We start from the raw sequence: 68,610 nt of genomic DNA on the forward strand, positions 1-68,610 counted from the left end.
GGGGCCTCAGGGACACAAGCGCTTGGACCAGCATCTGCTGCCTTCCCAGGAGCGTTAGCAGGAAGCTGTATTGGAAGCAGAGCAGCCAGGACTCAAACTGGCACGCCGGATCTGGTCAACGAGCATATTAATTTCCAGTCCAGAGCCTCATCTCCTACAGAGATAAAAACATTAAGCTAGGCGGGAGCCACCAGTGTGTGCAAACTGGACCAGGTTTTACTGGACAGTGAGGGAATAAACACACATTCACACGCGAGCGTGGGCCGCCCCGTGCAGAGAAACGCCCATCAGGAGTGGGCCAGAGGGTTGCCAGTGAAAGACAAAACGCGAGCGGTACCCCCGAGCATGCTCCATGGTGAGGAGACCACCCCTACTTTCTGCCTTTTTTTCAATGAGGTTGGGGGTGGTACCCGATCGGATATACAAACAGGGTCGGGTCTTAGCATCTGCCCTGGTCTCGAATGTGACAGGTGCATCTGGGGAAGGCAGGTGTATCAAGCCTTCAGCTAAAGAAACAAACACTGCTTTTTTGCAGGAGGACCGGGGCTGAGTGGCCCCGAGGGAGCTGCCAGCCCTGCACCACCCGGTCCGTAGCCGGGCATCTCGGCACCGGTGCTGAAAGAAACAGTACAGGGGCCATGTTTGCACTAAACTCCTGCACGGCCCCAGCAGGCCAGGCTAAACATCACAGTGGAGTCCGACTCAGGCTAGAGTGCCATCCTTGGAGAAGTCAGGACCGGAAAGAACCGACAGATTTCCCCAAGGCACCCGCCTCGGCGCATGTGAACGAGGGAGACCTGAAGAAGCCCCACGCTGACCACACGGTTGTTTTCCTGTTCCGAGTCCTCGCCCCGGCCTTACCAGACAAGCGGCTTTGCAGGGCCCGATCTTTGCTACTGCTTCCTTCAACCCCTTTCTGTCCATAAAACCAGCCTCTTGTGGATCCTCTTCCCAGTGTGCTGCCTGATTCTAGAATTGAAAAGAAAGCCAGTGAGGGGCTTCAAGCTCTCGGGCGTGATGTGGGGGCAGGCACTGGGCGCAGTGGTTAAGATGCCTCTCAGACACCCACATCCCATATCCAAAGTGCCTGGGTGCAGGTCCCAGCACTGCTGCCGATGCCAGCTTCCTCCACAGTACCTGGGTCCTTGACAATCCCGGGAGACCAGGATTGACTTCCGGGCTCCTGGCTTCGGCCTGACCCAACCCTGGCTGTTGTGGGCATTTGGGGGAAGGAACCAAAGGGCAGAAGATATAGCTCCCTGTCTGTCTCTTTGTTTCTCTGCCTTTCAAATAGATTTTTTAGAATTTTAAGAATGACCCACAAACCTTAACATTTCAGATCTTATCTGTGAGATTTAAAAAAAAAATTATTTACTTGAAAGGCAGAGAGAGAGAGAGAGAGAGAGAGAGATGTGTCTTCCATCCACTAGTTCATTCCCCAAATAGCTGTAATGGCCAGGTCAGGGCCAGGCTGAAGCCAGGAGCTCTATCCAGGTCTCTGACACAGGTGCAGGGACCCCAGCACTTGGGCCGCCTTCCGCTGCTTGCCCAGGCCAGGCAGGGCACTGGATCAGCGTCAGAGGAGCCAGGACTAGGACTGGTGCCCTGAGAAGGGATGTGGACACTGCCAGCCTTGACTTAACCTGCTGTGCCACAGCGCTGGCCCCCATCTCAGGAAGTCTTAATAAAGCATTTGTAAGACAATGATGGCGTTCAGGACACACCACTCCAAGCCCTGGCCCCTGAGCCTTCGTGAGAATCCACACTCTGTCTCCCCAGCAGCGATCACAGGCCCTCATGTGAGAGGAGCCCTCCCCACGCCTGGAGCAAAGGTGCACTCTTATCTCTGAAGCCACAGGGACCCAGAGAAGAATCTGGACCGGCAGGCCTTGCTGCTAACCCTCGGCCGTCCACCAGCGCACGTCTGCTCCAGCCTATTTCACCAAACCCAGGGAGCACCGGCTCCCCTGGGGCTGCATCTACAGGGCTCCTGCGAGTGCGAAATGCCTCCCGGGGGTCTGTCTGGTCCTCTGTCCTTTGTGATGGGGCCTCAGCCAGGACCCCAGACCCCACTGAGAGCACAGCCATGCGCACACCACCTGCCTCCGCACAAAGGCGGTCGAGCCAGGGTCCTGTGCTGCACTATCCAGATGTCAAAGGCGGGGCTGGCCTTGTGACACAGCAGGTTAAGCTGCCACCTGCAACGCTAGCCTCCCATCTTGCAGCACCAGACCAAGTCCCAGCTGCTCCACTTCCAGTCCAGTTCCTAACTCTGAGGCTCCAAGTACTTGGGCTCCTGCCACCCACTTGGGAGACCCGGATGGAGTTCCAGGGTCCTGGGTTCAGCAGGGGCTCAATCATTGCAGCCCTTTAGGGGTGAACCAACAGATGGAAGATCTTTCTCTCCTCTCTCTGCCTCTCAAATACATAACTAGTTTTTAATTTTTTTAAGGATTTGTTTATTTATTTGAAAGACAGAGTTACAGAGAGGCAGAGACAGAGGCAGAGAGAGAGAGAGAGAGAGATCTTCCACCTGCTGGTTCACTACCCAAATGGCCGCAACAGCCAAAGCTGGGCTGATTTGAAGCCAGGAGCCAGGAGCTTCCCCCGAGCCTCCCACGTGGGTTCAGAGCCCCAAGGACTTGGGCCATCTTCCACTGCTTTCCCAGGCCATAGCAGAGAGCTGGATCAGAAGAGGAGCAGCCAGGACTTGAAGCGGTGCCCATATGGGATGCCGCCACTGCAGGCGGTGGCTTTACCTGCTGCACCACAGTGCCAGCCCCCAAATATATAAATCTTAAAAAAAAAATATTTTAAAAAGATGTTGAAGTTGTAGTGCCTGTTGTTTTTCTATAACAGAGTTAGGATTTTAAAAATCCCTAAGAGCCGGTAAGTTTGCCTTTCCCCCACGCCCAAAGACTGAAAACAACCCCAGCTCGCTGATTCGTCTGTTAACGCACAAAGTGGTCCTCTAGCTGTAGTGCTCGCAGGGCTGAATTTGGAAACAAAGGCGAGGCATTGTTTGCAATGCACTAAAGACGTTTCCAAAGAACAATCCTTGGCTAACGCTTGGTAGGTACAGAAATAGACTCGGGCCACTGCACGGAAAAGCCCAGATTTTCCAAGAGGAAACAATAGGGGTGAGGAGTCTGGGACGACTGTGCGCGTTCCCGAGGCCCCGCAGGAGTAGGGGAAACTTGTCTCCACGCAGTCCAAATCCAGGCCACATTTGGGCTGTGGGAGGGGGCTCCTCGGTTACCCTCTGCTGCTGACATGGGGGCACGTTCGCAGGCGCAGAGTCTGCACGAGACAGCCCACCCACTTCCTGGGATCCTGCCTGTGCCCAACAGCACCAGGGTGTTGCCCGCGCTGGGTGTGCGCGCTCCGGTGTTGCTGCCTGTTGCCCGGCAACCCAGTGTGCGGGGCGTGTCCTCCCCACTCCTGGCATCCAGGCCTGCGCCTGTGGGGTTCTCCCACGCTGCTGCTGGGAGGTGGCAGCTGAGGCTGGGAGCTTCCACGTGGCCACGTGTGTGCGGCCCTCTGTGTCCCAGTGTGGGACTGTCCCAGGCTCCAGCAGAACCCTGAAGGGGTCGGCCCCTCTGAAAGCTTCCAGGGGTTCCCTCCCTGGGGGCTGACCTGGGCCTCAGCCAGACTTGGCTGAAGAGACAGTGTCTGCCCAACACTCACACCATCCTCACAAGAATCTTTTTATCTCTTCTTTCTTAAAAAAAAAAATAATAAATTTGGGCTGGTGTTGTGGCACATTGGCTTGAGCTGCCGCCCGCAATGCCAGCATCCCACGTGGATGCCAATTCAGGTCCCGGCTGCTCCACTTCCTATCCAGCTCCCTGCTAATGCACTTGGGAAGGCAGAGCAAGATGGCCCAAATCCTCGAGGCCTTGTCACCCACGCGGCATACCCTGATGAAGCTCCAGGCTCCTGCTTCTGCCTGACCCAGGCCCGGCCATTGTGGCCATCTGGGAGTGAACCAGTGGATGGAAGACCTCTCTCTGTCTGTCTGCCTTTTTCTGTAACGCTGCCTTTCAAATACATAAGCAAAGCTTTTAAATAATAAATGTTTAAAATTTAAGTTGAGAGGCGGAGAGAAATCTTCCATGTACTCACTCACTCCCCAGAGGCCCAGGACAGCCAGATGTGTCCAGGCAGAAGCTGAGAGCAAGGCACTCCGTCCAGGTCTCCCACGTGGGTGTCAGGGACCCAACTACTTGAGCCATGGGTCAGCTGCCGCCTCACAGTGTGCACATCAGCAGACACGGAGTCAGGAGCCCCAGTGTCTACGGAGTGAACCAGGCACTGTGGCCTGGATTGCAGGCATGCTAACCAACATATTTTTTAAAGATTTATTTATCTATGTGAAAGGCAGAGATACAGAGGAGAGGGACAGAGAGAGAGAGAGATGTTCCATCTGCTGATTCACTCCCCAGATGGCTGCCACAGCTGGGGCTTGGTCAAGCCAGTTCCACCCGGGTCTCCCACGTAGGTGCAGAGGCCCAAACCTGGCCGTTGAGACCATTTGGGGAGTGAACCAGATGAGAGTTCTCTTTGTGTGTGTCACTTTGCCTTTCAAATAAAATTTTTTTAAAAAAATATTTTATTTGAAAGGCAAAGCTACAGCAAGAGAGAGAGAGAATGAGAGGGGGAAGGAGCGAGGTCTTCCATCCACTGGTTCACTCCCCAGGTGGCTGCAAGGGCCGGGGCTGGGCCAGGCTATAGCCAGGAAGCTGAAACTCCATGCTGGTCTCCACGTGGGTGCAGGGCCCAAGGGCTTGGTCCATCTCCCCGCTGCTTTCCCAGGTGGATCAGCAGAGCTGGAGCGGAAGTGGAGCAGCCGGGACTGGAAGGGGCGCCCATGTGGGATGCTGGCGTGGCAGGCGGCAGCCTAACCCCCTGTGCCACAACTCCAGCCCCCAAATAAATAAATCCCCAACAAATATACTTTGATCGAAGAGAACCATCCTCGGGCGACTCACTCGGAACTCTGTTCCTTCACGGGGCAGAGGGGCAAAGAGGGCTCGCGGGGGAGGGGACCCGCTCGTGTTCTGTGGCGCAGGGAGCCGGGGCGGAGCCGGGAGGGTCCGGGCGCTGCGTGTTTATACCGGGCAGCCCAGCCGGGGCGCGCCGGCTCCCAGCGGCTCCCGGGCAGGGGGAATTCAGGGGCTGGCCCGCCGCGGCTGCGGTGAGCCGTTATTTCCTGGGGAGGAAACCGGCTCCCAGCCAGCAGCGACAGCGTTTCCACTGCGGGAGGGCGCGCGAGGCGTGGTCGCGGGAGGCCGAGCTGTCCACACCCAGGCCTCCAGACGCGGGTTAAATTTAGATCTCCTATTCCGGTCCTGGCTGCGCGCGAGCGCCTCACCTGCAGCCGCGCGGCCGGCCACGCCCCCTCCCAGACGTGGGCTACAGCAGGTGTGCGGCTGCGAGGTCCGAGGAGCCCAAGAAAGACCCAACCAGAAAAACCCACCGCCCTAGCGCACCCGGGCGACCCTGGGCCGGAGCCCACACAGCGCGCGGCGGTGGCCACCTGCTGCGCCCGCTGCCGAGCACGGGGATCTGACTAGTCCCGGCTGCCTGTCTACTGGAAACTCACCCAAGAGGAGGACTGGGAAGTGGGTGTTGGGCCGGGCGGCGGAGACGCCTGCGTCCCACAGGGGAATGCCTCGGTTCACTTCCCAGCTCGGCTCCTGCCTCCAGCTTCCTGCTAGCTCGCCCTGGGAGGCAGCAGGTGACGGCCAAGTACTTGGGTCTCTGCTACCCGCTTGGGCCACCTGATGGAGCTCCTGGCTCCTGGATGCTGTGGGCATTTGGGGAGTGAACCAGCAGATGGGAGCTCTCTGTGCCTCTCAAACAAGTAAAATAAGTTAATTTGTTTTTTTTTTAAATACTCTGCATAAAAACAAAAAGATGAAAAGGACTGATTAAGTGCCGTGGGGAGCGTGCGTGGAAAAAGCGTGCGTGGAAATAATGCAGCTGACTCTGCTCTGTGCCCTTCCCCCGCCCTGCAGACCGGCCGGCACCTCCCGGCCTCCACCGGGATTCATTTTCTTCCTGTTCCACAGAGTCTGATAAGGTGAAACTTCACTTGTCAGACAGGTCCGTCTCCAGAATGCAAACCCCAGGAGCAGGAGCGGAGGGGGAGGTCCTGCCCACTGCCTAGGTGCTGCCCGCTGCCATGTCCCCAGCGCCTAGGCAATTAAACTGCATTAACTGAACACTTACTACGCGCCCGGCACTCTATTAAACGTTCCAGATGATCTCACTATTCCTCATGACAGCAGCACGAGGGTTTTTATCAAGCAGGAAACAAAGCCCAAAGAAGTTGAATTTTTTTTTGTTTTTTTAAGATTTATTTGTTTGAAAGGAGGCAGGGGAGGGGAGAGAGAAATCCTTCATTCACTGGTCCATTCTTCAGATGGCTGCACCAGCCGGTGCTGGGCCAGGCCCAAACCTGGAGCCCCACGTAGGTGCGGGAACCCAAGTACTCGCGCCATCACCTGCTGCCTCCCGGGGACACAGCAAGAGCAGGACGCTGGATTGGAAGCAGACTCAAATCGGCAACTCCCATGTGGCGTCCACAACGCGGCTTAACCCACTGCCCAATGGTCGCCCCAGAAGCTGAACCCCGTGTGCGAGGACACACTGGTGGTCTCAGACAGTCTGTGCCCACGCCTGCGCCCGGGCCCTGCCCATGCATTGCCCAGGCAGCAGCCCCGCTGCTCAGTACCGGCTTGCTGAGCTCCCCCGGCCAGCAGCAGCCATGCTGGGCCAAACCCCTGACTCCCGCAGGCCACCCCGCCCAGCCTGGCCTTCTTGGGGCGGGAAAAGAGGTGCGTTCATTGGCTAATCCTCCGCCTGTGGCACTGGCACCCCGGGTTCTAGTCCCGGTTGGGGCGCCGGATTCTGTCCCGGTTGCTCCTCTTCCAGTCCAGCTCTCTGCTGTGGCCCGGGAGGGCAGTGGAGGATGGCCCAAGTGCTTGGGCCCTGCACCCGCATGGGAGACCAGGAGGAGGCACCTAGCTCCTGGCAGCACACTGGCCGTGGCGGCCATTTAGGGGGTGAACCAATGGAAGGAAAACCTTTCTCTCTGTCTCTCTCTCTCATTGTCTAACTCTGCCTGTCCAAAAAAAAAAAAAAAAAAAAAAAGTACTAAAGGGGGATGGCGCCATGGCCTGCAGAGGCATATGGGTGCTGGGTTCTAGTCCCGGTTGCTCCTCTTCAAGTCCAGCTGTGGCCCGGGAAGGGCCCTGAACCTGCATGGGAGACCAGGAGGAAGACCAGGAGGAAGCACCTGGCTCCTGGCTTCAGATCAGCCGTGGCGGCCATTTGTGGGGTGAACCGACAGAAGGAAGATCTCTCTCTGTCTAACTCTGTCAAAAAAAAATAAAAGAGGTGCGTTCATGCTGAAGGGGTAGATCACCCTGAAGACTTGTTCCACCCCGGTTCCCCTTATCTGAAAGCAGAGCCTCCAGAAAAAATCCACACACACACACACACACACACCACCGCCCGGGTGGGTTTCGTTTGCGCAACAGGGAAGTCAGATCTAGGATGAGAAATTGCCTAAACAGACCTTGCTGTAAAGCTGTCCTATCTTCCATCTGCTGTCCCACTGGGGCCACTTCTCTGTGCTAAATGTCATTGTCTTCCCAGACCCTCCCCCATGAAAACGGCAGTAAGCCCTGGGTTCCAGCCCCTCTGCAGGTCCCACCGGTCCACATACCTGTCTCTGCCCTTGCAATTGTCTCTCTCTCTTTTTAAAGATTTATTTATTGATTTGAAAGGCAGAGGCAGAGAGAGAGAGAGAGATCTGCTGGTTCACTCCCCAAATGACCACAATGGCTGGAGCTGAGCCGATCCGAAGCCAGGAGCCAGGAGCTTCCCCCGGGTCTCCCACGTGGGTGCAGGGGCCCAAGGACTTGGGCCATCTTCCAGTGCTTTCCCAGGCCATAGCAGAGAGCTGGATCGGAAATGGAGCAGCCAGGACTTGAACCGGCGCCCATGGGGATGCTGGTGCTATGGGCGGTGGCTTTCCCCGCTAAGCACAGGGCCGGTCTCCCCTTGCTATTCTGTCTTCCGTCATTTGACTTGCAGCCTCCCAAACCCTGAACCTGAGACGGTGGAGGAGCACTTTTCCTCCCTGACAATGCTGAGTTCACTGTGGAGGGAGCAGCACTGCCGGTGCCAGCCCAGGGACAGCAAGGGACCCGCTGACCCCCAACCAGTGGTGTGGCTACGGTGGGTTTGTGCTATTTATCTCCCCACTGGTCACTGTACACCCCGGACGCTGTGATCTGTGTAACCGAGTGGCCCTCACGTGAAGCTGTCATAACCTGGAGCCCTCTCCCTCCGCCGCTCAACAAGGAAGGTCCATCAGGGTCAGCACCATGCTGTAACAGGTCAAGCAGCCGCCTGCAGTGCCGGCATCCCATATGGACACTGGTTCTAGTCCCGGCAGCTCCACTTTTGATTCAGCTCCCTGCTAATGCACCTGGGAAAGCAGAGGAAGATGGCCCAAGTGAAGACCTGGGAGACCCAGATGAAGCTCCTGGCTCCTGGCTTCGGCCTGGCCCAGCTCTAGCCATTGTGGTCATCTAGGGAGTGAACCAACTGTTGGGAGATCTCTCCCCCTCTGACTCTCCATATCTCTCTGTAACTCTTTCACATAAATAATTTTTTTTTTAAAGAAAGGCCCACCAAGGGGGCCACTGGGCCAGCCAGAGAGGGCAAGGGGGCACTCAGCCTGTGGAATTCACCCTGGTCTGCAGTGCAGCCCCTAGCTCTGTGAGGACCAACTCACACTAAACAGACTCACCAAGCACCGATGAACAAACCAGACGGCCAACTTACTAATTTGCAAATGCTGATGGGATCATGACACGTCAACACCGAAGCACGGGGGACTGCCCTGGGTGGGCAGAGGGATGCCCACCCCATGGCAGGGGCTCTAGGGGAAGCTCTGAACTTTGATCTTTCTGGCCAGTGGCTGCCAGTTTGCCTGACTCATGGGGTGAGGGAAACTGAGGCACAGACCTGGTTGGTTGCCAGAGGGTTAGTATTAGAAAGGTGGCCCTGACACTGTTTTTTTGTTTGTTTGTTTGTTCTTGTCTTTTAAGAGTTTTTATTTATCTGAAAGTCAGAATTACAGAGAGAGAGAGGGAGAGACAGAGAGAGATCTTCCATCCACTGGTTCATTCCCCAAATGGCTGCAACAGCCAGGACTGGCCAGGCCGAAACCAGGAAGCAAGAAACTTCATCCAAGTCTCCCACGTGGGTGCAGGGGCCCAAGCGCTTGGGCCATCTTTCACTGCTGTCCCAGGCCATTAGCAGAGAGCTGGAGCGCAAGTGGAACAGCCAGGACTCGAACCGGTGTCCATACGGGATGCTGATGCTGCAGGCGGCGGCTTAGCCCACACTGGCCCAAGGGTCAGCTTGAGAAGGCAACGTTAGACTCAACAGACAGCAGTCACAGTACTCCAACACTTGCACACGGGGACCCCACAGGTAAAGTTCTCGCCCCCAAAACCGATCTGCCTCTGTCCTCCTGCCCAGAATCCCCCATCCCCATGCAGTCCTGTTTTGAGTTAAGGTACCAGTGTCCCAGGGAGTCCCTCGTGAAACGCGACTCGGCCTGAAGACACAGAACTGGGGGCACAGGTGTGGGCTGGCCTGCTGCCTGAGCCCCGCCTCTACCGCCCATCCAGCTCCCTGCTAGCGCGCCCGGGGTGGGGGCGGCAGGTGATGGCTCATGTCCTAGGGCCTCTGCCACCCGTGTGGGACAGCTGGATGGAGTTCCTGGCTCCCCGCAACAGCCTGGCCCCGCCTTGGCTGCTGTAGACATTAGGGGAGTGAAGCAGTGGCTGGAAAATGTCTCCCTCTCCTTCTGCCTTTCAGAAAAATAAAGTTGAATAAACATACAAAAGAATGTGGGATGATTTAACTCCGTATCCCGGGAGTCCTGGAGGTAAGAAAGGAATCCCCGAAGTTCCTGGCCGGGCTGGATGTTCCTATTTTGTGGAAGGACGCTGTTTTGCAGTGAGTTGCTTGGGAATGAGCTGAGGGGAAGATAAAAGAACACAGAAGAAGCTCCCGCGGGGGGGTGTGGGTGCAGCACCCCCCGTGTCAGGCACAAAGCACAAGCCCGAGTTTCCAGATTCTTCCACGTATTGGAACCCTTACATGAAGATCCAAGGATTCAAACTGTGGTCCAAGTAGCTCAAAATTAATTCTTTTTCAGTGTTTTAATTTTTAATTAGCTTTTAATAGATTCAATATGGTTCACAGATACATTTCTAGGAATATAATGATATTCCCTCCTTCCCCCTTCAAAACTGATTCTATGACACATTAATATTCTAAAATTATTCTTACTCGGAAAGTGTAAAGTTCGGGGGATTCTCTTTGCATGCTCGGTTTTTCAGAGACACAGACAGACAAAGCTCCCATCTGTTGGTTCCCTTTCCAAATGCCCACAATGGCCAGGCCTGGGCCAGGCTCCAGCAAGGGGCAGGGAATTCAGCCCAGGTCCCTGACATGAGCAGCAGGGACCATGAGCCATCACGGGGCCCACATGAGCAAGAAGCTGGAACCAGGCGCAGAAGCCGGCGTGGAAGCCAGGCATTCGAATCTGGGACACGGGCATTTTAATGCCAGGCCAACACCTGCCCTTAAAGTATTTTCATAGCTGGAATAATTGCCCCGTGTCAAAATGCACAAAGAGAAAAAGGCCGTACAACATCTGCACATCCCGCGATCCCTCCCACAGTGCCCGAGACGCTGCTGTTCAGCACAGCTCAGAGTCCAGACGCCTGGCGGTCTGTGAAAGCCCACCTTCTCCTCTTCCTCCTCGCCAGCGCAGTCTCCTGGAAGCCCTGCCGGACGTGTCCTTTGGTTTTCCTCCTGCAGCGCTGGTTGATCTGATAGAGGTCGTTTTCTACTTGCACCATAGCCTGCTCAATCGTATAATTCTTTTTTTTAATTAATTAATTTATTGTTTTAAAGATTTATTTACTTGGGGCCAGCGCTGGGGCACACTAGGTTAATCCTCTGTCTGCAGCACCAGCATCCCAGATGGGTGCCAGGTTCTACTCCTGGTTGCTCTTCTTCCAGTCCAGCTCTCTGCTGTGGCCCAGGAGTGCAGTGGAGGATGGCCCAAGTGCTTGGGCCCCTGCACCCGCATGGGAGACCAGGAAGAAGCACCTGGCTCCTGGCTTTGGATTGGCGCAGTTCCGGCCATTATGGCCATTTGGGGAGTGAACCAATGGAAGGAAAACCTTTCTCTCTGTCTCTTTCTTTCTCACCCTCTGTAACTCTACCTGTCAAATAAATAAATAAAATCTTTAAATAAAAAAAAAAAGATGTATTTACTTATTTGAAAGTCAGAGTTACACAGAGAGAAAAAGAGAGGCAGAGAGAGAGAGAGAGAGAGAGAGGTCTTCCATCCACTGGTTTACTCCCTAATTGGCCGCAACTGCCGGAGCTGGGCCAATTTGAAGCCAGGAGCCAGGAGCTTCTTCTGGGACTCCCACATGGGTGCAGGGGCCCAAGGACTTGGGTCATCTTCTGCTGCTTTCCCAGGCCATAGCAGAGAGCTGGATCAGAAGTGGAGCAGCTGGGACTTGAACCAGTGCTCATATGGGATGCCGGCACTGCAGGCAGCAGCTTTACCCACTATGCCACAGCTCCAGCCCCAAATTTATTTATTTATTTGACAGGCAGAGTTACAGAGAAAAAGAGGGAGAGACAGAGAGAGAGAGGTCATCCATCCACTGGTTCACTCTCCAAATAGCCACAATGGCTGGGGCTGGGCCAGGTTGAAGCCAGGAGCCAGGAGTTTCTTCTGCACCAGCCCCTTCATCTCTGGTCTTACTGGCCAGACACCCAGCTGATTCCATTTCTCTCAATTCCCATTCAGCCTCAGGCTATATATTTCTTTGGAGCCTTTCTAGAAAAGACGTATGGGGGCTGGCGCTGTGACGTAGCGGGTAAAGCCATCACCTGCAGTGCCAGCTTCCCTTATGGGCACCAGTTCGAGTTCTGGCGCTCTTCTTCCGATCCAGCTCTCTGCTATGACCTGGGAAGGCAGTGGAGGCTGGCCCAAGGCCTTGGGCCCTGCACCCGCATGGGAGACCTGGGATAAGCTCCTGGCTCCTGGCTTCAGATCAGCTCAGCTCTGGCCATTGTGGCGATTTGGGGAGTGAACCAGTGGATGGAAGACCTCTCTCTCTCTCTCTCTCTCTCTGTAACTCTGCCTTTCAAATAAATAAATAAATATTTAAAAATAAATAAAAATGTATTATTTATTTGAAAGGCAGAGTTAGAGGTGTGGGAGAGAGAGAGAGAGAATCTTCTATCTGCTGATTCACTCTCCAAATGGCCACAATTGTTCGGGCTGGGCCAGGCGAAAGTCAGGAGCCTGGAACTCCATCTGGGTCCCCCACGTGGGTGCAGGGGCCCAAGGAGTTGGACCATCCTCTGCTGCTTGCCCAGGCGCATCGGCAGGGAGCTGGATCACAAGTGGAGCAGCCGGGACTGGAAACGGAGCTCACATGGGATGCCGGCACTGCAAGCAGCAGCCTAACCCACGGCGCCACAACGCTGCCCTCAACCAGCTTAATACGCTCCCTTCCCCTGCAGTTCCTCCGAGCTGGACTGTCATTCCAGACCTTCGCGGGATTCCATCCACGCTGGGGCATTCATTCCCAAGTCTCCATGTGAACTGCTTGGCCCTCGAACTGGGCCACAGAACTGTCGACACATTCTTGCCATGCACCGATGTCACTTATCTGCCCTGTGGCAACAGCCGGAAGCTCATGTCCTCTCACGGTGAGCAACTGGTTGTCACGTAGCCAGTCCTTCAAAGTCCCCTCTCGTTATGTCCTGTCACAGGCAGATCAACCCAGGGCTGTCAGGCCCTGGGCCAAAGCCAGCAGGTGCGGCGTGGGCCAACCCCAGCAGAGGGCAGCGCAAGCCGCCCCTGGCAGCTGACCCACTGGGGACTGGAGCAGGCGGGACACCAGAAGGGGAGGGGGCAGGAGGCAGTGCGAGCAGGGCTGCTGCCTGCGATACCCATGGGGACTTCTCAAGTGATGTTTGTCAAGGAATAGAGCAGAAGCACCCAGGATTACCAAGGAAACCAATCATGTTAAAACACGCTTGCTGTGTGCTGCATAATTCAGTTGAAATAAAAAAAAACTTTTTAACATTTATTTTCATTTTATTTTGAAAGGCAAAGAGACGGAGAGATATTCGATCCATTGGTTCACTCCCCAAATGCCCACAACAGGCAGGGCTGGGCCAGACCAGGCTGCAACCAGGAATCTGGAACTCAATTTGGGCTTCCCATGTGGGTGGCAGGGGCCCAAGCACTTGAGCCACCACCTGCTGCCTCCCAGGATATGCATTAGTGGGGGCTGGATCAAGAGCAGAGCTGAGCCGGCGCCGCAGGCAGAGGATTAGCCTGTTGAGCTGCGGCGCCGGCACACCGGGTTCTAGTCCCGGTCAGGGCGCCAGATTCTGTCCCGGTTGCCCCTCTTCCAGGCCAGCTCTCTGCTGTGGTCAGGGAGTGCAGTGGAGGATGGCCCAAGTGCTTGGGCCCTGCACCCCATGGGAGACCAGGATATCCGCGGCGGCCATTGGAGGGTGAACCAACAGCAAAGGAAGACCTTTCTCTCTCTCACTGTCCACTCTGCCTGTCAAAAAAAAAAAAAAGAGCAGAGCTGTGACTGAGACCCCAGGCACTCTGGCACTCTGATGCGGGATGCTGGTGCCCCTGTGACGGCTTACCTGCCGTGCCCAATGCCCGCCCCTAGGTGATTCCTGATACGTGTGCTAAGAAGCCAGATCCAGTGGCAGAGCTGACGGCTACTAGGATTTGAAGTCGTGATGAGCAGAAATGAGGTTCAAACTGTCTTCCACAACTACGGTGTGGTAAGAAAATCCCTGGGCTCCTGTTGGTGACAAGGTCCCAGGAACCTCCTACGCTCCTGGGGAGTGACGCCCACATGCACAACAGTAGATGCTAATGTTCAAGGAAAGCTTCGTGAAAACAGCCACGTCCATCTTTCCCATCCTGAATTCATCCCAGGCTCCTTCATCTCAGTTGAAGTGGCACTGCAGGGAACAAAGAAGGGGTCTCTCTCTCTCTCTCTCTCTCTCTCTTTCCATTTATTTACTTACTTGAAAGGTAGAGATACTGAGAGAGAGAGAGCAAGAGAGATCTTCCACCCACTAGTTTGCTCTCCAAATGGCTGAGCCAGGAGCTTCTTCTGGGTCTCCCATGTAGGTGCAGGGGCCCAAGGGCTTGGTCCATCTTCCACTGCTTTCCCAGGAGCATTAGCCGGGGACTGGATGGGAAGTGGAGCAGCTGGGACTTGAACTGGCACCCCTATGGGATGCCTGCGCCGCAGGCAGTGGCTTTACCTGCTATGCCACAGCACTGGTGGCAAAAGAAAGGATCTCTTGGCAGAGTCCCCAGACCAGCATTTTCCTCTGCCATGGTCAGTGTGTGAGCCGTGGGCACGGTGGCGCTTGTGATGTTCGTATCAGAGTGCTGGTTCTTGAGCCCCAGCTCTATCACTCGGTCTTTTGAACAAATAAATCTTTAATAACCCAAGAGTCAGGGTGGGAGGCTCCCCTCCCCGAGGTGGAGGAGGGCAGGGGACAGAGGCTGCCTGGGAACTGGCAGGTCAGACTGCTGCCCACACTTTGCCCTGCTTGGAGGCCGTCCGCCATCTACACGGTCGGTTGGATACCCCGCCCGATGCCTCCAGGCTCTCAGATGACAAAAGAAAATCAGGCCTGGCAGCCCAGGCCCGGAGGACCGGGAGGACCAGCTGGGGCTCCCCGGTTCTCCCATCTCCAGCTGCCCCGGTTCATTTCATTCCGGGGAGACCCTGCCCGAGCCTCTGGAAGCTGGCAAGCATCCCAGGGCCCCAGCGAGAGCTCCCCCTCTGCCCTGCTTCTATCTGGAGTGTGAACCCCAAAATGGGGAGCCCCAGGTTGGCCCCTTCGCCCAGGCAGTGCCATTTTACCCCTGTGGACTCAGCATGGCTTATCTGGTTTGCTTTTCACTTTGTGTTACAAAGAAAGTGTGAAACACACACGAGTCGGAAAAGTAGTAACCTAGACTCTCATTTACCCGTCACCCAGATGTTTACAGTTTCCAACCTTTTGCCACATTGGCTTTCTTTCTTGCTTCAGCATAATTCTGAGCAGTTCCACTTCCAGCCTCGGTATCGGACCCAGCCAGGATCCTGCACTTCACAGCAAAACCACCGGCACCACGAGGTGATGTTCAGGACATCTCGGGGGGACGGACAGAACTGGGATGTAGGCTCCACAGGCTCAAGCTTTATTTCAAAGTCGAATTTTCTGAAGCTGATTCTTCTTTTAATCCTGTTAGAGTTATAGACAGAGAGAGAGGGAGAGACAGGGAGAGGTCTTCCATCTGCTGGTTCACTCCCCAAGCGACTGCAAGGCCAGAGCTGGGCTGATCCAAAGCCAGGAGCCAGGAGCTTCTTCCAGGTCTCCCATGTGGGTGCAGGGGCCCAGGGACTTGGGCCATCTTCTACTCCTAGGAAAGGCCATAGCAGAGAGCTGGATTGGAAGAGGAGCAGCTGGGACACGAACCGGCGCCCGTATGGGATGCTGGCATGGCAGGCAGCAGTTTTATCCAGTATGCCACAGCGCCGGCCCCAGACTTTTTTTTTTATTATTTATTTAATTATTTGAAAGTTAAGTTACAGAGAAAAGGGAGAGACAGAAAGAGAGAGATACATATATTTTTCCATCCACTGGTTCTCTCCCCAGATGGCCACAACAGCCAGGGCTGAGCTAGGCCGAAGCCGGGAGCCAGGAGCTTCATTCAGGTCTCCCATGTGAGTAGCAGGAGCCCAGACAGGGCTATTTTCTGCTGCTTTTTCCACGCCATTAGCGGGGAGCAGGCTCAGAAATGGATGAGCCAAGACACAAACCGGTGCTCCTATGGGATGCCAGCACTGCAGGCAGCGGCTTTACCCACTGTGCCACACCAGTCCCTAGAGGTATTCTTACACTATGCATATTCTTGTAACATTCCTGTAAGTTTGGGATTATTTCTAGAACAATTTACCCAAACAGTTCGCATTAGCAAACCAAGGAGAGACACTAGCACAGACAGTAATCCACGTGCCCCCCCCACCGCCCCCGCCTCAAGTTCACGCAGTCCAGGATGTCCCGGCAGGTTTGACCAGGAGGAGGGTGATTCTGGGTCCCGGCACCGCATCTGTGTGAAAGGCTGGGGAGGCCTGAGACACCAGAAGGCACAGGCAGCGCCCTGGGCAGGGGCAGTGGGGGCGGGGCCAGCTGCATGGGTTTCTGCCCTCAGGAAGCTGCTCCCAGGCAGGTGCACAGGGCTGGGGGCTCCCCCTGATGGGAGGGGCTCTGCAGGCCCCGGCCAGTGCACGGGGCTGGGTCTGCAGCAGTCTCCTGCCTTAGGCGACAGGACGAGGCTGCCCACTGGAATGAGCCAGAATAAGGGCTGGCTGTCCACGGCCCTCACCATGGCTTCAGCTCTCTTAAAGGTTTAGGCCCTGTGAGAAGTTGGAGGTTCAAGAGAAAGATTAACTTTTTTTCCTGATGCAGCTCTGGACTGGACTTTACCGTATCCACTCTAATCACCTGATGTCTGTACTTTAATCGCCCTCCTCCCTCTGCAATCTTCCCTCGGCCTGAAAGCCACAACCATAGTAACAATATCCATGGCAAACAATTTCTGACACCTTTGTCATGCCAGCACCTGATCCTCCCCGGAGCACAGGGTGGCTGAGACGTCCACACCCAGTATCAGTGCCTGAGCCGGAGTCCTGGCTTCAGATTCAGCGTCCTGTTAATGTGCACCTGGGAGGCAGCAGATGCTTGGACCGGGAGTGGGGGATGTGGGGGGCAGCATTGTGGCATAGTGGGTTAGGCCACGGCCTGCAATGCCTGCATCCCATGTGAGCCTCTGTTAGAGTTCTGGCTGCTCGACTTCTGATCCAGCTCCCTGCTAATGCACCTGGGAAAGCAGTGAAGGATGGCCATAGTGTTTGGGCCCCTGCCACCCGGGTGGCAGGCCAGAACAGAGTTTTAGGCTCCTGGCTTCAGCCATTTGGGGAGTGAACTAGCGAATGGCAGATTCTGTGTGTGTGTGTGTGTGTGTCCCCCTCTCACTGTAACTCTGCCTTTCAAATAAATAAGTAGACATTTGAAATACAAAACAACAACAAAACCACTTGGGTCCCTGCCATCCATATCGAAGGCCTAGGTTGGGCTCCTGGTTTCAGCCTAGCTAAACCCTGGCTGCTACAGGCATTTGGGGCGTGGATTTTTTTTTTAAGATTTATTTATTTATTTGAAAGTCAGAACGCTTCTAAGTCAGAATCCTGCCCAGGCAGAACAATATGGCAGCACTGAAGGCGCCTCAGCTGGCCTTGGATAGCCGGTCCCCTGCAGTCCCCAACGTTCCCCCTCCACACCGTGTGTTTGGACTTGGGTCCGGTGCAGAGAGCCCTTCGTCCTGGGAAATGGGGCGTGGCCGGAAAGGGGGCTGCCCTTTCGGACCCGTACTGCCTGTTCGTGGGGAACCTGGCGGTAAACCGTTCGTGGACGACCTGCTTCTGGGTCGGAGTCTCATAGGTAGCAAAGCAGCTCCCTCATGGCAATCTATTGAAAGTCAACCCTCAGGGCGGGCACCACGGCTCACTTGGTTAATCCACCTGCGGCGCCGGCATCCCATATGGGCGCCAGGTTCTGGTCCCGGTTGCTCTTCTTTCAGTCCAGCTCTCTGCTGTGGCCCGGGAAGGCAGTGGAGGATGGCCCAAGTGCTTGGGCCCCTGCACCCACATGGGAGACCAGGAAGAAGCACCTGGCTCCTGGCTTCGGATTGGCACAGCGCCAGCCGTAGCAGCCATTTGGGGGAAGCAAAAGGAAGACCTTTCTCTCTGTCTATAACTCTACCTGTCAAATTAAAAAAAAAAAAAAGGAAAGAAAGAAAAAAAAGAGTCATAGTTGCACAGAGAGAAGGAGAGGCAGAGAGAGAGAGAGAGAGAGAGAGAGAGAGAGAGGTCTTCCATCCACTGGTTCACTCCCCCAAACGGTCGCAATGGCCAGAGCTGTGCAGATCTGAAGCCAGGAGCCAGGAGCTTCTTCCAGATCTTCCACGTGGGTGCAGGAGCCCAATGACTTGGGCCATCATCCATTGCTTTCCCAGGCCATAGCAGAGAGCTGGATCTGTAGAGGAGCAGCCAGCACACGAACTACAGGCCATATGGATGCTGGCACCACAGGCAGAGAGGCTTAGCCCACTGCACCACAGCACCTGCCCCAGTAAAAGGTTTTTAAAATGTGGCTGCCAGGCAGTTTCTGGTGGGTTAGTAGGAGCTGGACCACCCAACCCCTTACTTCTGATGGACGCTGGTGCCATCACAGATAAGATGGGCAGGGTCTGGGGCCCACTCACCGTGCGGCACGTGCAGACCCTCCTGGGTGGGCACTGCTTCCCGGAACCTGGCCCCTGAAGTGGTTCCAAGGGGGGGGGGGATCATCAGCCCTCCTCCCTCCCCAGCCCTCCGCCACCTAGGCAGGCACACAGTTCTCAACCTGCCCTAAAACCAGTTCCCCCAGGTCCTTGCAAGACCTGCACTTGGGTGTGCCTCCCCCATCCAGTTGTGGAACAAAAAGCCTGTGTCAAGAATTGAAAAATGGGGGCTGATGCTGTGGCGTGGCACTTAAAGCCACCGCCTGCATTGCCAGCAGCCTACATGGGTGCTGATCCAGACCCAGCTGCTTCATTTCCAATCCAACTCTGTGCCGTGGCCTGGAAAAGCAGTAGAAGATGGCCCAAGTCCTTGGGCCGCTGCACCCATGTGGCAGACTTGAAAGAAGCTCCTGGCTCCTGGCTTCGAGTTGGCCCAGCTCTGGCCGTTGAGCCCACTTGGAGAGTGAACCAGTGGATGAAAGTCCTCCTCCCACCCCTCTGCCTCTCTGTAACTCTGCCTTTCAAATAAATAAATAAATCTTTAAAAAAATTGAAAAATGGAAATAAATGTTGGAGGTACATGAAGAAGCACATTCTTTTAAGTTGAAAAATTCATTAAATTTTTAAAACATTAAAGCTGTTTTTGAGGTAGATGATCCTAAAAGTACACATGCAGAGACAGCCCCTCGGTCCATTGTCACTCATGATAAAATTAAGAGCTTGCAAAAACATATAGCACTGGGGCCGACGCTGCAGCACCGGCATCCTCTATGGGAGCCGGTTCAGCTCCCAGCTCCTCCACTCCCAATGCAGCTCTCTGCTAATGTGCGTGGGAAAACAGCAGAAGATGGCCCAAGTGCTTGGGCCCCTGCACCCACATGGGAGATCTGGAAGAAGCTTCTGGTTCCTGGCCTTGGTCTGGCCTGGCTCCAGCAGTTGCAGCCATTGGGAGGGTAGACCAGCAGATGGAGGATCTGCCTAAGAAAGGCATAGGCTCCACTGCCTTCTTTCCTCTTACTGCGATGCACCCACAAGTGAAACCCATTGGTGCCCCTCATCAGGTCTCCTCCTGACACCCTGGGAACCAAAGTTGCTCCCCAGCCATGGAACCAAAAGCTGGAGAATAAGGCCGGCGCTGTGGCTCAACAGGCTAATCCTCCACCTGCGGCGCAGGCACACTGGGTTCTAGTCCCGGTCGGGGCACCGATCCTGTCCCGGTTGCCCCTCTTCCAGGCCAGCTCTCTGCTGTGGCCCGGGAGTGCAGTGGAGGATGGCCCAGGTGCTTGGGCCCTGCACCCCATGGGAGACCAGGAGAAGCACCTGGCTCCTGCCTTCGGATCAGCGCGGTGCGCCGGCCGCAGTGCGCAGGCCACGGCAGCCATTGGAGGGTGAACCAACGGCAAAAGGAAGACCTTTCTCTCTGTCTCTCTCTCACTGTCCACTCTGCCTGTCAAAAATGCAAAAAAAAAAAAAATTTTTTTTAAAAAAGCTGGAGAATGAGTGGAAACTCAAGAGCCGGACAGCTCTAGGAAGGGAGGAGTCTGGAGGTGTGATGCTGACTGGGCTGCTCCTCCCCGTTCACACCCGCCCTGCCCCAGGCTTAGCCACTCAGACACTGTCCTGCTGATGTGGCTACAGCCTGACCCCACAAAACTTCCCTCAGGGGAGGGCATCACGGCGCAGCAGTTGGACTGCCACTCATAATGCGGGCATCCCATATCGGAGCACCAGTTCACATCCCAGCTGCTCCACTTCCGCTCTAGTTCCCGGCTAATGCACCTGGGAAAGCAGTGGAAGACCACCCAGGTGCTTGGGCCCCTGCCAGCCATGTGGGAGACCCAGATGGAGCTCAGGGCTCCAGGCTTCAGCCTGTCTCAGCTCTGGCTCCTGCAGGCATTTGGGCAGTGAGCCAGCAGATGGAAGATCCTCTTCCTGTCACTCCACCTTTCAGGCAGATGAAAATAAACAAACATTTAAAAAACTTCCGTGCCCTAGGAGAACTTTTTTGTTTTTTTAGATTTGAAAGATACAGCAGCAGAGAGAAAGGGGGAGACAGAAAGAATCTTTCATCCACTGGTTTACTTTTCAAATGCACACAACAGCCAGGGTTGGGCCAGGCTGAAACCAGGAGCCAGGAACTGCGTCCGGGTCTCACGTGGGTGGTACTTAAGCCATCATCTACTGCCTCCCAAGCACATTAGTAGGAAGCTGGAGTGCAGTGGAAGTGAAACTCAGTATGGGAAACCGGTGTCCCAGGAGGGCTGGACCAGTCGTGCCACAACGCTCACCCCGGGACGGAGAGTCTTGAACACTCACTGCTCATGACCCCTTGCTTGGCTGCCCCGTGATATCCTTTCTCCCTGCAAAAGCCCTTGGCTTCAGGTTTGGCCTTCTGTCGTGCAAGGGGAAAGGGACTCATCTTGGTTAGGCAACGTAGGTTCCAGTTTCATAAAGCAGCACCCCTCATGGAGCCACCAGGAAGAATCTGGAACAAAGGGCACGGTGCTCACTAGGCAGCCAGTAGAGTCAGCATCCGCCAGCCTTTTTCCCATAGCAACAACTGGAAATTTTCACAGGCTCTTTTCTCGGCATTTTAATTGCAGTAACTCATTTAATTCCTGAATGTTTCAAGAGTTACAGATCTGAATCTGCCTCCCCACATGTAATAAGACTTTGGCACAAAGATCATCTTGAGCCGAAGGAAACTAAGAAGTAGACCCAAGAAAAGCTTTCGGCTCTCCCCCAGCTGCCTGAAAACAGGACATAAATTTCCCTTTGTGAAGGGGCCCACCCGCCACCTCTTACTGGGACAGGAACATAACGGATCACCAGAGACAACACCAGGACGAGTCTGCATAAACGGCACTCAAGGGGCCGACGCTGTGGCTTAGTAGGTTAAGCATCCGCCTGCAGCACCAGCATCCAGTAATGGGCGTTGGTTCGATTCCTGGCTGCTCCACTTCCGATCCCACTCCCTGCTGATGGCCTGGGAAAGCAGCAGCAGAAGGCCCAAGTGCTTGGGCCCCTGAACCTCTGTGGGAGACCCAGAATAAGCTTCTGGCTCCCGGGTTCAGATAAGCCCAGCTCCAGCCATTGAGGCCATTTGGGGAATGAACCAGCAGATGGAAGACCTGTCTTGTAACTGCCTCTCATGTAAATAAATAAATCCTTAAAGTTACTCAATAACTTCTTCTGTTTAGCTTCCTCCATATACCTTCCCACAACTTACGGTTCCTAGAAGCCCAAACCCTTATCACATCTCCACAAATTTACTGTCTTTTGTGAAAATGGTATGTCAGTCCCTGGGTCTAACCACTTCCAGTTTTCACTCCTATGAAGGCCTCCTATGTGCATATTATTATTCCCACTTATGGGGGGAAGTGAAGCACAGGTGATTCGCCCAGGTCACCAGCCAGCAAGGGCAGCGCCAGGCGGCCCAGCGCTCCAGCCCCAGCACAGCGCTTCTCAGACCAAAGCTGGGCACCTAATCACTCGTTACTCAGGACACAGACGTGAACACTTTTATTTCAAGGGTCTTTAAAAAAATTGATTAATTTGAAAGGCAGAGTTACAGAGAGGCAGAGACAGAGGCAGAGAGAGTGAGGTCTTCCATCCACTGGTTCACTCCCTGGATGGCCGTGATGGCTGGAGTGGGGCTGATCCAAAGCCAGGAGCTTCTTCCAGGTCTCCCACGTGGGTGCAGGGGCCCAAGGACTTGGGCCATCTTCTACTGCTTTCCCAGGCCATAGCAGAGAGCTGGATTGGAAGTGGAGCAGCTGGGATTCGAACCGGTGCCCATATGGGATGCCAGCACTGCAGGTGGCAGCTTTACCTGCTACACCACAGTGCCAGCCCTCCAAGTCATTTTTAAAATTTATTTGAAAGGCAGAGAGACAAAGACAGAGAGATAAATGCCCATCACAGCTAGAGCAGAGTCAAGCCAAAACCAGGAGCCGGAACGCTATCCAGGTCTCCAGTACGGAGGGCAGGGACCCAGGGACCTGACCTATCATCTACTGCCTCCCAGGTGCACAGTAGCAGGAAGCTGGATCAAAAGTGAGGGAGCTGGGACATGAACCAGGCACTCCAACGTGGGATGAAAGTGTCCCAAGCGGTGACTTATCTGCTGTACCACATCACCATTTCATGACTCTTTTCAGACATATGGTTATGGTGGGACATTACTGAGCCACAAAACTACCTCCCAACACAGCTGTAACACTGAACTCCAGAACACTGTGCTATGTGAAACGAGCCAAAGAACTACATTTTGTATGACTCTTTTTTTTTTTTTTTTTTGACAGGCAGAGTGGACAGTGAGAGAGAGAGACAGAGAGAAAGGTCATCTTTTTGCCGTTGGTTCACCCTCCAATGGCCGCCGCGGTAGCGCGCTGCGGCCGGCGCACCGCGCCGATCCGATGGCAGGAGCCAGGTGCTTCTCCTGGTCTCCCATGGGGTGCAGGGCCCAAGGACTTGGGCCATCCTCCACTGCACTCCCTGGCCACAGCAGAGAGCTGGCCTGAAAGAGGGGCAGCCGGGACAGAACCGGCGCCCCGACCGGGACTAGAACCCGGTGTGCCGGCACCGCAAGGCGGAGGATTAGCCTAGTGAGCCGCAGCGCCGGCCTGTATGACTCTTTTTACATGAAATGGCCAGAAAGGGCAACTCCGCAGGACAGAACGTGGAGGAGGGCCCAGGGCTGGAGGACTGGGCAGGTGAGCAGGGACTGCTCTAGAGTATGGGGTTTCTCTTTGGGTGAGGAAAACCTCTGGCATTAGCGGTAACAGTTGTTCTACTTATGAATATATTAAAACCATTGACTTGTATACTTTTTGAGTTAACCACTTTTCAAAAGTTTTTTTTTTTTTTTTTTTTTTTTTAAGATTTATTTATGGAGCCGGCGCTGTGGCGTAGCAGGTAAAGCCACTGCCTGCAGTGCCAGGATCCCATATGGGTGCCAGTTCAGGTCCCGGCTGCTCCACTTCCGATCCAGCTCTCTGCTATGGCCTGGGGAAGCAGTGAGAGATGACCCAAGGACTTGGGCCCCTATACCCGCGTGGGAGACCTGGAAGAAGCTCCTGGCTCTGGGTTGGCCCAGCTCTGGTAGTTGCAGCCATTTGGGGAGTGAACCGCGGATGGAAGATCTCTCTGCCCCTGCCTCTCTGTAACTTCCAAATAAATAATTAAATATTTTTAAAAATGTATTTATTCGAAAGGCAGAGTGAGTGTGGAGAGGGGGAAGGGGCGAGTTTGACCTCTATCCGCCCAGGCTCAGCCCTCCTGGACTTGCCCAGTTCCTCCAGGTTGATGTGCTCTTTCGTTCCCCTTCGAAACTGCTGGGCTCACTTGACGTACCACTGCCTCCAGGAAGCCTGCATGGCTTGCAAGTTAGGGCCAGTCTCCCTGTGTATCACCTGCTCCCAGCACCCTGGACTAACCACCGTGCCCCATGAGGGCAGAGCTCTGCTCCTGGCAGCAACACCAAGGTCGACGCATCCTTTCAGATCCCCTGGAGAGGGAACAGCACCGTGGCTGACAGACACCGCCACTTCAAGACGGGTTCTACCCTCTCAGGGTGGCAGCTGACACCAAGTCCCTTCCTTCGGGCCCCGGCCACTGGCAGAGTTAGAGAGAGGCAGGGACAGACAAGACACCTTCCATCCACTGGTGCACACCTGCTGGGCCAGGCAGAAGCCAGAGCCTGGAACTCCAGCAGGTCTCCCACGTGGGCCATCTTCCACTGCTTCCCCAGGCACATTAGCAGGGAGCTGGATCAGAAGCGGAGCAGCCGGGACTCAGAGGGGATCACAGGCGGAGGTAACCCGCTGCACCACGGTACCTGCCCCCATTAATGTTTTCTACACAGCAACTACCCTGTGGACCCTGTTGCTCTGTTCACCTAGAGTAACAAGCAGAAACAGCTGCTGCTACTGATTTATTAAGCATCTACTGGAGTCTAGGCACTTTTATAAATATTATCTCCTGTTATCTGCCCAAGCCCTGCCAGGACACGTTCTCGCCCAATCCACTCTTTCCAGATGGACAGTCAGATGTGAGTCACCAGGCAAAGCCAGAAGCTAGTAAGTGTGAAGTACTTGCTTTTACAAAATGTAAGAAAAAGTAATTGTCTAGGAAGCTTTTCCCAGTTGCTGGAACTTTCTAGATTTCGTGGGAACACTTCAGGATGTTTGTCAGGAACGTGTGATTCACTGAGGAGAGAAGACAGGGCACCTCTGTGTGCAAGACTGAAGTCATATTCCAGGGCCATGTCCTACGGTTTCCACTTCTAAAATTTAAAAAAAAAACAAAAAAAATTCAGGGTTTCTTCATACCAACGAAGCTATGATTAATCCGCGTAGGTGGTTTATTCTACTTGGAAGCAAGAGAATTCCCACCAGGATCAGCACTGCTGGCTGTTGGAGTCTTCATCTAAACAGTTGAAAGTAGACACAGACCGGGGGGAGAGACACACACAGAACAGGAGCGCCCAGCTTTCTGGTTTACTTCCTAAATGCTCCAACGGCTGAGGCTGGGCCAGCAGGAAGCCCGGAGAGAGGAACTCAGTCCACTCTCCCACATGCTGCCAGGGACCCAACTACTTGCGCCATCACTGGGGCCTCCCAGGGTTGCATTAGCAGGAAGCTAGAGTGAGTAGTCAAGGCTGGAGTCAGGGTGGGATTGGGTCCTGAACTCAGGCGCTCTGATTTGGGATGCAGGTATTCTAACTTCTAAACACTGGTTCCTTGATTTAAAAAAAAATTTTTAAAGGAAGCCCAATTTGTGGTGCAGTGGGTTATGCACCTGCTGGTGCCAGACTCCCATACTGGAGTGCGGGTTCCAGTCCTGGCTGCTCAGCTTCGACTCCAGCTTCCTGCCAAAGGACTTGAGAAATAAGAGATGATGACCCAAGTACTTGGGCCTCTGCAAACCACACAGGACAGCAAGACGGGGCTCCGGGCTCCCGGCTTCAGCCTGCACTGGCCCTGGCAGTTGTGGAATTTTGGGGACTGAACCAGTCGACGGAAGGTCTCCGCCTTTTCATTAGCAAATCTTTCAGGACGATTTTTAAAAAGAAAGCAGAGAGTTGGAGTCTGAGGTTTGAAGTCTAAAACCTCAACTTGGACGAAGATTTCTGCTCCCTATTCGCTGATCACTCTGGGCAAGGCTCAGTGACCTTAGATTTCAGCTGCTTCCAGAGTAAACTGTAAGACTGACCCGTGCCGGGGCTGCCCTACCTAACACTGACCCTATCCCGACCTGCGGAAATACCTTTCCCTAACAGTTTGGCAACGTAAAGCAAGCCAACTTCTACCTGAGAGAACCTGCAGACAGACACTGCCGAGGGACAGCAGCGGGGAGAAAGGACCAAGGCTCTTCCTCCCATCCCCCAGCACCGACAGAGGTCCCTCCGCCCCGGTCACTAGCTGCGAACATTCTAGAACGTTCTGGAACCAGGTTCTAGAACCAAGTGGTCTGGAACTCCCACCGCCCGGCCCCGGCCCCTGCAGCCCCGGCTTCTCGCCATCCGTGGGGCCGCCAGCCGGTGCTGGGCGCCCGGCACCCCTCCCTGGCCCTCCATTCCGGGCCCTCGGCGTCTGAGCCTCGGTTTCTCCAGCTGCACCCGTCTACGGAGACAAACACAGCACGGCCAGGCGAGCAGTGTCCGCTGTCGTTACTTCCGACCTCGCCACCAACAACGTTATTAGTATTTTTTTTTTTTTTAAACACGTTTGTGAGGCCGCTCTGCTGGTCTTCAGCGAAGGCCTCTGGCAGGGAAAACTCGCACTTCTCCCTCTGCCTCTCCCCAGCCCGCGGCCCGGTCGGAGGCAGCTGTAAACCGCGGGACGAGTCCGCTCCTTCCCCAGGAAAAGCTCCGAGTCGCGTCCCAACCAGTGGGGCCCCGTCCCAACGTGGCGGCCCGCCGCCCCCGCGCCGGGAAGGGCTCCCTCCTCAGGGGCCCGCGGGAGAACGGAGGCGCCCGGCCCGGCCCGCCAGGCCGCCAGGCCGCGGAGGGCGGGCGAGCGGAGGGCCCCGGCGAGCCCGGCTCCGGCCCGAGAGTCCGCTCCGGGCCGCGCGGGAGGACGACCCGGGCCGCGGCCGCGCTCCGTGCTTTCCCTCCAGCCCTTTGTGTCCCGGCGCGCGGCGGGGGGACGCGGGGACGCGCGCCTCGCCTGCGCCTGCGCCAGGGGGCGGGCGGCGCGCCCCGCCGGGAGCGCAGAGTGGGCGTGGCTCCCGCCCGCCCCGCCCCCCGCCCGCCATTTCGCGCTCGGGCCCTCGCCTGGCCCCGGCGTGCGCGGCCTCCGCGTGATGGACGCCCGGAAGCCGCGACAACAAAGGCCCGAGCTCGGGCGCTGCGCGTGCTGCGAGTCCTTCCGTCCTTCCGCTGCCCGCGGGCCGAAGATGGCGCCCAGAGGCCGCGGCGGTGCCCAAGTACGGGGGGCAGAAGGGCGTCCCACCGCCTCCCGCGGGGCGCACGGCCTCGCGTGTGCACAGCCTGGGGCGTGCGCCTTGCCGCGTCCGCGCCGCCCGGTTTCCTGGGTTTCCGCTCATGCTGCGTGGACGACCTCGAGGGCGTGTCGGGGCCCGAGCATGTCCGCACTGTGGCTGTGTGCACGGGTCCGGGCGCGCGTGAGCCCGCGTGCGCGCAGACCCGCGTGTGCAAGCCCCGCCGCGCCCCGCAGCCCGTCCTGGTGGAGCCGTGCGCTCGCCGAGTGTCCACGCACAGCCCCGCCCCGCCCGCCACGCTCTGCTCAGCTAGTTAGGGGCGCCCGGGGCCGTCGGGCCGGGGACAGGCCGCGCCGGGCCGGGACTTTAGGTGGCTTTGAGAGGGCGGTGAGGAGGGGGTGCCCTCCCCCGGAAGCTGGCGGCGCAGACAGCGGCCCCCCGGCCTCCCGCCTTGCCCAGCCCTGCCTGTGGCTCTCCGAGGGTCCCCACTCCGGCCCCTCCCTGGGCGAGGCTGGGGGCGTTGGCGCCAGTGACTCCGCAGGGACCCGAGTGTCCCCCCCACGGCCCCTGGCCGGTCCCCAGTGCCCACTCTTCCCGGTGACCGTAGGGCAGAGACACCCAGCGCTCCCCAGGGGGCGCAGGTCTGGGGGAGAACATTCTGGATTCCGGCCCCATCGGCGGGGGGAGCACCCCGAGCGTCTAGGGTTAAAGCGGTGTGGGGAGGGGACCGGAGGCAGCTTGACCCCTCCTGTGTGTGAAGGGAGTGACCGCCTTGGGCACAGCCCCCCATCTCCTAGGACTGGGGGGGTCATCCCGGAGGTGGGCCGGGGTCACCCGGGCTTGGGGCTGTAATCCGCCGGCAGGGCCCGGGTCGGCGCCCCGGGAAGCCAAGCCTGCCCCCTGGTGTCGGTAGGGACGGTGCCCCCTGCCAGGACCTGAGGGCCCCTTGGCAGCCTCCGCGCTGTCCCTGAAGCCGGGACCTGGGTGATGTCACCCTCCAGCGCCAGCTCTTCTTCCTGCCCCACCCCTGGGGCAGAGGCCAGGCGGGGGCCCCCCCGGGGACAGAGTGCAGCTCCTGCGGCCTCCCAGCGCCAGCATGGCCCGCCCGTGGGCACACGAGGGCTTCTGTGCCGGACTTGGTGGAAAGCTCCAGGGGAAGGCCGCCGTGGGAACCGGACTCCTCCGGCCAGCAGGCAGCAGGCCGGAGATGTTTCCCCTCTAAGGGTGCCTGGGCGGCAGTGCCTCATCCTCCGGGTGAGGTCCCCAGGGGCGGCACAGCCTCCTTGGGTGTGCAGACTCTCAGTTGTCAGCGCTACCAAGCCTGGCTGTCCCCACCAGTGTCCTGCCCTGACAGCCCGGCCCAGAGCAGTTTGCTTTGAAGGGGGGGGGGGCTTCCCTGGGGCTCTGGCACAGCCGGGCAGGGTGTCCCCTCGGGCAGCACAGTGGGAGGACCTTGCAGCGCCTTCCCTCCACCCGGCCTCAGGGCGGTGCCTGCTGGGTCCAACCGCCCCAGCCCCAGCCTGTGGGGAGGTGGCCTGGGCGGGGACAGCAGGACGGGAGGGAGGGAGCCACTGCCCAGAGGCTGTGCCGGGCAGCTGAAGACACAAACATTTCCTTATGTGGTGGCTCTGAGGGCCTGGGTGGGCGGGACCCAGGGGGCTGCTGGAGACGGCCAGACACACCCTGGGTGATCCGTGATCCGGTGACCCCAACAGGATCTCGGCCTCACCTTGTGGATAAAGCCAGCCGCAGCCCCCCACCCCCCTGCCAGCCTGCTCTTTGTCCCCTGGAGTGGATCCCAAGTTCCCCAAGAGGAAGTGGTCACTGCTCAACCAGACCCTGTCCCCAACTTCCTCTTTGAGGTCAGAGGTTAGGCAGAGACCTCGGGCCTTCCAGGGAGGGGCCAAGGGTAGGCTGCGAAGCCCCCCACCCCTCCTAGACCCACAGGCACAATACGGGACCCTGGCTTCTGCGGGCCTTGGGAGCTATATTTGGCCGCGGAGGGATAACAGGGTGACTCATGGAGGGGACGCCGGGGATGGGAAGTGGAGGAGCCTCCTCCCTGGACGTGCGGCCCATCTCTGGTCCCAGGCCTGCCGCGGGGCGGGGACCTCCGTGGGCACCTGATTTGCATGCTCCAGCTGGGATCCCCCTGGGGTATCCACTCTGCTTCCTGGGCCAGCCTCACGCCTCTCCAGACCGGAGTGGCTGAGATGGCGGTTCCCGCGGGCTGTGTTCTAAGTGGGGATTTTAGGAGGCCGGGTGCTCGCCCAGTGCCTCTCTAATTGGTCTCATTTCAGGGAGTATAATTGGAGGCTGCATCTGTAAGATAATCTTGGTCCAGGAGGCTTTGCGTGCCAGCGCCGCCCCCACTAGGCTGCGGGGGAGGAAACTGCCAGGCTCCGGGCGTCCCCTCCCCTCCCCTCCTTCCCTGTGACTCCCCTGTGTCCCTGGTCCCTGAGTCAGGGCCACTCACCCCGGACTGCCTCCCCCGAGCCACTACCCTTTACTGCCAGACTCTGGGGAAGTCACCTCCCGCCCAGCGCAGCGGGACCAGGCAAGATCCATGCCTCCGATGGGAGAGCCACTGTGGTGCGGCTTCTGAGGGCTGCAGCGAGGGATCCTGTCGCCAAGGGCCGATGGCCAGCCTTGCCCAGGGCACTGAGGGCAGCACTGGATCGGGGACTGTCCCGCGGTAAGACTGAGGCTCCACTGTGGCGTAGCGGAAAAAGCTACCACCTGTGGTGCCAGCATCCCGTGTGGGCACCGGTTCAGGTTTTGGCTGCTCCACTTTTCAATCCTGCTCCCTACCAGTGGCCTGGGAAAGCAGTGCAAGATGGCTCAAGTGCTTAGGCCCCTGCACCCACGTGGGAGACCCAGATAAAGCTCCTGGCTTTGGCCTGGCCCAGTGCTGAGCGTTGTGGTCATCTGAGGAGGGAACCAGCAGATGGAAGATCTTTCTCTCTCTCTGTAACTCTTTCAAATGAATAAGTAAATATTTATTTTTTAAAAATGAAAGACTTTCCATCCTGGGGAGAAGTCTCCAAGGAGTCTGAAGAAGGGAAGGGGGAAGTGGACAGTGACGGGCGTGACACTCACAGTCCAGGCACTGCTGAGATGGCCAAGCTGCAGCTTTAGGACAGAGCTTGGCAGCCATCTCAGTCAACCCAAGCGGAAATCTCTCCTGTTGCATTCTTGAGTTGGTTGCTTCCAGTGGCGGGGAGCTCACTTCCTCCATGTGTCCTGTCTGATGTAGGATTAAGTCTCCCTTCTTTTTTTTTTTTTTTTAAACAGGCAGAGTTAGACAGAGAGAAAGGTCTTCCTTCCGTTGGTTCACCCCACAAATGGCTGCTATGGCCAGCACGCTGCACTGATCCAAAGCCAGGAGCCAGGTGCCTCCTCCTGGTCTCCCATGCGGGTGCAGGGCCCAAGCACTTGGGTCACCCTCCACTGCCTTCCCGGGCCACAGCAGAGAGCTGGCCTGGAAGAGGAACAACCGGGACAGAACCGGCGCCCCAACCAGGACTAGAACCCGGGGTGCTGGCGCCGCAGGCGGAGGATTAGCCTGTTGAGCCGCGGTGCTGGCAAGTCTCCCTTCTTTGTTGTTGTTGTTTTTTTTTTTTTTTTTTTTTTTTTTTTGACAGGCAGAGTGGACAGTGAGAGAGAGAGACAGAGAGAAAGGTCTTCCTTTTTGCCGTTGGTTCACCCTCCAATGGCCGCCGCGGTAGCGCGCTGCGGCCGGCGCACCGCGCTGATCCGATGGCAGGAGCCAGGTGCTTCTCCTGGACCGCGCTGATCCGATGGCAGGAGCCAGGTGCTTCTCCTGGACCGCGCTGATCCGATGGCAGGAGCCAGGTGCTTCTCCTGGTCTCCCATGGGGTGCAGGGCCCAAGCACTTGGGCCATCCTCCACTGCACTCCCTGGCCACAGCAGAGAGCTGGCCTGGAAGAGGGGCAACCGGGACAGGATCGGTGCCCCGACCGGGACTAGAACCCGGTGTGCCGGCGCCGCAAGGCGGAGGATTAGCCTAGTGAGCCGCGGCGCCGGCCCGCAAGTCTCCCTTCTTTAATGTCTGTCCTGGTGGGCCTTGTTCTGCTGCCTGGGCGTTCTGTGGAGACAGGGGCTGGGGCAGGGGCTGCCCCCACAGAGCTGGGACGTGGTGGTGGTCAGTGATTGTCAGGAATGGTGACACAGCATTGCATGGCAGCCAGGTGCCACTTCAGAGCCATCCACCATGGGCTAAGTAACACCAGTTTTGCCTTGACCATGCCCAACTCTGTTCCAGAACACTCCTTGCCCTTTCTACCCCACTCCTGTGTCCAGGCAGCAGTGAACACTGGAAGTGGGCTCAGTGTGCCCTGGGCAGCATGGAGGCAGAGCAGGGCAAGCCCCCTCCCACAGGGACCCTGTGCAACCGCCGTGCGGCCCGCCCTGTGAGGCCTGAGCCCCCGGCTGCTCCTCCGTGGAGCCCAGCCATCACGTGAATCCCACAGTCTTGCCCAAGGGGAGGGCTGCTCACTGCATGTGGCCGCCCCGTGGCCCTGGATGGGCCCTTGGCACCAAGGGGCTGCGACCTGCTCATGGTGCCAAGATTCTGGTGGTGGTGAAGGTGCCGGGTGCGCCTTTTGCTTGATTTTCTCCGTGGCCTTGGGACTCGGCAGGTGCCTGAAGGTGGCTGGTTCTGGACGCTGTGGCTCAGCGTCGGCTCCCGCCAGCTGTGAACACACAGCTCTGCTTCCCCATGGCTGGAGCTGGGGAGCAGCTCCTGGCCGACCCCTCCCACCACCACGGCCAGCCACCCCCTGCTATTTGGGGCCAGGTCAATCTCAGGGCGCTCACCCCAGCCCATAGGTGGTGGTCTGATGAAGGGTGGTGATGGGAGGCTCTGCCCCTGCGGCTGCCTGCAGTAGCCTTGAGCCTGGCTGGGACCAGACCTGAACTTGGAGATGGAAGTCAGATGGAGGGTGCAGCCCACAGCGGCAGCCCAGGGAGGACCGCAGGCCTCTGCCCAGAGGGTGTTCCAGGCTGCAGGAGCCCGAGGCCACAGAGAGCCTGCAGCTAGCCTGGCAGGGGTGGGCATCCTGCCAGGGTCCTGGAAGCTGTTGGGGGTGGGGGATGGGAGAGATCACTGTGACGGGGAGGAGATGCCAGGAACCAGCAAGGTGTGCCCAGGGCAAGCTTCACCTGGGCCTGAAAAGGGAGAGAAAGGCTTGGAAAAGGCCCTTGGCGTGGTGCTTTCCTGGCCCTCAGCTGCCCACGGGCCTGTGGGGTCAGCAGCTCTGCCAGCTGAGGCTTCCTGGCTCGGCCCAGCTCCGAAGGACCCCAGCTCGGCCTGCACACCCCGGGGCCTGCTGGGGCCCCTCACCTGCCTCCTCCCCCAGCCTCCCAGGCCAGCCCTCAGGCTGGAGACCCCCAGTCCTGCCCCACCAGGGGCTGCACATGTCTGCAAGGTGCCCGGCACAGGGTGATCCGGCCAGGTGGCCCTGCCCCAGCCGGTAGGTGTGTCATTTTTCTAACTCTGAGAAGCCAGCTGAGCCGGCCAGAGCTGGGAGGGAAGGAGCGGGACCACAAGACCACAGCCCGGTGTGAAATGCAAAGGAGGCCCCATATGCAAAGCAGCGTCTGTGCCTTCTCTTCTGACAAGGCCCAGCCACACCCAGAGGCCCCCAGGGGTGCGCACTCCCTGGCATCTGGGTGGGGCATAGGGACACTGGCCTGCTGGGGACAGGGACCAGCAGGAAGCCTCCCCCTCCCCTGAGACACAGCATTCTGCCCCTTCTGAGGCTGTGTGGGTCCCTGGTCCACCCACTGTCAGGCTGCCTGCCCAGGCTCAGGGGAGAGCACCTTTGAACCTGGGGCTGGGGGCTGGGGTGCCACAGGTCTGGGAAGGGATTGTAGGCCAGACCCCAGGCTGTTGCTTGCATGAAATACCCTGAAGGTGGGTGGGAGCCGGCTTGGGACCCTGCCTCAGCGTGGGGGAGGGGAGGCTGGTCCCTGAGCTGCCCCGGCAGGCAGCTGGGCCGCCGGGGCCCTGGGGAGACCCAGATGTTGTCTCTTTCAGTTCACTGCTTCCCAAAGTGTGAGGGGCGAGCCGGGGGAGGCCATGGGGAGGAGCCAAGGGGCCCCTGGGGCTTAGGGAGCCGCCAGGGAGGGAGAGGGCTGCCATCTGTTCCCCAGGCTGCAGGGGCTGAGCGGCCACCCCGGGGCCTAGTGCTTCCAGGAGTGGGTGGGGCGGGAGCAATCCGGATCCCTGCCACAGAGTGAGCCCCAGTTAAACCCTGGGAATTGGGGCGGGGAGGAGGAGGGACACAGGTCTGCAAAGTGGGGTCCAACCCCAAGGCACAGGGGCCTGCGGGGGAGGGGCTACAGAGCCGGGAGGCCTGGCCTAGGCTGCTCCTGGGGCACTCACATCTGATGCCCCAACCCCAGGACAGCTGGAAACTCCCTCCCTTCTCCCAGGCCCCATCCAGGTCCCCCTCAGGGCATCCCACTTCCTCCGCTGTCCTGGGGACATCTAAGGACACTGCCACGGTCCTCACAGCCCCCTCTTGAGAGACGTCCGTCCACGCCTCCATGGCCACTGTGCCACTGTGCTTCCTCCCTCGGGCCTCAGCCAGTGCGTCCATGGGCTCAGCTCCACTCTGCTCACTCCATCCTCACTGCAGGCCCCTCTGCCCCCTGGAACTCCGCCGCCAGGAGTGGCTGGGGTGGGCAGGCTGGGGAGGAGGGCACCAACCTTGGATCCCCAGGCCCCAGAGAGGCCCTACTCGCAGCCAGCTGGGTGGCCTTGGGCAAGTCCCTGCCCCTCCGTGCCTCGGTTTCCCAGCTATGAGAGAAATGAGGCTAACATGGACACAAGCACGGGGGTCCAGACACGGGGCAACTGCTGGGAGGGGCAGAGCGGGCACCAGTACTCAGCACTGGCCAGCCAAGGGCCCCAGAACCAAGCTGGGGCCTGCCCAGGACTTGCACATCCAGCAGTCTGGGAGCTCATACATGCCTGCACCTCGCTTCCTGAGCACATGGCACATGGTGGGCACCCTGAGGGGGCCCGGCCGTGCCTACAAAACTGCGTTCTCCCTGCTGCCGCAGCTCCCCGCCCCACGAATCTACCCAGAAGCCTGGGCCAGAAGGGGCGGGAGCTGGCAACAGAAGAGTTAACTCACGCCCGGCTCCTGGAGGAGTGGAGGCCCTGCGCCCCTCCTCTCGCCGGAGTCCCCTCCTCTCCTCCCACCGAAGGGGACAGAGGGCTCCCCCACGTGGCCAAATGTGCCAAGGCCGGAAGCTGGGGCGTCCAGCGATGCCTGGCTGCAAACATCTGGCCCCTTGGGCCCCAGAAATACATCTGCCTGGTCGCACCAGCTGTTGGGAGTTGGAAAACCAGGTCACCTGTCTTGTGTTTGTGCCTGCACGGATCGAGCGCCGTGTGCGTCCCAGGAGCTGTACTCTTAGGGATCCGTGGGAACTGCTTGTGGCCGTTCTAGTCTGCTGTGGGTCGTGGGACAAGGGCACAGAGCATGGGGACAGGAAGTGCGGTGCCCAAGTGCAGCTAGAAGCTAAAAACATACCAGGAGCCCTTGTGGATTTCAGGCCTGTGTGCCTGTCACCATGCTCAAGCCTTCTCATACTTTGTTTCATTTACTGTGCGTGTGTGTGTGTGTGTGTGTTTTAAGGTTTATTTTATTGATTTGAAAGGCATAGTTAGGAGAGACAGAGACAGGAGAGAGATCTTCCATCCTCTGCTTCACTCCCCAAATGGCCACAATGGCTGGGCTGAAACCAGGAGCCCGGAGTTTCATCTGCATCTCCCGCATGGATGCAGGGGCCCAGGCGCTGGAGCCGTCTTCCGTCTTCCACTGCTTTCCCAGGCGCATTAGGGAGCCGATGGGAGGTGGAGCAGTCGGGACTCGAACTGGCTCACATAGGGGATGCCCACACTGCAGGCCAGGGCTTTAACCCACTGTGCCACAGCGCTGGCGCCCTGTTTAAGTTACTTGTCACAACCACCTGGGAGGGAGACCGTCTTCTTATCCCTGTTTGGCAGATGGAGAACCTGCGGCTGGGTGAAGCTACAGCCCTTGTCCGGAGCAGGCTGAGCTGCGCCTGACTCCTTCGCAAGCCTGCCTCGGCTCAGCTCGCGGAATCCGGGGAGACGCTCACGGACGAGCCCAGCCTCTCCTCACCCCCGCAGCAGACTCAGCGCGTGCTTCCCAAGAGCAAGTGGACCGAGGCTGGGCTGGGGGCGTCCACGTGGAAGGAGGAGGAGCCCGGCTCGCCTCCCAGGCTCACACACACCTGCCAGCCACAAGGTGTGTGTGAGACCGCCTAGGGCTTGGGTATTGGTTCCCTCAGACTTCAGACACCCAGACAAGCCCGATGCCACTCGGATCCAGACGTCCAGCGGCAGGACGTCTCGGGCCCCCTGGCAGCCCAGGCTTCCGGTGGCAGCCACACATGGCAGGGGACACACACATGGGCTCCACCACGCGCGGCCCCGCCCACGAACATGGTTTCCTGCTGCTGCTGTCTGTTCTGTGCAGATACAAGTGGGCGCTTGGCCCCTTGGGTGCTCTGCCCAGCCACCCGGCAGGTACGCGCACACACACACACACACAGGGGTCTCAGAAGGGATGGCAGTGGGGTTGGTGGAGGAGCTGGTGCCCCTGAGGTCCCACAGACATGGGGGGCGTAAGCCCTGGGCTCAGCCCCAAGCAGGGCTCCCACCTGCCCTCACCCTCCGGCTGTCTTCTGTCCTCTGCTTGCCAAGGTTGGGCCAGGGCCTGGAATGCCTTTATTGACCACCAGGGGGCGCGTGAGCACTGAGTAATCAGCCCAGCCTCCTTCCAAAATTCTCACTCATTCATTCCTAAATATGCATTAAGAACTCATTTTGTGTCAGGTGCTAGGACTCAGGGAAGAAAATGGGGGAAGGGGAGGTGGAGGGCAAGGGAAGAGACTTGTGCCTACAGTTTAGTGGGAGTGGGAGTTAGGCAGGTGTTAGCAAGAGGGACTGAATCAGAAATACAGCTAGAACGCACGGAATAGCAGCCGAGTCTCAAGCTGTTCTAGACTTCTGACAGGCACTAAGGCATTTCCTCCAGGCCAGCTTGGGCTGGGGGATCTTTCTACTTTTATTATGCAGGCAGTGAGGCAGACCTGGTGGTGGTTAGCACCTCACGGGGCTGTCGTAGGGTCAGCATGCAATCCTGTGCAGCACTGGGAACACTGCCCAGTCGTGACAGAGGGGAACTGAGGCACAGGAGGCCTACGGAGTAAGAGTCCACCTTGGTTCCTGAGCGTGGGCTCACCCAGCTCCCAGGCCTCCTCGTAGACCCAGTCGGGGGTTCTGGGGACACTGGGACCAGGAGGCACTAGAGAACTTTAGCAGGAGAGACAAGATCTAGTGCGCATGTCACGCTGGCTGCAGAGTGGGCCAGCCAGCCGGCCGGGCAGCAGTGGAGGGCGGGAGCCCCGCACCATCTGAGAGAGGCCCAGGAGGCAACCTGGAGGGGCAGGGCCGGGGGACGAAGAGGCAGAAGCCAGGATGTGGAGGGAGAGAGCCTGCGGCACCCGGGACACCCAAGTGGAGAAGCCTGGGAGGCCCAGGCCTGTGGGGCTGCAAACGAGGGAGAGCGGCACCCAGGACCTGCCGCCTGTCTTTCCTGCAGTTGCTGTGAGGGCCAGGAACCCCCAATTCCGGCTGCCTTCTGTCCCGGGCCTGTGGGGCTCAGGGCTCCAGGCGGATGGGCACTGAACCCGTCCCTCATCCCAGCAGGATGAGACGTACCCGCTGTTGGCAGCTGCCAGTCCTCAGCACAGGGCAGAGTGCTAATGTCACACGAGCATGTACACACACACGTGCACACGCATGGGCGCCCACACACGTGTGCACACACACACACACAGCTGAGGCTTTATCCCACAAAGCCCTCTCTGCAGGATCGCCTTAATCCTCAGGCCACCTGGGAGACAGGCCTCGGCTCACAGCACCGGGAGCGGGCCGAGCTCACGAGGTCGCCGTCCGGACCAGGCCTCTCCCAGGATTTTCGCCGCACACCGCGGGCTCCTGTCTCCCACCCACTGCCTGCACCACACCGTCCGGGGGTGGCGGCAGCTGTCCCTCCCCGGTTCTGATCCCCGCGCAAGGCTCGGGCTGGGGCTGCGCCCAGGGCGTGGGGGCCGTTGCCGGCTCGGGAAGGGCCAGGCCCCTCTGGGGGCTCCAGGGGAGCAGAGGAACCAGCCGGGCGAGGCCTGGAGCCTGCGGGAGGGTGGGGGTGGAGAGGGACGGGCCCGGGCAGGCGAGCGGGGACAAAGAGGGAGCCGCACACCTGACGGCCCGCGCCCGCCAGCGCCGATTCAAAGTGCAGCTGAGGCTGTGATTGGCGGCCCGGCCGGCCCCACCCCCTCGCTCACCTCCCGGGCGGCGACCACGGGGCTGCAGTCGGCAGGGCGGCTGGCGCAGCTCCGTGGCCACCGACAGCCGCCCGGCGAGCCTGGGCTCGTGCCCCGTGCCCTGCGCGGCCCCGTCCGGCAGCCCCCGGGCGCCCCGGGCTGCCGGGCTCCGGCCATCAGCCTCCCCTCCCCTCCCCGTCCTGTCGCCCGCGAACTCGGGGGCCCCCAGCCCGTCCTCCCCGAGTGCCCCCTGACCCCAGGCGGCCACCAGCCCAGGCCTCTTTCCACTCCGTGCCCGTCGGGCCTCACCATGCGGCGGCACGAGGGACGAGCAGGGTCGGGGGGGGGGGGAGCTGGGCGAGGCCCCGGAAGGGTCAGCGACTGGGGGGCTCGGGTTTCGGGGCGGGCGCTGGAGGCCCGGCGCAGGCCGCGACCAATCCCCGCCTGGCCGACGCCCCCGTGCCCCGTGGCCGCGGACCGGCGTCCTTTGTTCGCCCCCCACCCTGCCCCGGCCTGCCCCAGCCCCCTGGCTTCCGGGCTGGACTGAGCGGGGACCTGGTGGGTGCAGGGCCGGGCCCCACCCGCGAGGACTTGCTCTCGGCCTGCTCGTGGGCGCCCCAGGGGCTCTGGAGGACTGGTCAAAGAAAGCCCCGGAAAATCCCCCTGGGGAGGCCGAACTGGACCGCGGGCGGGGCCCCCTGGCACCTGGATCTGAGCAGTGGTCCCGCGCCGGCCCCACCTTGGCACCCCGGCCTCCTCGCCCACTCACTGCCTCTGGGTACATCTGCCTAATGAGCCCCAGCCTCTTCCAGGTCTGTTTTGTGGGTGCCTCCTCTGACAACCCCTGGGAGTGGCAGGTGCCTTCCTCCACCTCCTCCCGCCCGCCCTGCAGTGCCTAGCGGCTCTCCCCGGCCCCGTGTCTCCTGGGGACCCACAGTGCGGTCCAGGCAGGCGGCCGAGGCTCCTCCAGGCCTGACACGGAGTGAGCTCTGGCACTCAATGGGAGGCACAAATGGGACCAAGTCATGTATCAGTGTCAGCTTTTTATCCCAGGTCAGGCTTGTTTGTTGTTAAAGATTAAGAGGAGCCAGTTCGAGTCCCGCCTGCTCCACTTCCGATCCAGCTCTCTGCTATGGCCTGGGAAAGCAGTAGAAGATGGCCCAAGTGCTTGGTTCCCTGCACCCACATGGGAGACCTGGATCGGCCCAGCTCCGGCCGTTGCAGCCATTTGGGAAGTGAACCAGGGGATGGAAGACCTTTCTCTCTCTCTCTCCCTCCCTCCCCTCCCTCCCTCTCTATAACTCTGCCTTTTAAATAAATAAATAAATTTTGAAAAAAAGAAAAAAGTGTATCATTCTTGGGTGCTTCTTCAAAGTTAATTAAGTTTCTAAACAAAGTGAAATTAACTTCAAATGCAATGACTTTGAGTAACCCTTGTCTTGACTGTTGAGGACCAGTTTTTGTTTTGTTTTGTTTTGCATTTTCGTACAAATTGTTGAACTCTTTAGTATAGAGTTGGTCTTCTGTGTATAAAGTTAATCGAAAATGGATCTTAGTGGAGAATGGGACTGGGAATGGGAGAGGGAGGAAGAGGAGGGGTGGGAGGGTGGGTACGATGGGAAGAGTCACTATATTCCTAAAGTTGTACTATGAAATGCATGAAGTTTGTATTCCTTAAATAAAAGGTTTCTTTGGGGGGGATAAATAAATAAATAAATATTGAAAAAAAAGAAAAGAGGGGCCAGCGTGGTGACACAGTGGGTGTGGTGACACAGTGGGTGATCAAGTCCCGCCTGCTCTACTTTTTTTTTTTTTTTTTTTTTTTTTGACAGGTAGAGTGGACAGTGAGAGAGAGAGACAGAGAGAAAGGTCTTCCTTCCGTGCGGCCATTGGAGGGTGAACCAACAGCACCGCGCTAATCCGAAGGCAGGAGCCAGGTGCTTCTCCTGGTCTCCCATGGGGTGCAGGGCCCAAGCACTTGGGCCATCCTCCACTGCACTCCCGGGCCACAGCAGAGAGCTGGCCTGGAAGAGGGACAACCGGGATAGAATCCGGAGCCCCGACCTACCGACTGGGACTAGAACCCAGGGTGCCGGCACCGCAAGGTGGAGGATTAGCCTGTTGAGCCACAGCGCCAGCCCCGCCTGCTCTACTTCTGATCCAGCGCTGATGGCCTGGCAAAGCAGCAGAAGATGGTCCAAGTGCTTGGGCCCCTGCCACCCACATGGGAGACCTGGTTGGAGTTCTGGGCTCCTGGCTTCAGCCTGGCCCATCCTTGCCTGTCCCAGCCTTTGGGGGAGTGAACCAGTGGATGGAAGATTGTGTGTGTGACTCTGCCTTTCAACTAAGTTAACTAAATAGATCTTTTTAAAAAGCGATTGAAAGAACTAAAACCTGCAAAGAGGGAATGGAGTTGTGGTGCGGCAGGTTAACCCCCCGATGTTTCGAACATTTTGGGAGAATATCAGTGGATAAAACATCTTTCTCTGTTTCTCTGCCTTTTAAATACATAAATAAGTAATTTTTTAATTAATTTATTTTTTAAATGCAAAGAACAGAGACCTTGGAGGAACCACAGCCCCAGGCAAGCCCAGCCCCCCCCACCCCATTCCGAGTCTGGTGGCTGCTCCTGCTCCCTCCTCCCCTCCACTCAGAAATCCACTCTCAGCTCCCTTCTCCCCTTCTCCCCTCCTCCTGTGGGTGCCCCTCCCTCTCAAACCCCATCTGCCCGGTGGCCACCTCTCTCCTGGGCCCCTGGAAGCACCCAGAAGCCAATTTGCTCCCAACTCAAGTTCTTCCCCACCGCCCCACTGGCCACACCTGCGCTACTTCTGTGCTGGGCTGTTGGTGCTCACCACGGCCCAGGCCAGGGCCCTCCGGTGGTCCTACCTCCAGCACTGCAGGGACCGCGGCTCCCAGGAGCGGCTGCCCTGCCCTCCCAGGGCCAGCATCCGGGCTCACGCTCTCCTGCCCGTCCCTGGGCTCCAGTCAGCCTCCTTGCCCTCAGAGCCCTCAAGATGCAGGGCCCACCTCCTCCCATTGCCCTGGTCATCAAGACCCAGCTCCTGGTGTCGTGGGCAGGGCCCCACATCTGCCACCAGCTGCCTTCCTGTGGCACCACAGGCACAGGGAGCCTCTTCAATGAGAGCCCCTGCTTTGGACCAGCAGGCTAGGGAGTGGGTCCTCCCTCCCAGGGTCCAGAGGCCATGCCAGGCCCCGGGGGAACAGCCGAGGCCGGGGAGCAGGCTGCTCCTCAAGAGGCACTCGGGGTCCGAGTCCTGGCTGTGCACGGGTCCCCTTTGTGGCTCTGGCTTAGGTGGCCACCCTCTCTGGTGCAGGGAAGCACAGGGTGGGGGCTAAAAACAGGCAGGGACTGCCTCTCCTGGAGGGTCCCTGGGCCCCAGATTCTAAGTCACCTGGGGCGGGGGAGAAGGGGAGGGGTGGGGAGATGCTGAGAGAGACCAGCTGCTGCCTGCTTGCGAATCCCAGGCTGATGATAAGCGGCGGAGCCCGGCCGGGAGTGGAGGCTTGGCCTTGGCCCCCAGTCATGCAGGACCTGTGTGGCCCACTGGGCAGGAGGTACTGACGAGGCCAAGGAAGGCCAGCCAGGACCCCAGGAGAGCAGGAGCAACAGCCCCAGCCCCGCTCCTGGAGAGCCATGGGAAGAATTTCCCTCCTGCTCCCGGGGCCCTGCTCTGTGGTCTGTGCCAGGCTCCCCCGGCCCCCTAGGCACGGAGCTGCCCTGTGCCCACAGCCAGCTCCTGCCATGTGGGCCGTGGGCGCAGCTGACAGGCTGTGTGTGCGTGTACGCAAGTGCGTGTTCCGGCTGCTGCGTGTGCCAGCCTAGCAACGCTCCCAGGGCGCCAGCGGCAGCGCCAGGAGGGGCTGGCAGCTCTCGTGCACTCCCCGCCGCCTCCTCGTTTCCCTGGCTGCCTCCGCTCCCTGCCAACACCTGCTCCAGGAGAGGCAGCCGGCACGGGCCCCCAGGCCTGAGGCTCGGCCACCTGCACCTCCCAGCCTGGCCCTGCGGAAGCCCACCCCTCAGGTGCCAGGAGCAGAGCTTTGTGGGGAGCAGCAGGGGACAAAGCCCACGGCATACACCAGGAGCCCCAGGCCACCTTCCCCCTCAAGCCTGAGTGAAATTGGGGGCCGTGGGAGGGTAGAGAGGGCGGATGGGGAACAGTTCAGGGAGGCGGGAGAGCCAGGCAAAGGATCGGAGGGGCAGTGAGAGGGGCCACGTCCAGGGGCTGTGTGGGGCCAGGCCACTAGGGCGGGTGAGCTGTTTACCCCAGTCAGCAGGCACCGCAGAACATGTTGAGCAGGAGCTCCTGGTCCACGGGGCATGGGGAGCAGGGAGAGGAAGCCGGGCCAGCTGGGTACAGGAGTGATGCCACGGGCCTGGGCTCCAGCCCTGACCTACAGCGCCTACAGCGCCACGGGCCTCAGCTCTGGTCCAGGAGTTGCATGGTGACCGGTGCAGGTTTGCTGGGGGTGACGTGATGCAGGGTCGATGTGGGCACCTTTGCTCACCTCTTCCGGGGGCTGGTGTGCACAGACCGCTGTGGCCCGGGCAGAGCAGCTCTGTCTCCCTTTGTCCCTTCCTTTCTTTCCCGCAGCTTTCCTGCCTGCCTGCCTTCCCTCTTCCCTTTTCTTTTTTATATGATTTGAAACGCAGAGAGAGAGAGAGAAAGGAAGAGAGTTTCATATCTCCCATCTGCTGGTTCACTCCCTAAACACTTGCAACAGCTGGGGCTGGGCCAGGCTGAAGCCGACAGCCTGGCATGCAATCTGGATTCCCCCTTTGTGGGTGATGGGGACCCAACTACTTGAACCATCACCTACTGCCTCCCAGCATGCAAATCAACAGGAAGCTGGAATTGGGGGCCCCAGGATGGGACTCGAACCCAGGGACTCAAATATGGGGTGTCTCAAACAGCGTCTTATCTTCCTCCAAACGCCCGCCCCCAGGATCTGTCCTTGAGCCCATGCCTGGCACGAGGTGCTGGTGGTGGAGGCCTCGGCCGGAGCAGGCAAGTGAAGGCAGGAAGGACAGGTGTTGCAGCAGTGGCTGGCAGAGGCAAACCCCCTGAGCACCCCCGAGAGGCCTGGACGCCACCAGGGGAGAGGCGATGGGGCCAGGAGGCAGGACCCCACCACGCTTTGGATGGCAACTGGGGCTTGATATTAAAGGACATCAGAGTTCAGAAAAATAATGCTGCCCCCCCACCCCGCTGAGCCCACCTGGGTGCTTAGGGTTTCCCCTAGGCTCAGGGTCACAAGTGGGCAGGGGGTCCAGCCTCAGTGAGGGGCTTTGTGGACACTGGGCCCCGAGGGTGGAGAATGCCCACTTGAGACCCCGAGGCCAGCGCCGAGGAGGCCAGCTTGGTGCCACCCGGCGAGGGGACCAGGCTGGCCGGGGCCCAAGGCCCTACCCGGCCCACCCTCCCGGGCCACAGTGGAGCCATTGATGCACAAGAGGCGCCCAGAGCTGCTGCAGCTGGCGCGGCGTGGGCACTGCCGGCCTTGGGAGAGAGTCATGGTGACCCCGCTGTCCCCAGGCGCCAGGACCCAGGGGTGGGCATCTCAGGCGTGCAGCAGGCTGGGGTACCCGAGTGGCGGCCACGCGCCCTGGAAGGAAAGGCCTAGTGTTGGCGGAAGACGGGCCCTGTCTGCCCTGGGCCCTCAGCGCACAGCTCCGCTCTGCCCAGGCTTCCTGAGAGACCCCGTGGCCCATCGCTGGGCCTTCCGACCCCCCACTGCTCTCCCAGCAAGCCCCTTGCTCACCCCCACTCCCTACCCCGCTTCCGAATCTCTGCTCTCCATGCACTGAGCCCACTGGGCACTTCCCCACCCAGCTTGCCCACCTGTCCAGGGCCCAGCCCACCCCCAAGCCTCAGCTGAACGTGTCCCCTTTGTAGGGGCCCTGCAGGGCGGCTCCAGGCTGACTTAGGCCCCACTAGGCTACCCAGCATTTAAAAACATTTTATTTCTTTTTTAAGATTTATGTATTTTAAAGACAGAATGATGGGGGGAGGGGAGACATACACAGAAACGCACACACATAGAGGGAGAGAGAGAAAGAGAGAGAGAGAGAGAGAGAGAGAGAGAGAGATCTTCCATCCTCTGGTTCACTCTTCTAACTGCCCACAACAGCCAGGGCTGGGCCGGGGCAAAACCAGGCGGCCGGAACTCAAGCCCCCAGGCCATTCCCTGCTGCCTTCCAAAGGGAAGCCGGGTGGGAAGTGGAGGAGCCCGGGATGGGGAAGCCTGGGCTGCAGGGGATGGGGAAGCCTGGGCTGCAGGCCTCCCAGGTGGAGGCTGAGCTCGCGGGGCCTCGCTGCTCCTCCTCCTCCAGCAGTTTGCAGGCCCTGCAGCGAGGTTATCATCTTAATTACCCTGCTAGATTATAAAGGTTCCTGGCAGAGCTCCTTAGGGGAGGAAACTCCCCACTCACCGGCCACCTCCCTACCTACCTTCCTTCTTCCTGCTGGGCCCTGGGGAAGCACCGGAGTGGCCCGCGGACGTCCTGCAAGGGCCACTCACTGTCCACATGCAGCCTCAGGTCAGTGCCCACTGTCCAAGCCTGGCTCCGTCCACCCACAGAGCTGAGCCCAGGCAGATGCTCGTGGGCATGCACACCCACACTCATAGACGTGCACACACACACATACACTTAGAAATGCAGGCACACGGGGTTCTTTGGCCTGGCCCAGCCCTGGCGTTTGCAGGTATTTGGGAACTGAACCAGCAGATGGAAGACTTGTTTCTCTCCGCCTTTCAAACGAAATAAGTAAATAACTTTTAAAGAGAAACACGAGCACACAGACACGTGCCCACTCTGGCAAGCACAGAGACCTGCACACGTGCACGCGCGCGCACACACACAGCGTGCACACCGTACCCGCACACGGGCGTGCCTGGAGACGTCTGCAGGCAGGTGCACTCACACGCAGGTGCACACTCAGGGACATCCTGTCGCTTGCACACAGCCCAGCCCGCCGCGCTCCCTGCCAGGCCTGTGCGGAGGGAGGGGCACGGAGCCCCGGGCCATCTCCGTGCACGAGGAGCCCCCGAGCCGGCAGAGGGCGCCCGAGGCCCCTTCCCGCCAGGCCCGGCACGGCGCGCAGGGAGAGCGCGTGGTCGCCACCTGCCCTTCCAAGCCAGGTCCCCTTTGTTCCCCCTGCGGACAGCCGGTCAGCGAGCCCTGCAGGCCTCGTGCGATGGCGCTCGGCTCAGCCCCGGCGACGGGGCGGGGGCCGCGAGAGGAGCCGGGCTTGAAGCAGGTGCCCAGCCCTGGCACGGAAGCCGCCCCCAGGTCGGCCAGCAGCTCCCAGGGCCCTGCGAGCTGCCCCTCCCGGCGTGACGCCCAAGCTCAGGCTCGCACCCCCCACACCGAGAGCTGTAAATGTTTTCCCTGGGTAGGGGCCCTCAGAACCCCAGGCCAAGCCCTTCGGCCCTGGCTGTCTTCCCAGTGGCAGGGCTGTTGGTGAGGTCCTGGATCTCTTAAGGAAAGATGTTCTCGCCCGCTCCCCACCACCCTAACCCGGAGTCCAGAGACCTTCACGACCCACCTCTCCTGTTGGCAATGTAAGAGCCTGGGGTGAGTGATTTAACCTTCCGAGCCTCGGTTTTCTCATCTGTAAAATGGGCCTCCTTAACAGCATTCTCCCGAGCCCCACCTTGCGCGTAGATTTCAGGGCTGAGGCCTTTCCTGCCTGAGGCTTTGGGCAGAGTTTAGACGCCAGCAGAGAGCTGTGTAGGACGTGCTCACTAAACCCTGCTCCATGAGAGAATGAGGGGACCGGGGAGGCCCCGGAACACCCACCTGTGCCATCAGCAAGCAGCCGGCGTCAGGAAGGGCCTGGCCAGATGTGAGGCCTTGTTTTGCAAGTGGTTTGTTTCTCGGGGACTCGAGTTTCTATTCCTGGTAGGGCGAGCCCTCGGCCTGGCCCCACGCCATGGCTGAGCAAGACGGCTCCTCCTCCGCCATCAGGGAGGACTGGGCTGGCTCGCACCCCCCAGGGGCACCGGTGCCACTCAGCAGGGGTGGCGCACCTGCTCTCCTCCCCCTGCTCCGCTGGCCCCAGGGCGGGGGTCTCTGCCCCTGCGGAGGGCAAGCCTGCGGCGGGGGTGGGTCCTCCTGTCCCCCACCAGGGCCCCCTTGCTCAGTGGGCAGCCGCGCACGGGGCTCGGCAGGGCCAAGCCGCCTGCTGTCCTCATTAGCGGCGCGGCCTCACTCCAAGTGAATTAGTTAGTCCTCGGGGAGTGAGCGCAGAGGCCTGCAGGCTCCCGGCGCTGCCAGTGATTCATTCCCCACAACCTCACCCCGGCCGGAGGCCAGTGGAGTCCCTGCCCCCAGCCCACCGGCCTGGGCCACCTGCCCCGGCGTCCTGTGGGTCGGACTGCTGTCTGCTCTGGAGTGGCCACCTGCACCTGCAGGCCTGGGACCTGGGGCTGTGCCCGGCCTGCCCCGCCCCATCAGATCTGCCCCTGCTCCCTTAGCGCCCTGGCACCTGGATCGGGCCCGGCCCCCCCCCCCCCCCCGTGGTCGTCCCCCCTCCTGCTGTGTCTTCTTGCTGCCCCTCAGCTGCAGCTCTGGGATCCACTAACTGGCCTTGATGCAAAGCAGAGGGCTGGCCTGCAGAGCAGGCTCTGGCCGCCTGCCCAGGGCCTGGCCGCTGTCCGCCTGCGACGCAGAGGGGGCAGCACCTTGATCACTGCCACAGAAACCTCGAGCAGCCCCTCACCCCGCCCCGTGACCCCGCCTCATTCATTCACCCAACGGGAGGCAGGTGCTTGGCGCATGTGTGGATGAATGAATGAATGAGCAGTGGGTGAATGAATGAATGAGTGGGTGAGGAACGGGTGAGTGAGCCGGGCCTTTGCCCCGCGCGGTCCCCGGTCCTCTGGGGCGTCCTGTCCCCGCTGACAGCCCACCTGCCACAGCCACAGAGAGCAAGGTGGCCGGAAGATCGGAATTCCCACCCCGGCCCCTTGCCTGGATGGGGTCTCTGAGCCACACGTCCTCAGGTTCCTCCGCCAGGACTCGTGCCCCTCCCCCAGGGCGGCGGCAGATCCCACCCCCAAGGCGGGTGTGCCCGGAGCGCTCCATCCCCACGTGTGTGCCACTCCGGTCCCTGACGTCCATTCTGCCACTGCGCTCGCGTGGCCTCGCCACAGGAAGCAGCATCTACCGGCCACTTGGTTCCTCCTCCTCCCGTGCCCACCTTTGCCCAAAGAGGCCGAGCCATGGCTCTGAGGCCACCCGGAGCAGAGGAGACGCAGCTCACCACCCCCCCAGCCTGTGGGGCCTGCTGTGCCCCTGTCCCAGGCAGGGGAGCCGGGGCAGGCAGTGGCTCAGCAGGCGGGAACTGCGGGGACCTCCACAGCAGGAGACTTCCCGGGGACGTCCAGGTGTGGGTGCAGGTGGGTGCTCCCTCGGGTGCTCACCTGGGTGCAGGGTCTTGGGCTGTGGTGGGGTGACCTCAGCAGGGGGCTGTGGAGGGACCGCACCTGCCACAGTGGGAGTGGGACCAGGTTAGCGCCATAAACCCTTCCTGTTCTTGGGCTTGGATGACTCAGAAACTTCTAGAAAGAGACTTGGGCCCAATGAAATGCCCACGCTGGAACAAAGGGCAGGGCTCTGCAGAGGAAAGTAGGTGGTCAGGGAGGTGGGGACGCCTCGGGGGGCCTGGGCTTCTGGACCCTTGGAGAAGGGGGCGTGGAAGAACCAAAGAGGAGAGGCCCGGCATCCACCTGGACCCTCAGAGCCCACGGCTCTGCCTGGAGCAGCACTTCTCATCAAGTCCCTGCCTCAAGGATGCCTCCCCTGGGAAGCCCTCCAGAACTGCTCAGGCAGGCCCACGCTGCTTAGACCCTCTGCACACTTAGATGGCCCCTGTGCCAGTGCCTGCCTCCTGCACTGGCAGTGCTCTGGGCAGGGAGTCATGTGTGTGCACACACACACGGGCGCACACTTACAATTTTGAAAAGTTAAAAATATAGAAAAGTACTCATACAAAGAGAAAATAAAGCTGACATCCTGGACCCAGCCTCGAGGTGGGATCCCGCTGGGAGGGCCTCAGGTGTGTGCTCACGGGTGCACCGGCACACACTCACATCTGGCCACACGAGGAAACGCCCCTGGCAGGAGCTGGCCGCTGTGCTGTGGCCACTGTGCACCTGCTGTGCGCCTCTCTGCTGGCTGTCTCCGCTGTGCCAGGCCTGCTTCCCATCCAGGCCTCTGTCGGGCCAGGCAAGACAGGCTCTTTTTTATTGATTTTTAAAAAAGATTTAATTTAGGGGCTGGTGTTGTGTTGAGGTAGGTTGGGTCACTGCCTGCATTCCATGTGGGCGCTGGTTCCCGTCACAGCTGCTCTGCTTCTGATCCGGCTCCCTGCTAATGTACCTGGGAAAGCAGCAGAGGATGGCCCAAGTGCTTGGGCTCTGCACCCATGTGGGAGACCTGGAAGAAACTCTGGGCTCTTGGCTTTGGCCTGGCCCAGCCCCGGCCATTGTAGCCATTTGGGGGGATGGAAGATATTCTCTCTCCTCTCTCTCTCTCCTCCCTCCCCCCCCACCGTGTGTGTGTAATTGTGCCTTTCAAATAAATAAAAATGAATCTTTAAAAAAACTATAAATTAAGAAAAAAAGGATCAATCCATCAATTCCCCTTCAATGTTTCTCAATAGGCTGCACTGTTGTTTGAGATTTAGAAAAAGAGAGACAGATTTTATTCCTCTGAAGAGCAGAGTAACATAGGGGAGTGGGGGCAGAGAATCTTCCATCCGCTTGTTCACTCCTCAAATGGCCACACAGCCAGGTGAGGCTAGGCTGAAGCCAGCAGCCTGTAACTCCATTTGGGACTCCCACGTGGGTACAGGGGCCCAAGCTCTTGGGCCATCCTCTGCTACCTTCCCAGGCACATTAGCAGGGAGCTGGATAGGAGGTGGAGCAGCCCGGATTCAAAGAGGCGCTCCAGTGTGGGATGCCGGTATCACAGGCAGCAGCTTAACCAAGACTGTGCCTGCCTAGGCACAGCCCTTTAACCATGGGATTTGCACAAGTGAGCATGCATGGCCAGGGCCCTCAAAACTTGTTCCTGGGGTCTCAGGCTTGGTCCTCACCCAGCCTTTCCTGCTGGCCTCTCTGCCAGACTAGCTAGGGACCCTAGCAGCCAGACGCAGCAGGCAGCCCAGCTCCCGGGTGCATGACTGTGGGCGTGGTGGCCGTGCACACACACACACACACCAAGTCACATGGCCTCGAGAGGGTGGCCCTGGGAGTCTGCTTCCGGGGGAGTCTGGGGTGACTGCTCAGGGCCCCAGAGGCCAACATGTCCAGTGGCAGGGGGCCACCGAGTCCCAAGACCTCCTGAGACCTCCAGATGCCTGAATGGCCCCCGAGTGCAGACCCGCCAGCGCTGCCGTGGGTGTTTGGAAAGCAGCAGTCAGGGACTCTGCATGCCAAGGGCATCACCACCAAGTTAGAAATTGTGGGCAGCTTTGTCGTGGAGATGGACAAGGTTTCTGGAAAAGCCCAAATGTGCCCCGTTCTTTCTTACAGAGTGGTGCCGTGGGCTCTCACTGGCCCCAGCAGAGCTCCGGGTCTCTGTTCAACACAAATGCCCCCAGCCTCAGCATGGGGCCGCAGCGGGTGTGGGGGGTGGGGGGTGAGGGGGCCGCTGCATTCCACTGGGATATGCAAGCCCCTCAGGGCCCCAGGCCCGCCCTGGGGAGCTTGTTCTGTGGATAAGGGCTTGCCAGGCAGCCTGCCTTTGGGTCTCCAGGGTGCTGGCCTGCACCTAGCCCAGAATGCTCAAGTTGAGGGGCCCAGGGAAGGAGCAGTGGGGTCTGGGCTCCTCTCCTGCTTGCTCTGGGAACATGGCACCAGCTTCCTCAAGGCTGGGCTGATCCCCGGGCCAGGTGAGTCTGTGTGGAGGCGGAGGCCAAACCTGGACTGTTTGGGGTAGACGCCATGGCGGGGTGGGGGTGGGGGCGCAGCAGGCAGAGGGATGGTGGATTTGCCACCCATTCCTGACTAAATAATGCAGTGAACTTAAAAAAAAATTGTTTATTTGTTTATTTATTTGAAAGGCAGAGTGACTAAGAGAAAGAGAGAGCTATCTTCTATTGGTTGGTTCACTCCCCAAATGGCCACAATGGCCAGGGCTGGGCCAGGCCGAAGCCAGGAGCCTGGAACTCCATCTAGGCCTCTCGCAGGGGTGCAGGGGTCCAAGCACTGGGACCATCTCTGCTGCTTTCCCAGGCCATCAGCAGGGAGCTGGATTGGAAGTGGAGCAGCCGGGACTAGAACCGGTGCTCTGACAGGGTATGTATCAGTATTGCAAGCGGCAGCCTGACCCGCCGTGCCACATGGAGTGGACTTGACAGTCTCTTGGAAAGTACCCACCCCCGCGCCCCTCCCACCCTAGGATGGAGGGGAAGTGCAGGAAGGGAGAGAACCACCAAGCTCTATAGGGGTGGGGGGTGCTGGGAAGGGCTGGGGGAGCACTGGCCCCCTGGAGCTCCTCTTCCCCACAGTGGGGCCGCCTCCCTGGGTTAGCGTGGGTTAAATGACAGAACCTGGGAGAAAGTGCTTCTGGAATAAAGGGCTCTGGTTTGGTTAATTAATCACCACTTTAATTAATTTAGGCCTCGGTTCTAAAATTTATAGAAATACTTAACAGGAAAAAAAATGACGACAAAGTTGGGCTAAGAAAGAAGGGGAGGAACCCCAGGGGAGCCGGGGTAGGGCCGGTTGCTGCTGTCAGCCTTGGGGTGCAGTGGAGCTGGGAGCTAATACCCAAGGGGGCTCTGAGCTCCCTGCTGCCCAGACAAATGCCTTCAGCTCCAAGACCTGGAGAGACCACAAAGCAAAAATGAGACAAGTTATTCAGGAGAAGCCCAGCTCTTCCCGGCACCTGAAGATCAAGAGATTTTTTAAAAAAACGTTTTTATTATTTATTTAAATTGATATTGCTTTATTGGGTACAACATGATGTTTGGAATTCTGCATACATTCCCAGCTGGTTAACCAGTGCATTATACCAAAAGACTTCTGGCCTCCATCACACTTTATCTATTTTTACTTGTCTTAAAGGCAAAGAGAGAGAGAGAGAGAGAGAGAGAGAGAGAGAGAGAATCAATCTGCTGTCCACTGTTTTACTCCCAAAAAACTGCAACAGCCAGGGGTGGACCAGGCCAAAGCCAGGAGCCAGGAACTCCATCCTGGTCCTCCCCATGGCTGGCAGAGGTCCAAGGACTTGGGCCATGGTCTGCATGGGTCCCGGGGTGCAGAGCAGGAAGCTGGAAGGGAAGGAGGCGGGACTTGACCCACTGATATGGATGCCGGCATCCCACCTGCCGCGCCACAGCGCCTGCCGGAGGTGAGAGGGCTTGCAGCGCCAAGCCCTGGAGGAGGCGGGTGAGGGGCGGTCCTCAGAGGAGGGGGCTGCCCTTGGTGTGCCATGGCTTCCTTTAAAAGGAGCATCGTGCAGGGCTGTACTTCCAGGTCCATAGCCCTAGAGCAAGGCCATCGGAAACACCAGCCTGGAAAAGGGTTCAGGGCAGAGGCTCCCATCTGTCTCCTGATGCCACGGGAGCACCTGGTGCTTAGCAGGCTTTCTGGTCGCCTTGGGTAACGCACAACTGCTCCACACCCTGCCCAGAGCCTGCACTTGGGGAGGGGGCTTCAGCGTGTGAAGGGCAAGTCTTCACCAGCGACAGAGGAGCCCCAGTGGTGTGAGGGACCAGGACCTGCCAGGGGTGGGGTAGCTTCTTTTTTTTTTTTTAAGATTTATTTATTTGAAAGGCAGCGTTAAAGAGAATCTTCCATCTGCTGGTTCAGTCCCCAAATGGCCGCGTCAACCCGGGCTGGGCCAGGCTGAAGCCAAGAGCCAGGAGCTTCTTCCAGGCCTCCCACCTGGGTGCAGGGGCCAAAGTACCTGGGCCTCTTTCCACTGCCTTCCTAGGTGCATTAGCAGGGAGCTGGATCTGAAGTGGGGCAGTGGGGACTCGAACCACCACCCATCCGGGATGCCACACCCCACGTGGCACTACCGGCTGTGCCACAGTGCCGGCCCCAGCCGTGGCTTACTTTTGACCCAGGCAGTCAAGGAAGCAGCAGCCGCAGTGCCAGGCTGCCTGGGTTCAAACCCAGCGCTGCTGCTTACCAGGAGAGTGCCATGAGGCGGGAGGGGAGATGGACAACGTCTCTGCTTAGAGTTGGCCTCGCTCACCCCTGGGCTCTCTCCCCAACTCTCACCTAAGACCCCTTGCACCAGGAAGGACTCTTGCTGCCCTGGTCTCTGAGTTTTCAGGGCTGATGTCAGTGGCGGTGGGGGTGGGATGGGAGGCGGGGTGGAGTGTGGAGCAGCCAGGACCACGGGGCTCTATTCCTGAGCAGGGCCAGGACCACGGGCTCTATTCCTGAGCAGGGCCAGGCTTTGGGCCCAGCGTCTTCACCTGGACACTTCTCACCGTTCCCCCTGCAGGCAGGTTCAGTCAGTGAAATAGGCTGGGGTCACCTCCATTCTCCTGTGGTACTGGGAACGCCCTGGGAAGGGGACTTAGTGCAATACTGGGAGCAACTGAGCAATCATTTCCTTTTTTAAGATAAAATTTAAATTCTTTATAAAAGATTTGCACCTGGCTCCTGCCATCGGATCAGTGCGGTGCGCCAGCCACAGTGCGCCAGCCGCAGCGGCCATTGGAGGGTGAACCAACGGCAAAGGAAGACCTTTCTCTGTCTCTCTCTCACTGTCCACTCTGCCTGTCAAAAAAAAAAAAAAAAAAAAAAGAAAGAAAGAAAGAGATTTATGTTATGTATTTGAAAGGCAGAGAGAGAGAGAGAATCTTCCATTTGCTGGGCCAGGCTAAAGCCAGGACCAGGAGCTTCTTCCAGGTCTCCTATGTGGGTGCAGGGGCCCAGCACTTGGGCCATCTTCTGCTGCTTTCCAAGGCACATTAGCAGGGAGTGGGATCAGAACTGGAGCAGCCAGGTCTTGAACTGGTGTCCATATGGGATGCCGGCTTTGCAGGTGGCAGCTTTACCCACTGTGCCACAACTCTGGCCCTTAAATGTTTACAATTTATTTGAAAGGCAGAGAGAGACCTCCGATCCGTTGGTTCGCTGCCCAAATGCCTGCAACAGCGGGGACTACTTGGGCCATCACCTGCTGCATCCTGTAACATCAGGAAGCTGGAATTGGGAGCGGAGCCGGCACTCGAACCCAGCACTCGGACATGGGATACAAGTGAACTGAGCCACATCTTAACCACTGCACCACACTGCCTCCAGCCCTCTTAATGGGGGCAACCTCCAGCATATGCCACAGGCCCCCAGAGGACACGGATTAATGTGGAGGTGTTTCACACTTTGCGGGCTCGCCGCCCTGCCTGGCCAAGGACTTGGTACCCCAGAGCTCCGCGGCCCTGAGCAGTCCAGGCCAGGGTGGACACAGCAGCTCTGCTGGGATCTGAGCCATACGCCTTCCGTTCAGCAAGCTGGGGATTCGGACACCCTGCCCACAGCTGAGGCAACACTGAGAGCATCCTAACAACAAGGCGGCACAGCCAAGAAGAGATCTGCTCGGGGCCGGCCGGTCAGGGGTCACAGCGCCAGGCCTGGCCCCGATGGCGCGCTGGCTCTGGAGAGCTGGCGGCAGCTGGGGAAAGCCCGGGGCGGCCCCTTCAGGTACAGGAGTGCCGGCTTTCCTCTCTGTGAGCCCCCTGGGCCCCCCGGGGATCCCTGATGAGCCTGAGACATCTCCTCCGGGTACTAGAAGTGCTCGCCCGCCCGGATCCCTGCCCGGATCTGGAGACCAGTGGGTCTCTGGGAGCAGCCCTCCAGGCTGGGAGGCGACTGAGCACGTGGGAGGTCCCGTTGCCGCCGGCTCTCTGTGATCTGCCTAAGCCCCTCAATCCTTCCGCTGTGCCATGTGCTGGCCAAATGCTCTGGGGTCCTTCCAGCTCCAGCCCCCTGGGCTCTGAGGGCAGAGCACGCAGCATCCGTTGCTGTATCCAGGCCGTGGGTTACAGATTCCTTCAGGGATGTCATTCTTGCCAGCACGAATAACGACCGGACCGCAGTGACCGCCAAACACGCCCTGGGTTGCCGCGGAGTCTGCTGGCTGCAGCCCGAGGCCCCTTCGTCCCGGGCAAGCTGGGATGGGGTCACCCTGTGTGTGTGTGCCCCTTTGCTAAGAGGGGACCAAGTCCTGGCGGGTTCTGTGACCCCAAACGGGAGTGGAAGGGGCCTGCCTGCCCGCGGTGGAGGGAGGTGGAAAAGATTGTCTCAGGTGAGCAGAGATTCCCTGGGCTGGGCCTGCCGGCCTGGTACTTCGCGGCGCGGGGGTGGGGGCAGGCGGCAGCGAGGGGCGGGTGTGGAGGTTTGCAGCCCAGTCGGCTCCTGGTCCCGCAGACACATCCAGCCCTTCCTCAGGTGTGCCGCTCTCCCAGGTAGCGCGCCCAGGTGCGTGCCAGCTCTCACGCTCCTCCCAGCAGCACCTTCCGCCCCTGAGAGGCTGGGCCCGCCCACTTGCAAATGGTAACCAGAGCTTAAGCCAAACTCCACGGAGCCTGAGCCGTGCCACGGGCGTGGACCTGTGGAGGGGTGGAGGGGACAGGGGTTCCCAGAGCCGCCAAAGCGGACGCAGGCACACTCACCTCCCCCGGCTCCTCCCTGGGCTCCACAGGCCTTGGCAGCGGCTTGCAGGCCAGCTCTGAGTGTCCAGAGATGGTCCCCACCCACCCACTCCCTGCCAGACAGGAGCCTCCCGGGGTGGCCAGACCTGTGCGGGGACCAGGAGCCGGGCCTCTGGCCCAGCTCTCCAGGAGAACGGGCAGGCCCAGACGTGTGCAGAGAGGGCGGCCGTGGGGGGGGGGGGGGGGCGGGGGATGGTGGCTCTTACGCAATCCAGGCCGCCAGGCGCGCCAGGCGGGAGGGTTGAAAGGCCCCTGGCAGCTCGCAGGCCCTAACGCCTGGGCAAGGAAGCCGCAGCCTGAAACTCCTGGGCTCTGAAAGGGCGGGAAGGCGGGATCGGAGGCCGGGCCCACTCCAGCGGCCTCCTAGGCTCTCTCATTCCTGAGGCCCGTGGGGCTGCCAAGCGTGTTGGGCACCACGTCGTAGGATTCTGAAACCCAACGGCCGGCACCCTCCATTGCCACCGAGCGTGGGGAGAAGCTGAGGAAGACGTTGTTCCTTTGTCCAGAGCCCTGCAGACACGGAAGACCAGCCCACTCAGGTACAGATGGCCGCTGGACGAGCGAGTCCCCAGAGCACGCACGGACGCCTCCCCCCCCCAAAGTGCCAGACACTTTGCACATTTTCCGCACATTAACTCATTCGTGCCCACAGGAACCCCGCGAGGTGGGTACTGTCATGCCATGCCCAGTGTTACACAGCTCACCTGTGGCCCGGCTGGACGTCGAACCCAGGTGGTTGTAACCAGCATGGACAGTTTGGCCTGGTTTTCCAAGAATCAAGTAGATTTGTGAGCTAAGCAATTAGGAACACACCGGAGCAGGGGAGGAACAGGCCTAGGTTGGACATTCAGTGCCCACGGGGCAGGCAGATGAGACAAACGTGACCCGGGCTGGGCAGGGACAGGTCTGTGGGCCTGGTGGACGGTATGCAGGTAACCCAGAGGCGTCCCCGTGACGATTCCCTGAAAGCAAAACTGGCCTGCAGGCCACCGGGGCCTCTCACCCAAGCCCAGCGCACAGACCTGGGCCAGGAAACGCAGCCCAGCAGGGCACCGCGGTTCAGAGGGGCAAGGCCACCGAAGCACCTGACCTGTGACACATGCACCCTGGGGAGCCGCGGCTGGACCTTTCCCAGCGTGGGGCTGGACGAAGAGCCCCTGCAGCAACAGAAGGGGGGGCCTAAGGACCCCACCAGGCAGGGGTGGGCCAGAGCCACTCCCCGGAGAGGAGGCCCAGGGAGCCCACTTCTGCCAGCCCCAGCTCTAGATCCTTGCTGTACCCCCTGCGTCTACTTTTTCAATTTGTGACAAGAAAGTGGACACCGTGTTAAGAGGTCGGAACGGGCAGAAGTGGGTTTCAGCTGGTTTTGACTCAGAAACATCAGTGGGGTCCACTCAAGCCCGTCGTGCCCCCCCCCCCCCACGGTGTAAGCACCGAAGGCTCCCTGCGGTGCCCGCGGAACTGGGTGGCCTTGGGCCTTGTGCACCGGGTGCTCGGGCGAGGTCAGGCAAAGCAGCTCTCCGAGGGAAATTCACATTCACCCAGCCCCCACGACGGCCAGAACCCACAGGGCCGCGGGCGACGCCCCCCGTCCCGTCGGGGAGGAAGCCTCAGGGCCGACCTGTGCCTCCGGTCCTGCGGCCGGAACAATGCCCCGGCGAGGGACCGGAGCTTCGAGTTGGCGGCGCGGGCACAGACAGCCGCCGCGAGGGCGCCGAACAAAGAACGAGCTGGGCGCAGCCCTGGGCACCCCGGCCGCAGCGTCCCCGAGGAGAACCCCACCTCCCGCCCGGGGGCGCCGCGGGCCAGGGCGGGGGCTCGCCGGGGCCGGACGGGCGGGGTGGGGGGCACCTGCCCCTCCAGATCTCCGGGAGAGCCCCAGGGGCAGCAGCCAGATTGGCACAAGCGAGAGGCGCTGCGGCCCCGACGCGTGCGGGACAGGGGAGGAGGGGACCCAGCCCGGGGGCGCCCCGGCTGCGCGCCTGCTTCTGGCGCAGCCCAGGGGTGGGGGCTCGCGCTGGGGGTGGGACCAGCTCCCCGGGACCTAGAGGCGCACACACGGGCGCCTCCGTCTCTCCTGTCGCCCTCGACTTCAAGCCCCGCTGAAATTTGGCACCCGTCCTCTCTCCACGATCCCAGGCTCCGGGTTTTCCTCACTCCCAGGTCAGCCGCCCCAGGAGACGGACGGCAGCGTCGGCCAATGGCAGGACGCAAAGCGTCAACTTTGTGTTCGCCCGCCACTCTCAGCCAGTGCGCGCCCGTTTCTCCGGAGTCCCGCCTACCGTGTCGGGCGCCCCCTTCTGGCAGCACAGGGACGATCGCCATCTGTCGCCATCTTGTGTGTGGCACAGGTATTTTTCTGGACTACCTTCCCACCTATCCCAGTGTTCGCCTCCACACAGCAGACTTCTTAGCTCGACAGTCAGCTGCGGTGGCGACAAGCAGCGGGTGTCCTACGGCTTTCGGATCGTGTGCGTGGGTTGGATCGCCACGTCACGCCACGCTTGCCGAGCTCGACGCCATCTTGAGTGTGGCTACATGATGGTTCCCTTCTCGGGGCTCCGCGTGGTCCCCTCAATGGCTCCCCCAATTTCAAGGAGCCCCCAAGGACTAGCCCAGCTGGTCTGACGGACGGCCGCCCTCCGCCCGCCTCCCGCCACGTCCCCGCACTCGTCGCAGCCCCGAAGTGGGACGGCAGAAGGGCAGACTCGATGGCCGGGCGGGACCCCGGCCGCCCTCAGGGCTTCGCGACGGCGACGCCCGCGGCCCGGAGCTGAGTGCGGGGCGCTGCACGCGCGGGAGCCGTCCTGCTCGAGGGCAGGGGCCCCACCGCATGGAGGCGCGGGGCGGCGGACGCCCGTCTGTGGACGGCGGGGCGGCAGGGTCACGTCCCCGCACCCTCGGGACGGGGCGGCCCGGGGCGCGCGGGTGTCCCCCGCACGTCGCGAGGCGTCCGTGCACCGGGGCCGGGGCTCGGCCGACGGGGCCCGGCGTCCCCGCAGGGCACGGCCCGGGGCGAGCGCGGCCCAGCGCCTCCCCTCCCCCCGCTGGCAGCCGTCGTGCGCGGCCCAGCGCCCCTCCCCCCTTCCGAGCAGCGGCGGCGGCGGGGGGCTGGGCGGGCCGCTTTGCCGCGCTTTGGCTCTCTGCGTCAGCACGAAAACAGCAGCGGGCGCGCGCGCCCCGGGCACGCGCCCGGGCGCAGCCCCTCCCCCGCGGCCGCGGCGGCGCCGCCGAGCCCCGGCCGACTCGCGCCCTGAATGACAGGGCGGCCGGCGACTGCGCAGCGCGGGCCGCGCCGAGGCACTGCCGCTTTAAGCACGCTTGCCCATTGTTCGGCTTGGAGCCAATGAGCGGGCGCCCGCTCCCCGCGCTCAGCCAATAGCGTGCGGGCAGAGGGCGCCGAGCGCCGCCCACTAATCTATATTAAAGGTTCTGGCGCCGCGTGAGTCCCCCACTGGCTGCTCTGAAAAGCCATCTTTGCATTGTTCCCGGGCCCCGCTCCGCGCTCGCCGCAGCCGCCTCCGCCGCCGCCGCCGCGGACTCCGGCAGCTTTGTCGCCCGAGTCCCCGAACGCCCGCTTTCTCTCGAGTCCGCTGCCTCGGATCCCCGGCGTGCCCCACCATGTCCGACGCGGCCGTGGACACCAGCTCCGAGATCACCACCAAGGTGAGGCTGGCCGCCGCCCGCGCCCTCGGGGTCCGCGCGGTTCGCGCCCGGCGGCCGGCGGCCCCGCGCGCCCCGCTCTTTGTGTGCGCGAGGGAGGCGGCGGGCAGCGGCGGGGCCGGGCGCGGGCCGGCGCGGGGCTGGCGGCCGGCGGCGTGGGGCGCAGGGCGCGCGGGGACAACTTTGAAACTCGAGCGCGCCGGGGGTCGGAAGTGCGCGGGGCGCGTGTGCGGGAAGTGGCGGCGGCCGCGCTGCTCTTTGTTGCGGGGTTTCGCGCGCTGCGGCCGGGCCGGGCCGGGGCGCGCAGGGGCCGCCCCGCGCCGGGAAGCGCAGCCGGGGCCCCGGCGCCCAGGTCCCGCGCTCCGCTCCTCAGCCTGCGGGGCCGGCGCGGGTCACCTTGGCGTCACCTCCGCCTCTCCGCTCCCAGGGGCGACTCCCCAGGCGGGGCGCGGGCGGGCGGGCGGGCGAGGTGCGGCCCCGCGGGAGGCGCCGGCCCCGGGGCGCGGGCTGTCCCCGTCCCCGCACTCCGGCGCGGCCTCCCGCGGGGCTGTGCGCGCCAAACGCAGAGGCGCGGGCGGCGGCGGGGGGCGCCCGGGCCCGGCGTCCCGCGGGCCGGGGGTGCACTTGGCCGGCCGGGCCACGTGCTCCGTGCGCGCGGTGCGTGCCGAGGCCCGCGCCGAGTGCGCCGGCGGGGGTGGCGCCTGCGCGCGCCACGACCTCCCCGCCCCCACCCGCTCCCCGGGGCCTCGGCCGCCAGGGGGCGGGAGCGGGCGGCGCCGGGGTCCGGGCCGGCAGGTGCCCCGGGGCGGCCGTGCGGGACAAGTTGGCGCGGGGCCGGCCGGGGTGGGGGGCGCCCCTCGCAGGCGGCGGCCTCCGCGGCGCGGGGGTCGGGGTCGGTGTGCAGGGTCCTGCCGCGGCCAGGGCGGGAGTCCCCCCGCAGCGGGCCTTCCTGGTGGCGCGTACCTGTCGCCGTCCCCGCGGGGCTGGGGGCGGAGCGAGCCGGCGGGGGGCGGGGGCAGGTGCGGGGCCGGGAGGCTGGGGGCTCCCGGGCGCTGAGCCCCGGCTTCCCCGTTCCCGAAGGACTTGAAGGAGAAGAAGGAAGTGGTGGAGGAGGCGGAGAATGGGAGAGACGCCCCCGCCAACGGCAACGCCGTGAGTGTGCGCCCGCGCTCGGGGCCGTGGACGGGGCCGGGGTGGGTGGACGAGACGGGGCCGGGCAGGGCCGGGGTGGGTGGACGAGGCCAGGCCGGGGCGCTCGGCGGTGCTGACCGCGGCTCTCTTCTGCCGGGAAGAACGAGGAGAACGGGGAGCAGGAGGCGGACAACGAGGTAGACGAGGAGGAGGAGGAAGGCGGCGAGGAGGAAGAGGAGGAGGAAGAGGGCGATGGTGAGTGGCCCCGGGGGGACGCGAGCCCTGGCCCCTGCGCCCGGGGGTGGGGGCCGCAGTGCCGTCGGCCTGCGGCGCTCACTGGGCCCTCCGCAGGTGAGGAAGAGGACGGAGACGAAGACGAGGAGGCCGAGGCAGCTACAGGCAAGCGGGCAGCTGAGGACGACGAGGTGGGTGCCGCGGGGGGGGGGGGCGGCGGGCGGCCTGGGGGGCTGTGCCCCGGGGCTGTGCGGGGTCTGGGCCAGGCCTGGGGGGCTGTGTCCCTGGGCTGTGCGGGGCCAGTCCTGGGGCTGTCCGGGCCCGGGCCTGGCGGGCTGTGTCCCTGGCCTGTCCAGGCTCTGGCTTGGCGGGCTGTGTCCCTGGCCTGTGCCGGCCCGCGCTGAGCGCCCGCCTCTCTGCCCAGGAGGACGACGTGGACACCAAGAAGCAGAAGACCGACGAGGACGAGTAGACCCGAGACCGGAGAAGGCCGCCGCGACCTTCACCCTCACTCCCGGCCCCCCACCGTGGTCACCTCCGAGTAGAGGCCGCCCCGCGCCCCTGCGGACGCCGCGCTCACCGCCCACAAACCCAGTGAATTCGCAACAGGGGAGGGACAGCACCAAACTCCAGGCCCTGCTTTCTTTCTTAAAAGTACTTTAAAAAGGAAAATTTGTTTGTATTTTTTATTTACATTTTATATTTTTGTACATATTGTTAGGGGTCAGCCATTTTTAATGATCTCGGATGACCAGACCAGCCTTGAGCGTCCTCTGTCCTACTTCTGACTTTACTTGTGGTGTGACCATGTTCATTCTAATCTCAAAGGAGAAAAAAAACCTTGTAAAAAAAGCAAAAACGACAACAAAAAAACAATCCTATTCCGAGCATTCCAGTAACTTTTTTTGTGTATGTACTTAGCTGTACTATAAGTAGTTGGTTTGTATGAGATGGTTAAAAAGGCCAAAGATAAAAGGTTTCTTTTTTTCCTTTTTTGTCTATGAAGTTGCTGTTTATTTTTTTTGGCCTGTTTGATGTATGTGTGAAACAATGTTGTCCAACAATAAACCGGAATTTTATTTTGCTGAGTTGTTCTAACAGAGCTGTCTCTGCCTGGTTCTTTGGGGAGGGGGTGGGGGTGGGACCTGGGGACCGGGGGCCTTGGAGTTGGGGGGCTGCTGGCTACAGGCCGTGCCCGGGCGGTGGAGTCCCAACGCCCAGGGCTGGAGGTGTCCGCAGCCCCGGCCACTTGTTGGGCCCAGGCTGACGAGCGAGAGGTCCCATCCCGCTGAGGCCTCGCCCTGTGGCGCCGCCGGGCAGTGGCTCCCCCTGGTGGTGCGCGTGGTGTCTGCTGTCCTGGCTCCCCCTGGTGGTGGCGCGTGGTGTCTGTCTAGGACTTGCTTTTTCCTCTCCTGGGCGCTCCTGGAGCCAAGCAATGGTTTCCCTGGAGGAAGAATGGGTTACGCCCCTTGGTGTGTGGGCTGGCCCAGTGCTGAGCGGGGGCACGGGTTGTGAGAGTGGGGGGACTTGAGGGCCTCAGGGAGGTGGTGGGAGCCCACCAGGGATGATGGCCCGGGGGTCGCTTAGGCAGAATCCCCCCTGCTGGGTTGAGCCACGGAATGGAGATCCCAGGTTCCCAGGGACAGGCCTCAGCTGGGAGGTGAATTGTTGGGCAGCTCCTTGGAGCCTCCTGCCCAGGGTGTGGAGGGGCTGGGCAGGACTCTCTCCACTGGAGGAGGCCCAGAGAGTTGTCGTGGGGGCGGGGGGTACCGGAGGGGCCCAGGGTGCTCCTGTCTCCCGCCTGGGCCTCTGTCTGATCTCCAGTCCCCACAACTGGTCTTGCCTCAACAGCTGACGGGCCGTGGTTGGGGGGAAGGCACAAACGGCATTATGGGTAGATCCTGGCATCCCAGCCCTTCCACACCCCCCCCACTACCATCCTGGGTCCCCACTGTGTGGGGGCAGCAAATACCAAGTGCCAAGCCCCTGCTCTTCAGCTCCTGCCAGCGGCTCCCAGGCAGGCAACTGGTGTGTGCCTTGGGCAAAGGGTGGAGTGAGGGAGGGCTTCCCCGGGATGGTGGTCGGGGAGGGAGGTGCTGAGGGTGAAGCTAGCAGGCCGGGTGTCCGCAGGGTCAGGTCCAAGGTAGCGATGGAGGATGCCACAGAGTGCAAGCAGGAGAGCTGTGCAGCGTGGTATCTGCAGCGTCAGGGTTTCGGGGAGGAGCTGGGGAGAGACGAGACAGCAGCAGGCGCCGATGTGGGTGGCAGAGCGGGTTAAGCTGCAACCCCATAGGGTTCAAGTCCCGGCTGCTCCACTTCCAATCCAGCTCCCTGCTAATGCGCCCGGGAAAGCAGCGGAAGACGGCCCAAGTGCTCCGGCCCTGCCACCAAGCTCCTGGCCCCTGGCTTTGGCCTGGCCCAGTCTTGGCTGTTGAGAGCACTTGGGGGAGTGAAGATCTCTCTGGCTCTTTCAAATACATACATCTTTAAAAAAAGAAAGGAAAAAGCAGGCGACACAAGGTCCCTGCATCTCCCTACCTGTTCATACCGGGTGCCAGAGTTCGGGGGGCCTGTCCAGCGATCGGGGACAGAGAGGCTTTCGGGGCAGGGACCCTCGACCCTGGGCGCCTGGCCCCCACCTGCACAGGCGGGACTCCTGCAGCCTGGCTGAGATGTTCCCAAGGCCAGCGCCCACCACGCAGGCCTCAGGCAGGCAAAGAGCCGCGCAGGCCCCATGTCTAATGCAGCCCTCGGGCTGCCGGCCTGCGGGCACCGTTACCCAGAAAAGAGGTCAGGGCTGCCTTGCTGGGGTCCCAGGGCTCACCGACGTCTGTGCTGAGCCAAAGGCAAGGTTTGGCCTCCAGAGCCTTTGCTACCCCAGTGGAACGCACTTTCCCCCAGTGCAGGGCCTGGCACGCCATGACCACCGCCTGGAGACCTGTCCTGAGGGCTGGGGTCACCTTCTCCGGCTCCCAAAGCGCCTGCCATGGGCAAGGACAGAGCCTCCCAGAGCCCGTGTTGGAAGGGCGCCCGGGGCTTGCGAACCTTCCAAGATTTGCGAGGGGCGGGCGCCCTCTGGTGGACACAGGGGAACTGCAGGGGGTTCCCCTGGATTCTGCGGGCCAGGAGAGAGCCTCAGCCACACTCCCGCCCTCCTCCTCCTCCCCTGCCTTCCTCCCCTCCTGGAACTCTGGTCGGATGTGAGTCAGAGGTCGTTCTCCAGGCCTCCATCCCAGCGACCTGGCCCGCTCTTTCTTTCTTTTTAAGATGTATTTATTTGAAAGCACAGAGAGAGAGAGAGAGAGATCTTCCATCCACTGATTCACTCCCTGGGGCTGGGCCAGGTGATATGCCGGCGTTTCAAGAAGTAACCCGCAGGGGCCGGCGCTGTGGCATAGCGGGTAAAGCTGCCACCTGCAGTGTCGGTATCCCATATGGGCAGGCGCTGGTTTGAGTCCCAGCTGCTCCACTTCTGATCCAGCTCTCTGCTGTGGCCTGGGAAAGCAGTAGAGGATGGCTCAAGAGACCTGGATTGAAGCTCCTGGCTCCTGGCTCCTGGCTTTGGATCAGCGCTGCTCTGGCCGTTGTGACCAGCTGGGAAATGAACCAGCGGATGGAAGACCTCTCTTAAATAAATAAATCTCTCTCTCTCTTTTTTTTTTTTTTTTTTTAAAGAAAGAACCCGAAAACCACCACGAATGCCAGACCGCTGGTTTTTCTTTTCCTGGAGGGGAGACCCCAGGCCTTCCCAGAGCTGGGCCAAGATGGGCTTCTGTGGGGTCCGGGCCTTCCCTGGGTTGCCGATTCCTGGTTCCCCTCAGCCGCCTTGCTGGATGCCGTTGCTGTGGTCCGGTGCGGGCTGAGTCCGGTCTCACGCATCTCCTGTCTCCACTCCCCCTTTCCCATAGCTCAGCTCCTGACACAGGTGTGGCTCAGGTTTGCAGTATGGCTTCCTGTCGCCTCATTGCCCAAGCCCTTGTAGCCCAGGAAGGCACAGGGCTGCCCCCACCCCCACCCCTGGGCCCACCGCTCTGACCCCTAGCTTTGCTGGCAAGGTCTGGCCCCAGCTCAGAGAGGCGATGGCAGCCCCCAAGTTAGCAGCCACAGCTGAGATATTTTAAGGTTGCCTGGCCCAGTGCTATTTTTTTTTTTTTCCTCCTAGCTACTAGCTGATGGCCGGCTTGGATTCCAGGAGCAAAGCCAGGGACCCTGGCCTGGTGGGTGCGTGCTCCAGGGGCTCCTGCATCAGGCTACCGTCACTTGAAGCCACCTCAGTTCACGCGCACCTGTGCAGGGCCAGGTGTTGGGCTCTGGGCAGAGAGCGGGGCCCTCACAGCAAGGAGCCGCTAGCCAGGATTCCAGGAGCTGTGAGGCCACAGCTGTGATGTTTGCCACTGGCAGCCATCGCTTCACCCTCCCGGCAATAATCGCCCCCTCCCCCCCAGCAGCAGGGTCCAGTTTTCCTCTTCTCTCCCTCTCAGTGGAGCCCCAGGGGCAGAACAGATGGCTCCATCCTGGCCAATCAGTGCCCTGAGGCCCCCTGGCCCGAGCAGTCATATGACCCAGGTCATCCAATCAGAGTGAGCCTTGGGATGCTTGGGTTGTTGGGATGGGGGTTCCACCTGCTGACTGCCCTTGGGGATTTGCACTGAGGCTGAGACCCAGGCCACCCACAGAGGCGCAGAGCCGAGCCCAGGGGTGAGGGCGACCCTGGGTTCTGGTGCCACTGCTTGAGCTCCTGGCTGCAGCTGAGCCTGAAACCTGGGCTTGCCAGTGACAGGCACGCCCCGCGTGGCGGTGACGTGTTGGCACTAATGGACTGTGAGTGGCCGTCTTCATGTGCCGAGCATGCCCGGTGATGTTTGTGCGAGGACAAAACCGCCTAACGGTACATTTCTCAGAACCTGCTCCTGTTAGGTGCCGATGCCGGACTGTATGTGGCTGGTTAATTCCCTCCTGCCTGGGCTGTGACAGGCTGTGTGTTCTGTCCTTTGGAACCGGAGGCCTGGCTGCAGACCCCAGCTCCCAAGCTGACCACCTCCCCAAAGACAGCTTGGGGGGGTGTGCACAGAGGCTTCTGATGTAGCCAATCAGGACCCACTGGCCACCCTGGTTCAGAGCTGGCACATGACCCCCGGTCACCCAGACGGAGCCCTGGAACGCTTGACTGAATTGCTGGGAAGAATTGCACCTGCTTTTTTGTAAGAGATTGGGAGGCACACAGAGAAGCGAGTGGGCCTCCCAAGAGGCTGAAGTGCTCACGGTCCAGCTCTCCACAAGGCGAAGAGTCCCGCCTGGACTCGCATCTCTGCCGGTCCAGCCCCTGGTGACCTCTGACCTCACAGTGCTCTCGCTGTGCCTTGGCAGAGCATGCTCAGTGAACCAGCTCCATTGCTCGGGGCGGGGGGGGGGGTGCTCCCGGACAAGGGATGAGAGCCCACCCCCTGCAGCCAGGAGCCTGCCCGGCAGTCCCCCAGCTGTCTGTCTGCCCCAGTGCACGCCCGAGAGAGGGTAGGTGTGATCCCCGCTGTTTGGCGTGGTGCTGGGCTAAGCCACGCTAAAGGATTTTCTCCTTGGGGGCTTCCCTGGGGCCTTTATATACCAAGGGGTGCTGAGTTCCCACGAGGAAGGCTCGCTCTAAAATTATTTGACCTGGATTTTTTTCACAGAGAGCCCACGAACATCTTGAAGGACACCGGTGTCCGGAAAAAGCTGATCTTGCACAAGGGCCCTCGCGAGGGCTCAGGGGAGCTCTGCTGGACGGACCAGATGGGCGATGCCTGTGGGAGCCAGGTCCACCGTGTGGCTGTGGGAACCCTGCGTGGGGCTCCTCTCTGGCGGCAGGCAGCCTGGGGCCCTGGGCTCACGCATGCGCTGTCACAGAGGAGGTCACTGGCATTAGCAGGTGGGGGCACAGCGAGGCAGTAAACTGGTGCTGACCTTTCTGGAAAGCATTTTGGGCCCTGGATATTAAGATGTGCACTTTTAAAAAAAATGCATGTATTTATTTTTGTTTATTTGGAAGAACGTCAGAGAGGGAGGGAGACATACACACACAGTTCTTCCGTCTGCTGGTTCACTCCCCAAATACTTGTAACAGCCAGGGCTGGGCCAGGTCAGGTCTCCCACGTGGGTGCATGGGCCCAAGCACTTGGGGTGTCCTCCACTGCCCTCCCAAGCACGTGAGCAGGGAGCTGGATCAGAAGCGGAGCAGTCATGATCGGGGCGCCAATCCGATGTGGGTGCTGGCCGCACTGCCGGCACACCTGCTCCGACCTAGGAATTCCACTTCCAGGAAGCCAACCCAGGGCAGAAAATGAGGTGTTGAGGCAGGAAGTGAGTGGGTGGCACTGCCCTCGATCTCTGCGTGGGACATTCCCATCCCGCCTCGCAGAGTGCCGGGGCCAGAGTCCTGGCTCCTCTCCGGATTTGAGCTTCCTGCTAACACACACCTGCAGAGGCAGCAGGAATGGCTCAAGTCCTTGGGTCCCTTCACCTGCGGGAGAGATCTGGATTGAATTCTAGACTCCTGGCTTTGGCCTGGCCCAGCCCCTGCCGTCCTGGGCATTTGGGGAGTGAACCACCGGATGGGAGATCTCTCTCTGCCTTTCAAATAAAAACAAGTGACAATACATGCATTTTTCAAAAGATTTATTTATTTATTTGAAAGAGCTATAGAAAGACAGAGAGAGAGGCCTTCCATCCTCTGGTTCACTCCGAATGGCCCCAATGGCTGGAGCTGAGCCAAGCTGAAACCAGGAGCCAGGAGCTTCTTCTGGGTTTCCTGCGAGGGTGCAGGGGCCCAAGGACTTGGGCCATCCTCTGCTGCTTTCCCAGGCCACAGCAGAGAGCTGGACAGGAAGTGGAGCAGCCGGGACTCGACCCGCTGCTGCAGGCAGTTAGCCTGCTATGCTGCTATGCCACAGTGCCGGCCCCAAATAAATACATCTTTTAAAAAAGAGTTTACTTTTTTTTTTTTTTTTTTTTTGACAGGCAGAGTGGATAGTGAGAGAGACAGCAGAGAGAAAGGTCTTCCTTTTTGCCGTTGGTTCACCTTCCAATGGCCGCTGCGGTCGGCGCTTCTCGCGATCCAAAGCCAGGAGCCAGGTGCTTCTCCTGGTCTCCCATACGGGTGCAGGGCCCAAGGACCTGGGCCATCCTCCACTGCCTTCCCGGGCCATGGCAGAGAGCTGGCCTGGAAGAGGGGCAACCGGGATAGAATCCGGCGCCCCAACTGGGACTAGAACCCGGTGTGCTGGCGCCGCAAGGTGGAGGATTAGCCTGTTAAGCCATGGCGCCGGCCAAGAGTTTACTTATTAAAAAATAAATCAAGAAGTAGTCAAGTAACTTAAAGTACAAACGCTCAATGGATGGAAGAAGGACTTTGGAAATTATTTTTATTTATATTTTCCTTTTATTTGAAAGGCAGAGAGAGAGAGGGAAGAGAGAGAGATCTTCCATCCGCTGGTTCACTACCCAGTTGGCCACAATGGCCAGAACTGCGCCCATCCAAAGCCAGGAGCCAGGAGCTTCCTCCTGGTCTCCCATGAGGGTGCAGGGGCCTAAGGACTTGGGCCATCTTCTGCTGCTTTCCCAGGCCATAGCAGAGGGCTGGATCGAAAGTGGAGCAGCTGGGAACCAGCACCCATATGGGATGCCAGCGCTTCAGGCCAGGGCGTTAACCTACTGCGCCACAGCACTGGCCCCACCAAGATACCTGCTAATGGGAGGGCCGTGTACTTTCTGTTAGTGAAATGGGGCTGAGGCACCATCTTAAGCCCCGGGCGCCATCTTAGGCTCTGGCACAGTCATCATCTGGTACAGTAAGTTCGGCCTGGCTTACTGGAAGTCACGTGACCAAATGGCCCAGCCACAAGTGTCAACTGCACGCCCACCCTAACGGCATTTGCTGCTCCCTGCAAAGCTAAAACAAGACCTGCTTTCCCGCACACACTCTCTTTCCTCTCTCCAGCCTGTTGGTCCCACCCCCCCCCCAAATAAAACTTCCTTTTAACTCCGGTGTTCCATGTGTTGTGTGGCGGCTTTTCACTTTCTTCCAGAACTACAAGTAGCTTTGCATACGTAGGGAGAAGCTTATTTAAAAATGTCAAGAGAATAAAAGGGTGGGACAGAACTGTGTCTACTGCATAATCTAATGACCAAAGAACAGAGTCCCAAGAAATCCCACCACAATGTCACCTGCCAGTGGTGGGATTATTGCTTTTTTTTTTTTTTTTTTGACAGGCAAAGTTAGACAGTAAGAGAGAGACAGACAGACAGAAAGGTCTTCCTTCCGTTGGTTCACTCCCCAAATAGCCACTATGGCCGGTGCACCGTGCTGATCTGAAGCCAGGAGCCAGGTGCTTCTCCTGGTCTCCCATGCGGATGCAGGGCCCAAGCACTTGGGCCATCCTCCACTGCCTTCCCAGGCCACAGCAGAGGGCTGGCCTGGAAGAGGGGCAAGCGGGACAGAATCCGACACCCTGACCGGGACTAGAACCCAGGGTGGCAGCGCCGCAGGCAGAGGATTAGCCTAGCGAGCCGCGGCGCTGGCCGGTTTTTCTTTAAGGTTCTGTCTTTAATTTCTTCTTCTTCTTTTAAAGATTTATTTATTTATTTGAAAGAGTTACAGAGAGAGGGAGAGAGAGTGAGATCTTCCATTGGCTGGTTCGCTCCTCAGATGGCTGTAACGCCAGGGCTGGGCCAGGCTGAAGCCAGGAGCCAGGGACTGCATCCAGGTCTTGCGTGTGGGTGCAGGGGCCCAAGCACTTGGGTTATTCTCTGCTGCTTTTCCAGGCCATCAGCAGGGAGCTAGATTGGAAGTGGAGCAGTCAGGATACAAACATGGCGCCCATGAGGGATTCTTGCCTTGCAGGCAGTGGCTCTATCCACTATGCCACAGCAGCCATCCCCCCAGCTCCACCCTGTTCTGTGTTTTCTAAATTTTCCTGTTTGGAAATATATCAGGTAAACAAATAAACAGTAAATAAATAGGAAGAAAAAGAAGGAAAGGAGAAAAGGCAAGGCAGCAATCTGCATATCCATGAGATTCAGTTACAAGTGACAGCAATCCAGTTCGAACTGGTTTATGACTAGAATGTTCTGCGATGTCAAGGTTTCCGGTATGGCCGGATCCAGGCGCCTGGCTGTGTCATCAGGAGCCTTTCTCCCTCCTCCTGCCAGCTCCATCTCCCTCGGTGCTGGCTTTGTTCTCTGTTGGATTCACGGCTGCTGTCGGGCGTGGTGACTGCTGTCCAGAGCGTTCTCACAGCAGCCCAGTTCGGTGGCGCAGGATGGTGACAGGTTTAGTTTCAGCTGCTCATGGGGCAGGAGGACCATGTGACCAGATATGACTGAGAGCACTTGGGAGAGCTGAGGGGTCCCGTGGGGGGGACAGAGGGACTGCAGGGGGGCAGCAGGGTGGGACAAGGGGTATCTTAGTACGTGGAGCTGCTAGTGAACCACACACATTTCCTACACTTCTGGAGCTCAGAAGGCCAAGATCAAGGTGCCGGCAGTCTCCGGTGAGGG

General features: G+C 59.9%; 2 protein-coding genes across 2 annotated transcripts; both read left to right on the forward strand.

Moving 5' to 3' along the window:
• Window positions 1-31,320: 31,320 nt before the first annotated feature.
• LOC133763656 (basic proline-rich protein-like) lies at window positions 31,321-37,892 on the forward strand. The gene is made up of 3 exons (XM_062197455.1): window positions 31,321-31,386; window positions 35,073-35,262; window positions 37,303-37,892. Exons 1-3 carry the CDS (start codon window positions 31,321-31,323, stop codon window positions 37,890-37,892), a joined length of 846 nt encoding a protein of 281 aa, XP_062053439.1.
• Window positions 37,893-57,510: 19,618 nt separating this feature from the next.
• On the forward strand, window positions 57,511-60,179 carry PTMA (prothymosin alpha). Its single transcript, XM_062193412.1, has 5 exons — window positions 57,511-57,717; window positions 58,795-58,866; window positions 59,007-59,100; window positions 59,197-59,270; window positions 59,504-60,179. Exons 1-5 carry the CDS (start codon window positions 57,673-57,675, stop codon window positions 59,549-59,551), a joined length of 333 nt encoding a protein of 110 aa, XP_062049396.1. The 5' UTR covers window positions 57,511-57,672; the 3' UTR covers window positions 59,552-60,179.
• Window positions 60,180-68,610: the final 8,431 nt, after the last annotated feature.

Source organism: Lepus europaeus, chromosome 1, assembly GCF_033115175.1.
Source record: "Lepus europaeus isolate LE1 chromosome 1, mLepTim1.pri, whole genome shotgun sequence".
In the NCBI taxonomy this organism is placed as follows: Eukaryota; Metazoa; Chordata; class Mammalia; order Lagomorpha; family Leporidae; genus Lepus; species Lepus europaeus.

Bases quoted from the DNA above. Each gene is read 5' to 3' on its own strand.
- LOC133763656 (XM_062197455.1), top strand. From the start codon at position 31,321: ATGGAGGCAGAGCAGGGCAAGCCCCCTCCCACAGGGACCCTGTGCAAC. The intron at 31,387-35,072 runs GTGAGGCCTGAG...CTCCTTCGCAAG, and splicing joins ACCGCCGTGCGGCCCGCCCT to CCTGCCTCGGCTCAGCTCGC. The intron at 35,263-37,302 runs GTGTGTGTGAGA...CGCGCCCGCCAG, and splicing joins ACACACCTGCCAGCCACAAG to CGCCGATTCAAAGTGCAGCT.
- PTMA (XM_062193412.1), top strand. From the start codon at position 57,673: ATGTCCGACGCGGCCGTGGACACCAGCTCCGAGATCACCACCAAG. The intron at 57,718-58,794 runs GTGAGGCTGGCC...CCGTTCCCGAAG, and splicing joins GCTCCGAGATCACCACCAAG to GACTTGAAGGAGAAGAAGGA. The intron at 58,867-59,006 runs GTGAGTGTGCGC...TCTGCCGGGAAG, and splicing joins CCCCCGCCAACGGCAACGCC to AACGAGGAGAACGGGGAGCA.